This window comes from Phacochoerus africanus, chromosome 1 (assembly GCF_016906955.1).
Source record: "Phacochoerus africanus isolate WHEZ1 chromosome 1, ROS_Pafr_v1, whole genome shotgun sequence".
NCBI lineage: Eukaryota > Metazoa > Chordata > Mammalia > Artiodactyla > Suidae > Phacochoerus > Phacochoerus africanus.
In genome coordinates, this window is record NC_062544.1 from 169,230,315 (window position 1) to 169,302,403 (window position 72,089).

Genomic DNA, 72,089 nt, shown 5'->3' on the forward strand with positions numbered 1-72,089 from the left:
CATATCCAATAGGAGGAAATGAATGTCTACCCTTCCACTCTGTAACAACCCTGAAATTAATCTACGGCATGGATCTATGATCCACAATGGTACTAAGTTTGAGTTATTCCCAGGGAAGAGAAAGAAGTTCTCTAATTCGTCCTTAAAAGTTTCCCAAGTCTGAAAAAAAAAAGTAGGGAACATCAATCTCAGTGTGAATGGCTCCTCCTGCACCCCTAGCTCTCTTCTATTTCTCCACTCCCTCCCTCAGTGCCAGATTCTGAGCCAGGTACTCACAGATCTAGTAAGTGACACTGGGGATGGTTGTGGCATCATCCCGCTTCCGTCAGCATCTGGAGAGGAAAGGGGGTTGGGCCTAGAGGGGTCTCCCGGGCGGGGCGGAGGAGGAGGGAGTGCAAAATCGAGCCTCGCCCAAGGAACTCACAGAGCAGCAACGCCCCTCGCTATAAATTTGGAGCTGCCTCACAGAGAATGATTACAGCGCCTGACAGCCACGGGCCGGAGGCAGTGGGCGACAGAGTGCCTGTGCGGACACAGGACTAGCAGCTCTGCTGGCCCGAGGTGGTGATCCATGGGGAGGAGCCGGAGCGGACCCCGGGAGTGAGGGCGCACAGCCCAGCCGGACAAGGCGGCGCACCCAAACCCCATACCAGAGCCTCCAGCTCAGCAGACCTGGGCGCAGCGTCCCGAGTGCGGGTGAGTGGCTCGGACTTGGGGGCGGGGGGACGGGGCAGTCAGTTTCTTGCCAAGGTTTCAACTGTGGGCTTTGTGCCAGGAGGCTCCCAGAGACGAAGGTAAGAGAGAGCTTAGTTCTGGCTGGCACCCACCCACCCGGAGCTGGAGGCCCTTCCCCAAATCAAATGAGGGGCGCCTGGGCTGAGAAGAAATAGTTTGAGCTTGTTTGCTTCACGCACCGGAAATTTCATTCTGATTTGACCAGACTCTATCGAGTACTAGCAAGGAATCTGTAGAATTGGGGTGCAACCAAGTACACTTTCTTCCTGAGGCTTTTAGCTAACTCTTGCCTTTTAACTGTGACTTGGGTGTATAATTCCTTGGGGTGTCCATTTAAGAGTTATGCTACTTCAAAAAGTGAAATGAAGAGTGTCCCCACACTCTATTTCCCAGGCCAACCACCAGCACTGCTCACCTCCCCCAAACCCCTCTCCAAAAACCCTATCACTGGGTCCTTGGCAGAGCCCCACCTCAGGTGTTCCCAGGTCCTCTGATTCATCAAATTAGGGAGGGAAGAGGGAAAATACACTGGCTTCTCCACACCTCAATCCCCACAGCCTTGACCAGGATATATTTGTTAACTGAGGGGATTTTAGCAGAAGCTCTTCAGCTCCCAAGACTAAACAGAAACTCTTGCTGGCTCCTTTCCTTCATCCACCCCTCTACCTAGCACCTCATTCTCCAGTTCTTTTAAATGTCCAGCCCAGTTTCTTCACAGTGCCAGATACTATGTCTCTAGAAGACCTCAGCAAGTCTTTCAGAAAGCATCTCCTGACCTTACTTTGGGCAGCCCTTAGAGACCTGGATGAACCCATCTGGGGCCTCTTTACCTAATCTGTGCTGATGGCCTCATTTAGAATTAAACACCCACTAGTGGTCCTCTGGAGCCCTCTCTCCTTGGTGAAAGTTTGGGTGCTCAATTTCCCCTGGGATCACATTTGCATCTTAGCTACATTTACTTCTAGTGTCCTTTGGGAAAGAGAACATAACAGTGAGGAAATCTGGCACCCTTGCAGCTCTGTCGAATAAATTTTTTGAGCAGCTTGTATCTCCTTCTAAAGGTGCCTCATCCCCAACATGTGTCTCTTGGTAGTTATCACCCAAGGATCCTGGGTCCTTGAACATTTTTTAGTCCTTAGCATAAGCTGTAATGCCTTTATAAGTCTTCTCTAAAAAGGAAACTGCATGTTTCTCTTGTCCCCTGTAGTGTTTCTCTAGCTCTAAAGGCCCGACGTGGGTAATCTCTCGTCAGGCTGTGGTAGATTCCACCACCCTTCTGGAAGACAGTGCAGGGGCGGGGAAGCACAGGGAGCTGGACGAGGAGACTCCCACTTAGCTGGCCATGTGCTATTAGTTATTTCACAACTCTGAACCTCAAGTCCCTGCCTGTACATTTTCCTCCAGTGATAAAATTCCTTGATTCCTTTTGTTTCCTACTTACTGCTTAAAAAATAAAAGTCTAAGATAATTACCCTTTTATCACATGTCTGTGGTCCTCAGAACTATCTAAATAACTCTCCTGGTAAATGATCTGCTCTGGAAAATCATTAGGTCCAGTGTCCATCCCCCAACTTACTGGGGGCGGTTCCTACAACCCGGTTTAAGGCTCGGGGGGTGGTTCCAAGTTACTCCACACTTACTGGTTTCATGATTATTACTGTCAAGTCTGTTATCCACTCTGTTCCCCCACCCCCTTTTCCCTGCGTTCATTGTTCTTTGTACCCATCATGAGGCCTTGATTTCTAGCTCCATTTTTCTTTGAACTTATACTGAATCAACTGCTCCATCATCTAACTCAGAAAAAAACTAGTTTTGTTCTACTGATGCCAAAGGAAGACTTGTCTTCCTTGAGTTTTATAAAGTATCTTTCAGTCAACTGTTGCTTTGGCAATGCTCTGCATCCCAAGAGCTCTGAGCTTAAATCTTGCTTCTCTCTCACCCTCCTTCAGTGTTCGAATTGTGATTTTTGTGGATTGTTCAGGTTTCTTACTTTTTTATTGACCTAGTTTGAGTAAATAAAAGTAAAAAGTTGTTTGTATACATGTATATATAACTTTGCTTTTTTTGTTGCTGCTGGTGCTTATTACACTGTTGTTTTTCTATGACCAATTGCTTGCCCTATGCTAGAGGGAAAATAATAAAAGAAAATTTAATCTGCTGTTTACCCAAAGCCCAGGTAAAATACTTAGCTGAGAAGGAGTTTGAAACTCCTAGTTAAAATGCATGATGCATGTCTCCTATTGTTTTATCTGTGCTGTCACAGTGTCCTTTTCAAGCAGCTGACAGTTGTGGTATTTTGCTTTCAGATTTGTTATAGAGACCAAGATCAAGTCCAATCCCACTTAGATGTTTTGGCTGTCTCACACAGGCTCCCAGTCTTAAGCCCCAAGCTTACTAGTTTACCTAGTCTGTTTCCCACTTGGTTATAACTGGGCAATGCCATAGAGTATCCCAAGTAGGTTAGCATATTGAGAATTTTATTTAGAAGTTTGAAGTTCCAAGTGTTGGGAAAATTAAAAAGCTGTCTTAAAGACATACTGTGGCAAGAAACAAATATACAGACAGAGCCACAAAATATGACGAGGTATCCAAGGTGGATTAAGAACTCTTTTCTTCCCTGTTAACTACCAACTGGAAAAATCAGCTTTTTAACCCATCGCCATTGGAAAGTCCTATTATTTTTCTTCTAAATGGTTATAAGGTTTCTCTTTCAAAATTCCCTGAAGTCATTGGATTACATGAGTCGTGTTTCTTTTCACATAAGTGCTTATTAAAATAGCACAATAAAGCTCCCATAAGCAAAAGTAAATTTTGTTCCGCTTCCAGCCTAAATTTAGGTATCACTTTACATTTTCTATTTTATTCACGATATAATTTTTTAGCTACCAAAATTCGACTCCTCAATGAATATACAGAGCCGTCTTAAATCAAGGAGTATCTTATAGGGATTTAAGGTAATATTCAATTGATTTGGCATATGACTACCATTATCCTATAAAAGCTCTAAAATACAACACAGACCCCCCCCCAAAAAAATCTAAAGCGCCATAAACTTGCCAGATATTTTACCAGTTGGTGGTTACTTTAATGACAAGTTTGACAATTAGAAAGTAAAGTACATATTTAGAACAATCATAAAAATCACAAGTGAATCTTGCTACTAGACATAGTTGTATAAATATTAAAAGTCCTTCTGATTTTGATTCTATCCCTTCATAGCAGCAATCACGGGAGCAAGGGTGGAATGCCCTTAATATAAAAATCAAAATTTCTTTCAAAATGTTTCACCAACAAAGAATGTACTACATATTGTAAATACTGTACCACTGCTTTATATAACGTTATTTTTGTAGCTCAATTTAGAAAATGCTTTTTGGTTGGTTTCTAAACAGGTACATCATCTAAATGTCTCAAGTAGAAACAAATTGTCTAGAATCTGCTAATTATTATTTGTTTTTTCCTCCTATACTCAAAAATATTTTAAATTGTGTTGCCAATCTCATATTTAATTACTTTTCTAATTCTTACAAGTTGGAAAATGAATAAGAAGTAGGTATGCTTCATTTTCAATAATCCCACTGTGCTTTCATATTCCAAGTCCCAATTCTAGATGTCCTTAAAATTTTAAATCATAGAATTAATACTCATTCAGTTTGGGTCAACGTTAATGTGATTTCTTGTTCATTTTATACATAGAGAAGCTGCTTTGTTCTTCATCATCTGATGTTAAGATCTCATTTAGATCAATGAAGTAAAGTACTGTGACTAACTTCAGAATAAGAATATTGGAGCATACACATTTGGTTTGTGATTGCTAATTTGCTATCTAAATTTTCCTTAGCTATTTCCCGTTTTATATTAATCAAAGCTCCTCTTATCTAACTTAGAAAATGAAGAATTATATCTATGAAATAGCAACAAAAGTAGAAGATACAGAGGGAATACAATAATCTGAGTGATATTAGGCCCTAAGGACACACCAAAGTTTAAAAAAAAAAAAAAAATGGTCTTTGTCCTAAGAGAGATGTTGGTCAAGCTAAGTACATATTTAGATATGGGTCTCTCTAATCACCTCAATCCCACTGGGATGGGAAGTCATTTAAAAAAACAACCTCTTTCCTCCTACCTTTCAGACCAGATAGAATGTCTAATGTGGTTACATTGTTTGATTCTGGCTACTTTAATAATAACCACCACAACTCTCCCTTCCCCATGGGGTTATAATTCCTTTAATGGTGTGCACCACACCCAACTGCATCCTTGTATTCTATTACTAAATGCTCCACAAGTCACTTTCCTGCCTGTTTGTTTGTGGCTAAAATTATAGACCATAAAATACATTTTCAGGTCCTTATATTGTAGAAGAGAAATGTTAGAGAGAGACCATTTCCTATTACACACAATAAAATGACTTAAAATTGATGCTTTAGTCTCACTAATTGAGGAACAAAATATTAATACCATTTTTTGGTCTAAAGCTGTAATGGCAAGGGAGAGGTAGAGAAAAAGAGTAAGAAAAGGAGAGATGCAAAAGAATAAAATGTGGAAATATCAAATCAGCAGTTCTTCAAACGTTAGGGAGCAGTAAGACAAGCATATGACAATCACTTGGGGAGCATTTTAAATCTCTACATATTGTCTGTACTTTTCTTTTCCCTCCTTTCCCCATTTCCCCCTATCAAGAACCACATCTATTAGAAATTAGAAGCAACCATCCACAATTACCTCAGGTGTCAAGGTCCCCAGACTAGGATCATGGACATCGTCTGGGAGTTTATTCGAACTGCAAACTCTCAGACCCAACCCAGACCCATTGAGTTAGAATCTGTAGTTTAACAAAATCTCCACATGATTCAAATGTACATTAAAGCTAGAGAGGTACAGGTAGACAGTACCTCTGGCTTGTTCATAATTACCTAGAAGTTATTTTCTTGGCTTTTTAATAAAGTAACATTTTGGAGTTCCCGTCATGGCGTAGCGGAAGCGAATCCGACTAGGAACCGTGAGGTTGTAGGTTTGATACCTGAATAATAAAAGGATCCAGCATTGCTGTGAGCTGTGGTATAGGTCGCAGATGTGGCTCAGATTTGGTATTGCTGTGGCTATGGCCTAGGCTGGCAGCTGTAGCTCCGATTCGACCCCTAGCCTGGGAACCTCCATGTGCCTATGCCGTGTGTGCAGCCCTAAAAAGACCAAAAAAAAAAAGTAACATTTTTAGTAAAGATAACATTTATTGAGCACATATAATGTGTCTTTAAATATCGTGTTTAACTTTCACAACATCCCCGTGTAGTAGTCACAGCCTAATCCCCATTTTATAGGTCAGGATACTGAGTAGTAAGGAGATAAATAGCATATCCAAATTTGGTAACTGGTAGAGTTGAGATTTAAACACAAATTTTGATTCCTGTGCTCTGAGCTGCCATTCGCATTGTCTGCTCTACACTAGATTTCTTGCTTTTTAAGGGCAATTAATTACTTAAGAATTTATTTAAAGTTATAATTAGAAATCAAATTATTCCCTCATAGAAAAAACAAGATCTATTGCATTTTCATTATAACATTTGCTTATCATCTTACCTTTAACCGCAATAATGAAGAATTCTAGAAATTCCTTCTTTAGTTAGGAAATAAATACAAAAGCCATGATGGCCCATTATTTAAAACTTAAGATTTGATACCTCTATTTTTTCACATAACCTATCTGAAATTTACTTTTTACTTTTCAGTGTTCTGATGAACTTAAAAAAAGTTCTCTCTTGAGTTTAATAAGCCATTTCCTACATACATAAACTGTTCAGCTTTATTACTCTTTCAGCTTTTATTATAAACACTGATTTATCTATAAGCACAGTTTACAAAATTTTAGTTGAATATAATTACCAACCAGTCAGTCTGCAAGCAAGCATGACATTTTAAGCCAGTGACTCCCCAAATGATTTAGTCTCTGAAAGATTTCTTCCAATGCATGTAGATTCTCTGAGAGCAGTCAGTTGGATCTGGTCAAATGTCTGTGGTTTTGACAGGGGCTCACTGATGTTGATCAAAAGACTGAGGTGAGTTTGGGTTCCTTGTGATCATGTTTGAGAGGAGAGGTGTGTCACTGAAACTGAGCAACCACCATTTTCTCCATGATAAAGGGACATCCTTGGGAGACAGAATTTCACCGGCTGCTTAGATCTAGAACTTTCAGCAAAACTAACAGTACAATGTCTAGCTTGTAAGTTATGACTGAGAGCAAAATCAACCCAGAGATGCCATAAAGCCAAGCAGTGAGGGCTCAGAGGGGAACTCATGGCAGTAGACATCCTGCATATAGCAGGCAAAATTTCTTAGTGCTAACAAATGATAAAGTACCAGTGATTCTCTTATGACACTTTATAGTCCAGGTGGTCTCACTAAGCCCAAATATCTGTGACTATGGTTGAATTTAATGGGAACACCAGGTTTTTTCCTAAATAATTTTTTTAAAAAATCTCAGCATTTCTTCTAGTAAACTTCATACATTTATAGTTCTATCACCACATGTGCTTTGCTTCACTTTTTGATCCATACTCTTCTTGTTATATAATTCAAATGCATCTTATAATGCTTCTAAATCTATGTGGTATGCCACTAGAACAAGAATGTTCCATTAACCCAGCTTTAATAATCTAATTCTCTTTCCATTCAAATGATGTCACTTCACATAAAACACACTGTACCATGATGTCTTCCAGCATTTAACCTTCACACAGTTAATTGCTGCCACTTTATCAGGAATGGAAAAGAATCTGATGTGATTCCTACGTAATGATTTCCTGAATGTGCCAAGCGTTTGATCTACTCAGTTAACAGAATGGATTTCTGAGAGAAACATAAAACTGTTCTTTTAAATTCCTATTAGGTTAAGCCATATGATAGGATATTATATAATCATTATGTATTTTAATATAAATATATTTAAAATATAAAATGACAAGGAAGGATAATCACAAGTGAATACAGCAATGTAATAAATATAAATCAGGTGAAAGCCTATGTGTGTATATAAGTGTTTGGAAGATTCTTGTCAAAGTGCCATTAAGGTTTTACTTGGGGTATTGGTGTTCTCATGAAAATAGTTTCATTACAGTAGCACTGATTTGTAAGTAAAATCACCAATATAGTTTTAAAATGACTGCAAAACTGTGAGCCAGATAAGAAACACTTGGAAAAATATATAACAAATCTTAAAAGCTTTTGAGGATTATTAAGATCAAGGCTAAGATCAAGGGTGACTTTTTTTTCCCCCTCCTTTTTTTTTTTTTTGCATGTACTGTCAAAATTTTCTATAATGAACCTCTATTATACTCCATACTTTCTGTTTATCTTGGAATTTCTTTTCCTTTCATTCTCACACTTTAGGTTGCAGATCATAGACAACCACTATTACCATCTAGAGAATGATACTGGCAAATCACCCTTTTTTTTTTTTTCCTATAATACATGAGAGCCTTATAGGAGTAGGATTTTACACCAGATTGGTATTTTATACAAAAAATCATCTAAGGAGAAAATTTTTGCTGTAACAACAAAACCACCAAAAAACAGGGATAAAAATAGATCCCTCTAATGCCCAAATCCTTCTGTATCACAATGTGATAATAAAGCCAGTGTACATGGTTGTTTAAAAAAAAAAAAAGGAACCTCTACACAGTCTTCTTGAAGAACTCCTTAACTTAAAAAAATTCTTACTTAAAAAAATCCCAACTCTATAATGAAATTTTATGAATTTGGCTATATAAAAAAACTAAAATATTTGTACAGCGAAAAGCACCATAAATTAAGTCAAAAGATAAACAAGAACTTGGGAAAGCTATTTGTCACACATTACATGTAAAATGCCAGTTTCCAGCATGAGCTCTTTAAAATGAAAAACAATGAACAATCCAATGGAAAAATGAGCAAAGGCCATGTCTGGGCAAACTAGTAGAAAAATAATTACAAAAAAAATAAGAAAATAAAAACAAGTTCAACCTCATTCATAACTAAAGAAATGCAAACCAAAACAAATATACTTTTCACTTACCAGGCTGAGAAAAAAAATTAGGATTTGATACAAGCTAGATTTTTGGTATCATAAATTTACGTAATCTTTATAGAGGACAAGTAAGTATCTTTCAAAAACTTAGCGTGTAAACAATATGTGTCAACAGTTATGTTTGGGACTTATTCTACCCATATAATCTTGTAAGTACAAAAATGTATATGTGTAAATATGATCATCATTGAGGCTTTTTTAAAGCATCCAAAAAGGGAAAATTAAAAAAAAAAAGAAAACCTTAAGCTCATAATAGGGACTAGTTAAATAAAATATCAAATTTAAGTGCAATGAATGGAATACTACAGAGCTCTCAAAATGAATGAGATAAATTTCTATATACTAATATAGAGAGTTCTGCTAGCTAAATTTTTTGAAAAAAGAAAGCCAAAGACAGAATATATGGTATGTAAAATGACAGAAACATGGATATATACATTTATTATGTATGTATATACATTTTTAAAAGTCCTAGAGGGGTACATAAGAAACTGTTAGTATCTCTGGGAAGTGGATCTGAAGAGACAATTAGAGAGTTAGGAATATTACATGTACTTGTATTTTATACTTTTGTGCAACTTGACACTTATACCACATGCATGTATTACACCTATGAAAAATTAAATCAGAAAAAAAACTTTTTAAAAAGATTTTTTTCAAGATAATCATACAAAATAATCGTACATTAACACTTGTATAAACTTTCTATTAAAAAAAAATAATAATCGGAGTTCCCGTGGTGGCACAGTGGTTAACGATTCTGACTAGGAACCATGAGGTTGAGGGTTCGGTCCCTACCCTTGCTCAGTGGGTTAACGATCTGGCGTTGCCGTGAGCTGTGGTGTAGGTTGCAGACGCGGCTCGGATCCCGTGTTGCTGTGGCTCTGGCGTAGGCCGGTGGCTACAGCTCCAATTCGACCCCTAGCCTGGGAACCTCCATATGCTGCAGGAGTGGCCCAAAGAAATAGCAAAGAGACAAAAATATATATATATATATATATAAATTTTAAAAAGTATCACATATCAAAGTTTAACTACAGGTTCACAAGTAAAACTCTATTAGGATATTTCTTATATTTAATAGTTATGTCTACATAAATTCCTTAAAAGATTGTACTATTTTTTATTCCAAAACATTCTTTTTCTCCTTCTCTAGTGTTAATCTAAAAGGGTATGAGGGGAAGATGTTCACTATAAGCAGGAATATGACGAGGTCCCATGACAGACAGACAGTCGCTTAGTAGAGCCTAACTGTATATAAGGAAAAAATATGTTCTTGATATGGACCAGATAGATGGCTTCATTCCCTTCAAAAAACATTCTTCAGATATAGTGTTAATGCTTATTTTATAAGTTAGAAAATAAAAACTCTGACCATATTCAGTGAATCACATTAATTTTTTTTTTCTTTCCAGATTTGATACATGATAAATTGGTCTAAAATGGCCGGGTTTTTATCTGAATAAGTCACTGAAGTCATCGCAGAAGGTCTACATCCAGGTAAATGTCTTATACCTATAACGGGCATCTGTCAGTAATTTTCCCTTAACAACAGTGAAAGTAGCACAAGAAGCCACATACACCTTTATCAGGTGACAAAAACTGAGGAAGCAGAAAAGAATGAAGTTCCTATTACACTATCCCTTCCAATAGGCAGCTTAAGAACACATATATTTATATGATTTTAAATACAAACAGTGTCAGATATTCATGGATTGATGATAAACTATGTGAGAGATTTGCAACCTCTCGGCAAGAATTTCCTCATGGTCATAGGTAATGTTCTAAGCAGTGCTTTTCATACTATGTAGGGCTTTAGGAGGCAAGGAAGAAATGGCTGTGCTTTCTCGTTAAGCCACCAAATGGAGAATTCGGGCTCTGTGATGCCCCGGCACTCACTTCTATCTTTTTTTTTTTTTTTGTCTTTTTGCTATTTCTTGGGCCGCTCCCGTGGCATATGGAGGTTCCCAGGCTAGGGGTTGAATCGGAGCTGTAGCCACCAGCCTACGCCAGAGCCACAGCAACGCGGGATCCGAGCCGCGTCTGCAACCTACACCACAGCTCACAGCAAGGCCGGATTGTTAACCCACTGAGCAAGGGCAGGGACCGAACCCTCAACCTCATGGTTCCTAGTCGGATTCGTTAACCACTGCGCCACGACGGGAACTCCAGCACTCACTTCTAGAAGCATATATCTGAAGACCATAACTTTAAACTACCTGCTCACCTTCAGAAAATGCAAATGTCTCACTGTCTCATTCTTACAAAAGTCTCCCTTACCCCAATAAGATATAGGGAAAAGGACTCTGAAATTGGATATAGAGGTACCCTTTAATTCCCATCAGTTCAACCCCTCATTGTAGCCATGCATCCCACAGAGTCACATAGTAGGGCATTATACTCAGAACCCAGGAGGGCAGCTGGGGACTGCTGCATGGATGCAACTCCTATCACATGGGCCTGTATGATATTCTTCATTAAAAGACTCCTGGATTTACTCAGCTATCAGGACCTTTTTTTTTTCTCCTGACACAAACACAGCTCAAAGAACAAGCCCTCAGCTTCCCAAAGTCATAAGGGAGACACTCCCTAGTTCCTCCAAGGAGAATAAAACAAGTAGATTGTCCCTTCTGAATATATTACTGTTGAATTTTATCAAACTGGAAGGCAGATAGATGGGTGGTGGATGGGCAGACATACGTTAGATATGACTAGTCTTTTTGATTGACAAGTAGAAACAACGTGCTGGAAGGCACTCCACACTGGTGTTTGGAAACTATTTAGGACTGCCTTAATCTTGGAGACAAAAATAGTAACATTCTACAGAGTTCTGCCACTACAACTCTTTAGGGGTTTTTTTTGTGAGGTGTAGTTCAACTTAGAAAGCTAGGCCATGTATACTTTCAGCAAAAATCCAGCTCTGGAAAAAGTACATTAAAATATATGTCCTAGTTAGGAAGACACTAAGACTGGAAGCTTCATTTTACACCCTAAGAGTACTGAACAGAAGGAGCTCTTTGTCCATAATACCCCATCAGCCTTAAAGCGGAAGAATCACATCAGTTATACGACAGGTTCCTGCTGGAAATGATTCTTAAACCAGACTCTCTTATCCTATATATTGGTTTCTTCTTAACATTCACACTTTTGTAGCCAAACTTACCAAATAACTACTTTGCTTAGAAATAAGAAAATATTCTGTAAAATTTTAAACTTTTATAAATACTTGTTTCAGATGAATTCAGTAAAACATGCTTAATATTAAGTTACTTTTTGTTAAAGAACTAATGCCATACCAATTGTACTACTAACTAGCAACTTTGTCTTTGGTTTCCTGCGAAAGACTCTCCAAGGCCCCATTCCAATCCACGATCATTATAGTGCAGTAAAAAAGTGTTTTCTAAGGGCCTTCTGAACTTCGTATTGTCACTTTAAAACTTTCACCAATTTACAACTACAGAACTTTGATCTCTTATTGATTTAAACCAGTAATGTGTAAATAGCATTTCGGAGCTTGTTTTACAGAACCAAAAATATTTAGGCTGAAATCTACTTATGATAAATGGGGAAAACCTGGTTAGGACATAATAAAAGAACGAAGACCATATCCAGTGGCTTAAAATCTATAGACATGCACTGTCCAATACAGTAACCACTTGCCCCATGTAGCTATTTAAATTAATTATAAGAAGTGAAATTAAAAATTCAATTCCTCATTTGTACTAGCCACATTTCAAGTTCTCAATAGACACATGTAGTTAGTGGCTACTGTATTGCATGGATATAAAATATTTCCCTCATTATAGAAAGTTATTAAGACAGTACTGATATAAACAAATTATTAGTAATGCAATAGTCTTTCATTGCTACTTGGTAAGAAAATTTATGCTCTTTTATACTTATTTGGAAATTTCAAAATATTTTTTTAAATTCTAATTTTCTTAGTTGTAGGTTATCTGGCATATATTTCTCACAGGCCCCCTTTTCTTTTTCCTGCTTATTATTATATTAAATATATGGGATTGAATATTTTAATTATTCATTTAAATATTTTATATAATCTTCTGAAGTTAGAGGTTTCTGTTTCCTTAAAAATTATGAAAAGTGGTAACAGTTATGTTGACTTTTTCATCTGAATCACTGACATTTCCAAATAAACACTGGAAAAGATGTAGGATCATTTTTAAAGACTAATAGTTTTTCTTTATATTCTGTAAGATTTTATTTTTTCTACAATGATAGATTGTACTGGTTAAATAAAGCTGATTTATGTTTTTTAAACAATTGGAGAACCAAACAAAATAATTAGGCCATTTCTTTCTTTTTTCTTTTTTTATGGAAATATGTAATATATTAATAGTCTCCATTTTGATTTCAAAATTGCATATATCACATATAACAAGTTTAATTTTTAATTAACAGTCACCCCTTTTATAGTGTATTCATTTTCCACTAATATAACCCCATTATTTAACATCAGTCTCAATTACTTTTCAGTCACTTATACCTAGTAGTTCACTTAAATTTGGTTCCTAGACTAATGGTTGTATGTTACACAAGGCAAGAAATTAAAAACAAATTTATCTTTGAGTCATTGAAGCATCAAAGAATTGAAATATCTATATAACTAATATGAAAAAGGCATATAAGTAGCCAGGCAATATTCTCTTTACTCATTTAATAGTATCATTTTTCAATGAAAACATTGATAATAGAAGTTTGGACAGAGTTTGGAATTGTTAAATATGAATCGCAGAGTCTTACAAATGAAAAGAAGGCAAAGTTAAAGGTTAGCCATTTGTAGTGGGTTTTTTCCCCCTCAAAAAACAAAAAATAGCTTTCTTTATAGAATAACAGATTCACTCCAAATAAGCTGTTATTCACACAGTTTATCTACATTAACATTGTTCGTAGGTTTAAATAATATAGCCAGATATACTTGGCTTACAACTATTTAAAAGATTCTAATTTAAATTGGATTACCATTCATATTTTTAACATTTAAAAGAGCCCAGAAAACCAAAATTAGAGGTTTTGTTTTGCTTGCCAGCACTTTTCACTATTACCCAAGGTGTTGTCATCCTCTCCCTTCGACTAGATAATCATTCCTTTTAAGACTCTTATGATGATTTAGATAAATAGAAGTCATTTTTTTAAGTTCCAGAAAGATCTAGGATATCTCAGAAATGTAATGGTACAGTGGAGACCTGGTGGAAGGTAACCAGTTATCCAGAAGTAGGTCTTTGACACCTTTTCAGAATTTAAACAAAATATTGGACTTGTCCAGGGTGTCCCTGGGATGACAGAAACAATGTCATAGGGCAAGTCCAAAATCCATCAGGAGCAGCCTTCCTCTTCCTCTTATCTGAGGAAAAATCAAAATACTTCTGCACACAGCATGGGCCACCATAAAAAGTAAACAAAGCCACTGTAGACAAAACCAGGCAGCGGGTAAAGGCTGTCTTTTGACTTAAAGTCTGAAACCCGGCGCTTCAGCGATTCTCCAGGCCAAAGAGGGAGAAAGGTTTGGGCATTTTTGCTGCTTCTTGATCTCTCCAGTGCAGTCACTATACAGAACAGGAGGATAAACAACTGAGTATCTTCTTTAATGATGCCACTAATGATGCGAAGGAGGAAATCCAACCTGCTTTGGCAGTGTGAAAGTGATGAAATTTGCATCATTAATGACAACAGCTTCTTATGTGATATATAAGATTATTCTATGACACTAAGGGCCCAACCATATGTTATTCAACTCTAAACCTATTAATGAATGCTCATCTTTGTTTTACATAGACCATATTTAATTGTATACAACTGAACAAATAGGGAATTTTGGAAATAGCCCTGTGTTAAGTACTGACCCATAATGCATCTACTTATTTTGTGGCAATTAAAGTAGTTAGATATGCTTCCCCTAGATTTCTGCTAGAATTTAGATTTAATTAGAGGGATGAATTACACATATAGCATCTGAATTAAAGGGTAAGAAATACAATTAAATAAAGGAAAATTTACACTATATATAATAAATGTCAATACATTTAAAAATTGATTTTAGCTTCCTTTATATGACGAACATAAGACTTAATTTAACATCTTAAAATGAAGAAATTTATATGCAACCTATTTTGTGATTTTCACCTTCTTAAAAGGATGTTTTGATATATTTAACTTTCATGTTTAATCTTTTTTTTCCTTTTTTTCAGTTTCTATGGTATCACTATCCATCAATCCATATTGGTTTTATACACACACACACACACACACACACACACACACACAGTTGGTATATATAGAGAGACAGAGAGAGAGGCAGAGATCCCAAGAGAAAGTAATGCTGCAGTCCGCCTCAGCAATTCATTCTAACAATTAAGAACCCTTAAGCTAAATAGAATAATTCATTTCACAAGAAACTTTTATTCAATCTGTATAATTAGTTTTAGTTAACTTTATTAATGAAATGTCGCAAATCAATTAGGTCTGCAATAATCAGATGCTGAGGACCCAAGAGGGGACATTTCCCTCACAAGAGGGGAAGGTGATATAAATTTAGTTGGGAAGCAAATGTAATTAGATTTGATCAGTTGAGTATTCTTGTCCTGATGTGGAGTTGGGCACATACCCAAGCCTGGGAACATAGTTGGAGACAGGTAGAAAAAGTGTGACTTAGAAAATGTCTTCCTGGTCCTCTTGGCCACAGACTGAGCTGAAGTGAGCCTCTGAAACCACAGGTAGACAGGTTGTCTTCAGATAGGTATATGTTTAAATTTATTTTTCAAATCCGAATGCCTTTAAGTAGAATGAGTATATGAACTCAACTATTTGTCACAGGCCCCACCACTCCTTAATGCCTTATAACAGGCACTTAACGCATTTATTTAACTGTCTAAATCCTGATAGCATTTCAGTTTGCAACTATTATGACCTAGAAGTTTCTTATTGAATGGGGTAAAGTTTACTTCTTGTGATTCTAAAATGGGAATATCAAAGAAATGTCATGAGAGTAAAAATTCTTCTGAATGAAAGTTATATAAAATACAAGGTATTCCTACTTAGGGCTGCAGTCTACAACAGATTCTGCTATTATTCATTCAATAGGTATATTTATCAGACACCTACACATCACTCGCTATCCTCAGCAGTAAGGCAAAAGTGTAAGCAAATCAGACAAAAATCCCTGCCCTCATAGGACTTATAGTCTAGTGCATGTAGACAGAAAAACAAGAATATGTCAGATGACATGAAGAATGGAAATACAGTGTGGAAGTAGTGTTTAGGGAAAGCCCCCTTATTAAGAAGGAATGCACTATGTAAACATCTGGAGGACAAGTCCTCTCTGGTGAGGGCACAGCAAATGCAAAGGCCCTGGGGCAGTACTATGCTGGCATATTTAAGACACAGCAAATAGGCTAGTATCCAGATATCAAGTATTAAGAGGTATAAACTGACAGGTAGACTAGAGATCTATTTAGAATGGATGCTAGAAAAGGAGAAACAATAGAATTTTTTAACTTAAATGGTTTAAAGACTTAAAATGCTTTGAAATTCAGTGAAATATTTTCACATATGAAATTTTAAAAAGTCAGGTGCATGATTCAATCCCCAGGGACTGGTTAGGTAGCCATCAAAGTTGGCAGCTACAACTAGAATCCTAATCATTAAAAACCTGTATTTGATGTCAGTTCCTCCTGAACAACCAACTGATTTATTTAGCACCTTTGGCATACTTTAAAAACACTTTGCCTATCACTGGCCTGTAATTTAATGTCTCTGGGCCTGAAACTAAAACTCCTCATAACAGAGAGTTAGTGGTGCATGATTGCCATTAGATTATTTTTAGTGCAAGCTTTGCACTAAATAAAAAGCTATCTTTGGGATTGTATATGTGACACCCATCTATACATAACTAGGAGTAAAATTATCTAATGAAAAATTTCTAAGTCACAGCCACCTCTAAACATGTAAGGTAGTCTGAATGAGAAGGAACAATTCTGACTTTGTATTATTTTTTAGTGGTGGTGGTTTTTCATAATCCCCATGCTTTTTTCATGGCCTGCTATTCTTCAAGATTTCCTAATGAGGATTAGGGAACAAGCATATTTAACAATCTGTATTTGCAGGTTGGAAACAAGAAAATGAAGACTAATAGTTTCTCTACTGCTAATTTGATTTTCTGCAGCTCCTCTCCTACCATCTTAGGCAAAGGACTTAGTTACTATTTCCAGCAGAAGGACCAAGAAAAAGACAAGCATCTGTGATGTCAAGCTTCCCCCAAATGGGCCAGCTGCCTTACAGGCCTCCATTAGAGACTTCCCCAAAGTAAGAAATAACTGATCATGAACAGAATGAGGAGAAAAATATATTTCTTTTATTCTAGAAAAACAATATACAATGGCTGGTTAACAATGCTAAACTAAACATGTTCATACACTTCTCCTGCACATTTAGAGAGTTATAGAGTATGTACTTACAAGGAAATATTGATTTAACTTCTGAAGTAGTGGCAATAGATGGAGGTTTCTGGAAATGAGGTTGTACTGAGTTGACAGAAAGACAAGGGATTCAGTCCTTCCTTAACTGTTAATGTGTGACTGGCTCTCTAAATTGAAATATAAACCAGAAAGAACTTCTTGTGTATTTCCAGGTCCTAGGGCTAGTTAACAGTACAAATAGTTATTTATTTACAACTGTATAGGAATTTATTTCCCAGGACCCCTCATATCATTGACATCTCATAAAATCAGTCCTGCAAAGGATCTAGAACATTCTGAGAATATACAACACATAACTTTAAATGAGAGTTTTCCTTTTCTCACACAAAAACATGAAAGTTGGTTTGAATTGACATGGACTTCTGTCCAGGCAAGGGCCTGTGATTTCAGGAAGCATGTATCTCTTTTGTAACTCCAGTGTGTCCTTGGAAATTACTGCGTAAAGGCCAAAGTCTAGTCCTTCTCCTAAGTAAAACCTTTTAGTTGTTCAGTGCTAATTGCAAAATATAGCAATTTTAATTCTAAACCCCAAAAGTATTGGGAAGACAAGTTGAGTTAAAATAATGCCTATAATTTAATCAGTATTAGGTCCCTAATAAGAAGCTGATCAGTCACAGCTTCCTTCGAACCCTTCTCCCACAGATTTTTCTCCTGAGAGGAGATACTCTACAGCATTTTCAGGGAAAACATACTTTTCTCAAGAGCTAGAGGTAAGGTAATTAAAGGGTTTAAAATAGCATTTTAAGCATCAAGTTTTTTCTTTCAATTCCTTGAGGCTGAACAGATTCTTCAATTTTTTTAACAGCCCTGAAAATAGTTGTCTCTAGTTGACTCTTTTTTCAGGACAATGTTATATCTTCTTAATTTAGTAGAGTTACAAATTTAAGTCATCATCCTGAGCATAAAAAAAAGTGAAACTTATAATGTAATCAAAATGGCACAATCCTCTCACTCAAAAAATAAAGAAAAATAAAAATCTCAAATCCACTTTGAAACTCTCCCAACTTGCAGTCTGTCTTGTGGGTAAAAACTTTGGGAGACCAGTTTGGGGAGCAACCAGAGCCAGGCACTGTTTTGTATACTTGATCTCATCTACTTCTCACAACAACACTTAAAAGTAACTAGGATTATTGCCATTGTATTACATCAGGATCAGAGAAGATAATAGTTAACAGCTATCAATTGGACACTTACTGGATCAGGGACTGGGTCAGTTAGTTCATCTTCATTTTCTTACTTAATTCACAAAAAAAAAAAAAAAACCCGAAGAGCTGGGTTTTCTTATTGGCTTCACTTTTTCAGACAGTGAGTCTAAGGGGCCCATATTGCTAACCAATACCAGGACAAGAACTGGAATTTGGGACTGACTCCAGCACCCTGGTTCTGACCATTTCTCTCCCAGATATAACCCATCAAATTCTCCAGAGCCTGAGAGCTTTCTCTGTTTTTAACTAACTGCTATACTATCAGTATTTTTTACATATATGTATACAAGTGAACACTGTGCTGATATTCAATTATAGGTTTATACTGATACTGGATACAAGTATAAGCTAGCATCATTTTGAATAACAGTAGAAGAGTCAGGAGCTCTGAAAGTAATGTTTAAGAATGGGTAAAACATGTTTTTCTATCACGTTTCAGTGAGAAAATTGTTAATTCATATGCCACCAGCCATATGCATTAATGCAATGGGAAATTAAAAAATTTAACTACTTTAAATAATGCGGTCTGTAGTACAAATTATTGCACTATGAATTAGTTTCCTTCTGCTGTAGAATTGATCTTTTGGATTATGTAGACAAGCAGTATAATAAGACATTACTAAAATTATCCTTGAATCCTAGCTTTGAGATCTATATAACATACTTGGCAATTTGCCTGAGAATACATAGAAAACACTTTTTAAAAGGATTGGGATGGGTTTTTTTCCCCTTCTGTTAAATATTAGCCTTTGAAATGAACCCAGCTGATCTGCTAAATAACGTCTGCAAATTGTTGTGTTTTAATAAAGCGACAGACTGAGAGAAAAGCCACCCTAGATCTGCTTATGTTTCTGGGGGTATTACAGGCCAGGAACATTATGCAATAATGCCTTTTAAAAGAAGGGAGCCTCTTAGCATTACACCTTGTCTGGAAATAAATGTAACCACTTACTCCAAATGCAGGGGTAATTAGAATCTGTGAAAATCCAGCATCAAAATCCCAACCCCCTGGTGCAATACCTACTCAGTAAATTACAGCTTTTTGCCTCTGTAGCATTTTCAGCCATTCCATTTAAGTATGTGAATATATGAGTATGCGGTGTTGTAGTAGGCCTGCTATGTAATGCTATGGAAAAATTTCATCATTATTAATCAGGTTTCCTGTATATAAGACACCTTATTTTTCAATTTCTGGAAGGCTCAGAGCCTTGCTACTGCTGGCAGAAGGCAGGTTCAAATGGGCTATGCTAGTGAAAATCCTCAGCAAACATGGAACCCAGTAAAAACAAGGAACCCAGTAAAAACATGGGAGGCTTAACTTGCTGTGTACCACTGGCAATCATCACCACCATTAAAGCTTTAACCAGGCAAGCCCAGGCTTGCGCATTTGTTTATAAAATTGCAGCAAAGCCTTTAAATTTAGACTGAAAGAACGTTAATTTTTAGTCTAATCTTGGATGACAAGAAAATAAATTCTTATTTAAAAACCTTCGGCAAAAAAAAAAAAAAAAAAAAAGGAGTTCCATCGTGGCGCAGCAGAAACGAACCCGAGTAGGAACCATGAGGTTGTGGGTTTGATCTCTGGCCTTGCTCAGTGGGTTAAGGATCCAGTGTTGCTGTGAGCTTTGAGATAGATTGCAGACATGGCTCAGATCTGGCATGGCTGTGGCTGTGGCCGTGGCTGGCAGCTGTAGCTCCAATTCAACCCCTAGCCTGGGCATGGCCCTAAAAAGCAAAAAAATGAAATAAAGTAAAATATAAAAAAATAAAAGCCCTCATAAAAGTAGTAAAATCGAGGAATTCCCTGGTGGCCTAGCAGTTAAGGATTTGGCATTATCATTGCTGTGGCCATGGTTAAATCCCTGGCCCTGGAAGTTCTCTATGCCATGGGCACAAACCAAAAAAAAAAAAAAGTAGTACAATTGGTGTTATAAATTAATTAAACAGAATTAAATTGCTTTAACTTTTGTTGCAATAGGAAAAGAAATGCTTTAAAAATTTAAAGTTAAAACACAGAGATCTTAAAGTGTATTGGGAAAAAACTGTTTTACAAAAAAACAAATTTGTTCCCCAGACTTGTAACTAGCTATTGATTTCTGTTTCTAGTATGAAGCTGTCTCATAGGAAGAGCAGGGAGACTTGGTACTCTTCTGAATGAAAGGGTTCCTATTAGTTTTTCTCCTTCATTTCCTAAAGTTGTGATTTTTATTCCCTGATGTTATGTTTTTTAAAAGATTTTAAATCTTAAAACACAGAAAGAGGTGTTCAAATTGAGAGCTGAAAGTCTCAACCAGTTGAGTATGATTTTTTACAATAGGTAATACAGACCTCTAGTGGTTGAACAGTTTGAAAGCCTCTGCAAGGAAAGGAAATTGTACATCAATGCTTGCATTTTATAAGGAAAAACAGCTGCAAGTTAAAATTATTCACAATGCAAAATTCACACATTTCATACGAACAGCAACAACAACAACAAAAATGTGCAGTAAAGGAAGATGGAGCACTTCCCATCCTTTTAGATGCTTTCAATTCTTCCAAAACAAGCAAGGTCCCCTCCTATGAAGCCCCAGCAAGAAGTCTGGATCTGTATTGTTTTTCCTTTGAAAGATCAACATCCAATTCACTTATATGAATGGAGCTGACATATATTTGTGTTATGTGAAACAGATCCCATTTTCCTTAGCACACAGCTTTGTCTCAATGGGACTCTTCTCTAAACTCCAAGGGCTTCCCGTGAAAATGCAAGAGATCTTCACATAGTCACTACTTGCCTATCCTTTCCCAGGTCTTCTCCATGGGACAGCCACACTCCACTGGACTGGGACTCCGTTATGGGGGTGGTTCTCCATCTGAGGGGCAATCTATTGGATTCATGCACAAGCTTCATTGATTACTAAATGTCTCTCTAGACTAGCACTTCTCAAACTTGAATAGATGTGCAAACCACCTGAAGAATCTCCTGAAATTCATATTCTGACTGAGTAGGTGGAGTGGGGCCCAAGACTGCACTACTAGAAAGTTCTCAGGTACTGCTAATGCTGCATCCAGGACCACAGTGGGAGCAGCAAGGAGACACTATAAAATCTCTAATTTTTATGTGTGTGTGTCTTTTTAGGACTGCATTCATGGCATATGGATGTTCCCAGGCTAGCGGTTAAATCCAAGCTGTAGCGACCAGCCTACACCATAGCCACAGCAAAGACAGATCCATGCCATGTCTATAACCTACACCACAGCTCACGGCAACACTGGATCCTTAACCCACTGAGTAAGGCCAGGGATAGAACCCAGGTCTTCGTTCCTTAACCACTGAGCCACAATGGGAAATTCCTCTCTAAATGTTTTATACATCTCGTGTTTTACTGATTTTTTTCATCTTTTTTTACTTTTTTACTCATGGCATCTCAAAATATAATTTCTGAATTTATAAAACTTTTATTTTATAAATTCTTTCATTTGACTATGTACAACTATTTCTGGGAACCTATTATTTAAGTTTTATAAAGATTTTACATTTTAAAGGTGGATTTGGTGTCATCTGTTTAGTTTGCTGAGTTCACAATGGTTGTGAGCACCTCTCTAGCCCTTGAAATCATTAGGCGTTTTCAACCATGATTAAACATCTGATTTGCCTTTCTGGGAGATTGGGTGAAAGAGGTTTTGTGAATGCTGAAAAACTACTAAGGGCCCAAAGTAACATCAATATTGTAAAATCAGGCAGAATAAAAAGCACAAGCTGAAACCATAAGAGTCAACAGATCAGAATAAAACCTTGGAAAAAAATGGATTTTTCAGACAAAATCCATCATCTAAATAAGTTCCTACCATAGCATGTAGTCAACCTTAATTTGAAATCCGTAATTTTAGAACCTATGTCATGGGATAGTCTTTAAAAACCTCTTGCAAACTTTTAACATCTAGTTTCAAATCAAAAATAATATATTAACAGGCTGTAGCATGGAGGGAGTACATAAATTATCATCATTGCCCTTCATGAACAGTAATTCACAGGTTTGGCTCAGATACGACTTAGATGAAATAATTAACTATGTACAGTACTTAACAGTATAAAAGTAATTAATCCAGCTGCCTCATACTGGTTTGGCCTAAATAAACATGCAATAAAAAAGCCATATGATTTCATTATTTTTTTCACTCATTTTACTACTTTAGTAAGTTGGAATTTTAATGTCGGAAGATATCTTTCCCTTAAAAAAAAACTCTCTTTTCAAATGTTAATGTACTAACTATAAACTGAATGAGTTCTATATATTTATAATAGTAGACTGATGTTCTCAATTAATAGTATTATACATTCTACTTCACAGGAGTTTGGCAAAGATGATAATCTATTTTAAATTGAGGTGTAAGTAAGAAAAAAAACTGATTTTTTTTTAACCACAAATCACATAGACTCTGTTGAGGTACTACTACAGTTGTGTGCTAGTATAGCTTTGACAAAATGTTTTGGGCCCTGTGAGTTCTGAGAAGAGACAAGTTGCCTTTTGGCCTATAGGCCCTTCATTAGCAGATGTACAAGGGAAAGGCAGGACAGCAATAAATACAGGAAGTATCTCTATTTGGGCAAAAGAAAAAAAGCTCAGGTGATTCCTGCAAGCAAGAAAGAGGTTCACCCCTTGCAGGTCTTTTTTTTTTTTAAGTCCACTCTCAATGGATGGATGCTCCTTGCCTAACTTTATAGACTACAACATGTTCTACCTTATGTGATTCCATTGATTAATCATTATATTATTATCCCTATTTTATAAATAAAGAAGATGATGAGGCTGAGTAATTCTTCCAAAATTAAATAGCACACAAGATTTAAGTCAAACGTAAATCCAAAGACTTCTACTTCCAGCCAAGATGGATTGAGAGGGATTTACTTTCTCACCTAAAACAACTACTAAAATATTATATCTCTATCTATATCTATATATGAAACAGTGACCCTCAAGACAGTGGACATCAGGCAACAAAGAGCAGTAGTCCCTAAGGGATGGGAAACAAGTGAAGTGAGCACTCTGAGCACCCCAGCTCACTTCCTAGGGGGAGTTCCAAGCCATGGCTCAGGAAAGGAGAATCCAAAAGGAGCTCCCAGGTCTCCTTGAGCTGATGAGATGGAGTTGGGGGTCCAGAGAGGCAAGGAGCTGGAGTTCACAGTGCAGATTACCAGACACTAGGGAGTTTAACAAAGAAAGAACATGGAGATTTGCAAAAGGTCCCCTGTGTGTTTCAGTGCATGTCAGTGAGGAATCACCCAAAAGGACTAGAGGCAACAATTCCCAGAGATCATCCAAAGCCAGAAAATAGTTGTTGTTCCCATTAGCCAGGGGGGCAAAACTCAAAATTCGTGGGGCAGGAGTTCACATCGTGGCGCAATGGTTAACAAATCCGACTAGGAACCATGAGGTTGCGGGTTCGGTCCCTGCCCTTGCTCAGTGGGTTAACGATCCGGCGTTGCCATGAGCTGTGGTGTAGGTCTCAGACGCGGCTCGGATCTTGAGTTGCTGTGGCTCTGGCGTAGGCCAGTGGCTACAGCTCCGATTCGACCCCTATTCTGGGAACCTCCATATGCCGCGGGAGCGGCCCAAAGAAATAGCAAAAAAAAGACAAAAAAAAAATTCATGGGGCATACTCAGAAGGGTTTTTGCCTCAGGAATAGGGAAAAATCAGCCCTGCTCTGGTCTCACAAACCGAAGGTTAAAAGCCAGATCTGAAGGAATCAAACTCTTTGCAAGTAATTTCACTGCTTCCCAGAACAAAACTGGAGAATTTGTATAAGGATACAAAAACATCCAATATCCAAAAAAGTAAAATTTACAGTGTTTAGCATCCATTAAAAAATTACTAGGCATGCAAAGAAGCAGGAAAATAAAATCCATAAAAAGAAAAAAAATCAATTAATGGAAACAGAGTTAGTAATGGTGCAGATGATAGAATTAGTTTACAAGGACATTAGATGGCTATAACTGTATTCCATATGTTCAAGAAGCTAGAGGAAAGTTTGAACATATTGAAGAGTTGTGGACAATATTTTTAAAGTCTGAAATTGAATTTTTGGAGCTGAAACCTCAAACCAAGACTTTAGACACTATCAAAGTTTTCCTTCCACTGCCCCTATAATATTCTTCCCTGGATCCTGATTTTGCTCCCAGCAGCCTAATACTTAAAAATTAAGATTTAATGCTGAAATTCTCAGGTGACTACTTCCCTCAAGAGAGGTTTATCAGCTGAAGACAACAGACTCTCTGAAGGGCTCCACAAGGGCCCCTTCCCATCTCACTCTGATCCCCATGGCCTGTCTCTGGCCCATGGAGCAGATGGCACCACCTTCCATGGACTAACTCTCCACTCTAGCATAGACTCCTCAGTGAAGCAGCTGCTAGCAGTCCTCAACATGGCACCTTCTGAGTTACCAGAAGGTTTGCATTATCAGACCACCATTTTCCCTCTAAATTTTCCATTTCATTGGAAAACTCATAAGTTTGAAAACACATGAAATTTTCTCTCTTCGTCCAAAATTAAAATGGAAGTTAGTACTTCTATAGCTCCTAAACCTTCCTATCCAAGGTTCTATGCATAAAATCAGGAATTGTGTTCTTCCAGTTGACGAAGCAATTAACTAAAATGTACATGTAGTCCTTTTACAGAATATTATTTTGCTCATAAGCATTAAAATATTTTCCCAACAAAGTTAAAATAGCAACTTAAGTATCTAAGATGTTTTACTAGGACTAGAATCCAAACAAGTGTGTATGCTAGACAAATCTTACTATTCATCAGAAACACCCCCTATTATCCAGTATTAATCCTGTGTAACTCCCTCAATGTACCCACCTAATCAATAGCAGATATATTTTCTGTATACTCTGTGTGTTCTTAAACTGCAGTGAATGAATTTAGAAAATAGGGTCAGAAATGCCAATGTAGCCTTGTACCACAAATGTGTAAATAATTTCATGCCTGGACCATCAGAGTTTACTTTAGAAACACTTGACAAGGAAGCTTTCAAAAATAAATATTTTTCAGCACTTAATAAAAATATTTTAAGGAGTTCCCGTCGTGGCGCAGTGGTTAACGAATCCGACTAGGAACCATGAGGTTGCGGGTTCGGTCCCTGCCCTTGCTCAGTGGGTTAATGATCCGGCGTTGCCGTGAGCTGTGGTGTAGGTTGCACACGCGGCTCGGATCCTGCGTTGCTGTGGCTCTGGCGTAGGCCGGTGGCTACAGCTCCGATTCAACCCCTAGCCTGGGAACCTCCATATGCTGTGGGAGCGGCCCAAGAAATAGCAACAACAACAACAATAACAACAACAAAAGACAAGAAAAAAAAATTAAAATATAACCTTATCACCAGTTATATAACCAGGGCCACTAGGTCATTTATGGCTCTATGAAATAGTATATCACGGGCCCTTTCACTACTGATCATCTTTTGAGCACTAAATTTTATATAGCACTAAATATATATATTTGTATTTTTAGGGCCACACTCATGGCAAATGGAGGTTCCCAGGCTAGGAATCTAATCAGAACTGTAGCTGGTGGCCTAAGCCACAGCCACAGCAATGCCAGATCCGAGCTGAGTCTACAAGCTACACCACAGCTCATGGCAATTCCAGATCCTTAACCCACTGAGCGGGACCAGGGATCAAAACTGCATCCTCATAGATACTAGTCAGATTCATTTCCACTGAGCCATGATGGGAACTCCAGATATTTTTTAAATGTTAAAATAATATGCAATACCCATATATCACAGATCGTGTGCTGTATTCACCCACTGGAGACATTACTTTACTGAAATGCAGTAACAGCCCTAGAACACATAATAGTGTCTTTACCAAAAAAGAAAAAGGAAAGATAAGTTGCTGGCAAAATCAATGAAGTGGGGAGATGCAGTCCAGGTTGCCATTATGAGACGCTAAGCCATCCTCATGAGAGCAGAGGTAGATAATAACTTCATCCCATCACATCCCTGTGTTTTCCCACGAGCCAGCAACTCCTCAGTCATGGATTATTGTTGAGTGTGGAAATGGAATGGGGGATGTCTAATAGTGGTACACCCCAAGTATTTAGTAATGGGGGTCTTTGGTATCTTGCTTGGGCTTGAAGTCTTTTTTCTTAATTGTAAAATTAGATGGTTGGCCTGGATTCTAAGTTGTAAATTGGCAGCCCTTGACCAAATCTGATTTGTAGAAGAGTTCTATTTAGATCTACACAGTGTTGCTCTATTTTTCATTTATATTAGTTGAAAACATTATATTCCACATAAAATTTGAAATTTCCAGCTCGTCTTAAACAATCAACCTATATCTCCCTCTGATCACAGTTGGCACAATTGAGATCCCCATCCCCGCCTCCTCAGGGAAAGTGTCCTCCATTCACCCATCATGTCTGCTTCACCCATCTCTGTTATTCCCAGCTACTAGAAGTACTTAAATAGGTGAACCCAGAAGCATGTCATTTCTAGGGACCATTCCAGCAATAAAATGTTATGAATCTCTGACTCAGGTTGTTTCAATAAAAGCAAAAGACTATAGAAAATAATAGGTTAAAATAGACTTTGCTTGGATTACCTGACAACCAAGACCTCATTTAAAATGTAGTAATTGTGTATGTTTATAGGGACAAAGTGCATACATATATATTCTCGTATTTCTCTAAAGAATAAAAGCAATAAATATGACCCATAAATTTCCTTCTCAGCAGAAATTTCTGTCAACTTCCTGATCCACACTGAGATAAAGCTATTTTCCAAACCTAAATTGAAAATCCATAGTTGCAGAATGACTTTTTATGGAAAGAGAACATCTTAATATGTTAGTGTAACATGAACCATGTAATTTATCTGGAGAATGGCCTTAAGCTAATCATTGACATGTGTATATAGCAACACTTATACTGAAACAGACTGATTTCTAAACATTTTTTCTCTGGATTGGAACCTCTTCATATCAACATATACAAATTATTAGCATATTATGTTATTCTCACAAAGTTCTAATGAACTTCACAAATCTACCTGTTCTATTCTAAGTATAAAAACATTTAGCCTAATTTGTTTTTCCACTATTTTATATGGCAATAAAGTAATACAAAAAAATGTTATTACCAGAAACAGTACAGTGTTGTATAATTATTAGAAAGCGAATCTTGTGAAATCATATTAAAGAGTAACAATTACCACACGTTAAGTTAGATAATTCAAGGAGCAGACTTATATGAATACTAGGGGAGCTGTTGGGAAAGGAAGTTTTTTCTCTGACTCCTGCACTTTGAAGCAAATTTTTGCCATTTAATTAGTCTAGATATGATTCACCAACCAAAGGTCTACAGTATGACATTTTTCCCCCTCTAGCTTAAAGTAACTTTAAAATCATCTGTGCTTTAGATGTTTGTACTTCCACTTCTTTTAAAAAATGGATCTTTCCTGGATGCATCACATTGCTTTATGGGATTAATAACAAATTGCACCACTGTATTGCATTGAATTGACAGATCTCCTAACATCACTCCAGTCTGCTTCTTGGACGTATGTAATAATGTGACAAATTATACATATATATAAAGTATAATTTCATGGGATAATTTCCTTAGTGTTGGGTGGCGACATATGGACATATATTGAGAATATATAAAATGACAGTAATAATAGGTAATATTTATTGTGTTCAATATATGGCAATCTTTTTTCCCCCATGTTTTATTTAATCCTACTAACAGTATACAGTATAGAGCTAGTATATTGTATACAGTATACAGCTAGTCTTCATCATGTTTTAGAAGATAAGGAGACTAAGGCTCAAAGAGGATGAGTAACTTAGCCAGTTACAAGATTAGTCAGAGGTGGTGCCAGGGTCTTAACTGACCTTTGTGACTGCAAAGCTTACAGTTTATTTCCCATGGTGCCCGCCAGCCACCAGACTCTGCTGACATTAAGTCATCACTCCCTTTTAAGATTCTAAGTGCTTAACGTACACCTCTTGATACAGACATCAGCTTTCCACTTCAGCCATACCTTTTTTTTTTACATTTAAAAAAATATTTTAATAAGCATATTCAAAATGGCAGAGAGGGAATGGGGAAAGGAATTATTTTACAGCGCAAAATTACTATGCATAAATTTAAAAACATCTAATTCATATTTTTAAATGCCTATTTAATATTACTTCAAATACACTTTAAAGCTAAACAGATTTGTGTTGAACTGAGTTGTAGATTTTGAACTTTATTTGAAAACAAACATATCATAAACAGAAAACCATTCCAAATGAATAGAGTGCTCTGCTGGAGTAGGCGTGGAGTGAGGGAGACTCAATAACTATTAACAAAGGCTCCTTTTCCCAATGTAATTTGTCAAGAGTTCAAGAGTTACAAAATGTACTAAATCTTAAGCAAATTAAGTTCATGATATTACTAAAGATTTTAAAGTAGTGCAATGACTTACCAAGTTATAGTGGCTGTGCTATAAAGAACAAAGTACTGTGTGAAATACCTGTATAAACAATTCAATATTTCTTTATGAAAAGCTGAGCATTATGTATTATAATAGTGGAATGTCTTTCATTAGGCATACTTTAAAAAGATTAAGAAAAGTAAAATTTCCTAATATGTATACAACATATGCCGTATTTGCAAACATGCCTGAGAATCTATTTAAGATGTTGTCTTGTAGTATCAGTTTGCAAGAACTTCACAAACCTGCAAACAAAATGCATCTTTTAAAAAAGGTGAAAATGGCGTCTCTAATATCGCAACAATTTTTTTAAAAAGTACAGCATCACTATTTGTTTGAAATATTTCTATGGACTATCTTTGACAAAGAGGTAGGATACTTTGGATTTGTATAATAAAATCTGATTTAGAAAATGGATTGTGACCATCTGCTAAAGCTGCCATTATGGATATTGTTCTAAAACAAAACAACAAAAAAATTCATGCTTCTCAACACTTCCACCCTAAATTTGGATTTACCTGGATATTTACTATGGATATGTATGTTACAACAGTGAATCTACATCATAGAAAGTCAAGTGCTGGAAAGTGGCTTTTAACACTGTTTGGGGGAAAAAAGTTGTTCACATTGGTGGAGGGAAGCAGTCTGAACGAACATAGGCTAAAAGTAATACTTCATGGGGTTAAGGCCTAAACCATAGTCTCTCAGTGCAAACCTCTACTCAATTACATCAGACAGTTGAGCCATGAAAAACAAGACCACAGAAGATTTATTTTAAAAAGGCAGTGGCTCTTTCATGACAGCCATACATTAAACTTGTTTTTATGGTATATAATATATTTATAGTGAACAGGTATAATTTACTGTCTTTTGAGGAAATTAAACATAGAATCTTAACAATATTCTTACAAAGACAAGGTAGAAGCTTTAGTCTCATTCCCTTTTGTCAGAGCAAAGTTCAGTGAAGGTTTAATGGATTTGCCTAAGGTCTCAATTTCTAGAGAGTCAAAGAAAAAAAACGCTAAGTCCTCCACCCCCGAGTTCCAGACTGGTATTTGTTCTCAGTCTTTTTTTCCCCTGCTAACTCCAGCAATCAACTGATTTCTCCTCTTCAACTGCTTAAATTATGTTGCTTTTTACTCACTGCTCTTGGTTTTATATATTAAGATTCAGCATCAGCATTCACCATATCTTTTCCCTCCTAATTCTGATTGCTTATTTTTGTACTTTATGGGCTTTTTCTTTATTCCAGTTTTACCCCAATTATTCAGGAAAGGCTGCCTGGGTCTTTTGAAAGCTCTGATGTTCTCAATGAAAAGACCTTCTGAATGACCTTGTTTGTCTCCCATGGAGTTGCATATCACAACTTCAAATGCCCCACTAAAATGTTACCCATTTGGCATCAGTATACAGAAAAGGCTGCATTCTGTGATAAGAAGTACAGTGGTGTTTTCCTAGTGAGAGAATAGAGTTCTTAATGGAAAAAAAAAGAGAAAGTGTGATTTCCTCAGATTTAGCTGGTATCTCAAACACAATGGTGCTTTTCTTCTAGAACTAGTCTGTAAGAAATTTGCAAGGAAAATACCCACAGGAACCAATAAACAATTAAAGTATTTGGTCATAGATCTGTATTAATATTGGTCTTTTAGAAACTCTTTTTTTCCAGAAATGTTCCTCTTCAAATACAAAGGTAACTACTCACTGCCTTTATAGATCAGAAAAGCAGTTGGGTAGAGAAGGCAGAGAGACTCAGACTAAGTAGTTGAAACTGTTTGGTTGCCAAACTTGGAGAGATTATTATTTGTAACTAGGAATGTTTATCCTCACTTTCTCACTTTTCTCTACTTGGTTTGATTCTTATGAGAGCCTTGATGGCAAGGTATATTTAATGTGTGGATCCACAAAGGAAAAAAAAAGCCTAATGTGAATGCTACGCTATTTACATTCAAATATAGTAAAATTGGTTCAGATACTAATAACTTAGATTGACAGAGCAGTTGTCTATGGCAGTGAGACCACTAGAGGGCAGGGTGACTTCCAGACCTGGTGGCTACCTCCCTCCAGAGGCAACCCTGGGTTTACTTTAAGAGCTATCAAATTCCTTGAAGACCTTATAATGAGTCTAAGCTCAATTTCTCTCTTCCATTGTCCTTGTACAGAATCCTAGAGTTCTGGAAAATGCTTAGGATAATTTCTAGAATGATTTGATACAATAGATGTTTAGTCAACTCACAATTTTAGAGCTCCTAAGTATTCAACGTGACTTTGAACATTTGAAGACTACCTGACAGAATAGGGATCTATTTGACCTTTTGAGGGATCTATAGTTTCCTGGAGAAGATATGAATATAATACATGAAACAAAAGCCACCAATAAAACATAGTGTATAGTTAATTTATTCGATGAACAATAAGAACTACAGGTTATCAAGAATTGAAAGGGGGAAATATCTGAATTAGAAATAACAGCAGCACTACTGACATCTTAGACTAGATAATTCTTTGCAGGGGGCCTTGTCCTGTGCCTTACAAGAAGATTAGCAGTATCTTTGGTCTCTACCCACTAAATGCTAGCAACACCCCTCCTCCCTCTCCCCTTGTTATGGGAAACAAAAATGTCTCTAGACATTGCCAAATGTTCCTAAAGAGCAAAATCACCCCTGCTTGGGAAGCAGTGAACCAGAGTATGAAGAGATGGCCTTACCCCAAAAAAAATTAGAAAAACAACTTGCAACTTTATAATATCAAAAAAGGTAAGGACCTGCTCTGTAAGCCTCAGTTTCCTCATCTAAAGAGTGGGAATAATGGTGCCTTCCCTCATAGGCCTCATATCAGTTTGCGAGGATTGCCACAACAAAATAGCAAAGGAAATTTTCTCACAGCTCTAGAGGCTAGAAGTTCAAGGTGCGTTGGCAGGGTGTTTTCCAGTCAGACTGCTCTTCCATACTTAAAGACAACCACCTTCTTAGTTTCTTCACATGTCTTTTCCTCTGTGCAAGCACATTCCTAGTGTGTCTTCCTCTTATAAGGACAACAAATCATATTGGATTAGAGCCCCAATCTTATGAATTCATTTAACCTTAATTACCTCTTTAAAGGTGGTAAAGCTCCTATCTTGGGAACTCCCTGGTGGCCTAGCAGTTAAGGATTCAGTATTATCACTGCTGTGGCTCCGATATGACCCCCGGCCTGGGACCTTCTATGTGCTATGGGTGAAGCCATTAAAAAAAAAAAAAAGGTCATATCTCCAAATATAGCAAATATAGTCATATTGGAGATTAGGACTTTAACCTATGAATTTTAGGGAGGACATAATTCAGTTCATAACAGGACTTTCATAGAGATGAAAGTAATTAGCACAATGCTTGTCATATAGCAAGCATTCAAATAGTAAATGTTACTTTTTTAATATTAAACCACTATTATTATAAGTCCTCCATGTGAATCAGATACCAGTAGAAACACAGATGAGTATAAATCAATTATACATTAAATAAGCTTATTTGAACACTTGTGTATCACTTTGTGCTGAATTTATGCAGCTGAAAAGTTTAAAATGACATTTCCCCATTGACTTGGCTAATTACTGCAAAGGTGTTATATCTTCTTTTATGTGAAGGTCAAAGGGCAGTAGCTGTTGCATCCTCAGCATCTGATGAGTAGTTAATGATCCAGAAATAAACTTTTAAGTGCTTTGGGGGATTTCTGTGCATAAAGAAATTCTATGTAAATATTTCTCCAAGAGGAGTCTTGAGAGTGCTAATTCACTTTCACCCTCTTAATTTGATTTATAAGCTTCATGTATCTTATAGGCGATAAGAACAAAAATAATCTAGGAAGGAAGAAAAACAGTTTCAAACAGACATGGTCATCAGCTGGAACTAAGTAACTGTGGAGATTTTGAAATTGTAGAGGAACATGGGCTTTCTTCTGCAAAAAAAAAATTGTTTATGAAAACTAGAGAGTGTTAGATATTTCTACTACACTGGCTTATCATTTGAAATTTCTGCTGGCTCAAGTGAAACTGTGCTGTCCTATTTCGTACCGTGGGGTTTCCTCCCTAACCACAGTTGCTTTCGGATCAGCGGCTTGTAACTTTGAGGATGAGAACAGAGTCAGCTTAGCTAGCTGGGAAAACAAGAGGAGAGTCTTCATAGCTTATGAAAAAAGGGAAGCACTTACAGGGCTGTTGTTATAGCAAGCTCAGAAAGAGTGGAGTTGATGTTGACAGTTGCTGACTTGAACAGTTTTATTGTTGATAATAAAGGCAGAAATCACTTGCTGAAGGTGAGAAAAGATGAATTGCTCTGGCAAAGTTAAAAACAAGAGAGTGGTTTTGTTGTGGCACAGAATGTTTGAAAACATTCACCTTGTCCTTAAAGAGTTGCTGCTGTTATAAGTAATGTGCCACTTCACTACACAGCCCTTGTAGGCAGAAATGCCATATTTCCCCTTTACAAACCAATGGATGCATTTATTCTACATTTAGAGGAGAAACAAACAATCGAAGGCAAGGTGGCACATTATCTTATGGAACTCTCTTGCAAAGAGTTTGTTTTTCCCTCCTGCTCAGATTGCACACAAATATATTTTAATTTCAAATCTGATATGTGACATCTGGTGACTCATTTATTGCTAATGCAGTTTTCACAGGAAACAGCAGTCACTGGTATCTCATAGTATTTCTCAGTTGGAAAAGTGTTTACCTTTTATTGGCCCAGCACCCGTGCTGCTTATCACAGGCTGATTAATTAGAAAACACAAGTAGCCTCACATGGAAAATGAATGGAGGGGAAAATAATGGCAGACAGAATGGTATAATTGGTGATATACTACCATTGTAGTTTATATTTTAAAATTATGTAATATTCAGGAGAATGATTAGAGTTAGCAAAGTTGGTCAAGTAGCTTTTCAGCAATGCCTTCAGCCTCCCTCTTTGAGCCTTTCCACATGTTTCAGGTACATTGGCTTCTTCTACTTCCAGCATCACATGCAGTTTCCCAACCCTTCTTCTCCAGATTTGCTTGCAGGTGGAAAATTAGTCATTTACACTACAGTATAATTTCAGTAACACTAACTCAAAACTATAGGATCTCGTTGCATCTCCATACACATAATCTCATTTGATGTTTGCAATGGTACCGTGAGCCAGATTGGACATATTTTTTTCACGTCATCATTATCATGAACTTCATTATCATTATTTTCCAGATAAATAAAATGAGTCAGAGCTTAAATGAAAAGCTAAAAATTCCATTGCTCCTAAGAGGTAAATCATGTACTTGATTCAGATCTTTTGGTTCCCAGCACCATGCTCATCCACTGCCTTAACTCTTAACTCTCACCTGAGTCAGTGTGTCTCCTCCCCCAGATAGATCCTGGTTCAAACGAGGCTATAGAAGTGGGTATTGCCTATCCACTCCCAGCTAAAGAAATTCCAAACATCTATGAGTAGGTGCACGGGGGTTGTTTGATTTGATTATCCTGTAGGGCTCCCCTTAACCACACTGGCCCTGAATGTCTGAAAGAGATACACAGTTTAATGAGTAATTCTCAAGCTTCATTTAGGAATTTGTCCTACTGCAGGTTTTAATGCTTCGGAAGGGCCAGATGAAAACATTTTTGCTGATGGCACTTTTGTTGTTTGTTGGATTTGGTTTTGCCTGTGAATCATGATAGGCACAGGGCACATAAGCCAGGGTTGCAAATGAAGTTGCCAACAGAGCATGGTTTTTAGACATTAGTATGCATCAGAATCACCTGGAGAGCTCATCACACTGTAGCTTGTTGGACCCCACCTACCTAGAAACTCACCCACAGAGTTTCTGACTCTGTTGGTCTGGTGTGAGGCCTAAGATTTACATTCTGAAGGAATTCCCAGGTGGTAATGCTGCTGCTATTCTAAGGACCACAATCTCAGAACCATTGCTAGAAGGGCTAGGTAGGTGACTTGATGGAAATACCTATGCTATGTTGTCCAGTTGGGTGTCCAGCCTCAAGTGGTGACTGATCACTTAAAGTAGGGCTACTTTAAACTAAGATATGCTGAGAACATGAACTATACTCTGGAGTTTAAAGACTTGGTACCAAAAAAAAAATGTAAAATATCCCAATACTTTTCATATTGATTACAAGTTGAAGTAACAGTATTTTGGATATACTGGATTAAATAAAATATATTACCAAAATTAATTTTACATGTTCCTTTTACTTTTTAATGTGGCTACTAGAAACTTTTTAATTACATATGTAGCTCACATTACATTTCTCTTGAATAGCACTGACTCAAAGAATCAGAATATAGAGAATGGTGGAGATTACTAAACCACAGAGAATTCAAATCCCAAAAGCTAAAATGCTTTGGGGGGTAAAGAAATTATACCTGTCAGTCAGATTTGACCTAAGGACCCCATTTTGTACCCAAACATTTGCTGCTATAATGTAAATGTAGAAGCTATATCTATCATTTTACCTTTCTTTCAGCATAAATCAAGTACCTTTTTATAATTATTGAAGTAAAAGCATTATATTAGAATGAAAAATATTTCTGCTGAATTTCTGAATGAAAAAATCCCATTAATCTTCTGAAGTTCTGAGCTATCTTTCATTAAATTCATTTCACTTCTCTTTGTACTGTAGTGCTCTCCTATCTTCTGCCTTTTAACTTTAACAATCTATGAAATAGAGGTGAGAACAGGTATTGGTTTTCCCATTCTAAATATTTTGTAATATTTGAGATAATAAACCCAAAAGACTAAAATTACCTATGTATAAATTTAGTGACAAAACAAGCCCTTGGACAGGTCTGTAGTCCAGTGCTTTTCTCTGCCAAACCATTCTACTGTCTATCTGTTTTTATAGCATTTTAGCGTAAAAACGATAAAAGGTAGCATACAAAACTGTACTTAAAAAATGTAACTGTGATAAAATCAACATTACTCTTAAAGAATTCATTATCATAGCACAAAGGTCCATTTAGCTCTTCAAAGCACTGACTAACATAATACTTTGAAGTATCATACTAAATAGTATATTACTATGAGGTTCCTTTATAATACTATGCCCTCACCTCTATGTTTTATCCGGGCAACTGAACCACATTAGTATTCGCCAAACTTTAAAAAGATGTACTTTTCCCCACAAAGAATCTGAGAGTAGGCTCATTTTGAGTAAGTTATTTTAACAGGGACACATTGTGCCATTTTTTTCATAGGATGATGTAATCGTGACTCCCTAACTTCAGGTCATGTTTTAATTTTGATTTGCAGCCATAAACCAATCTGTCTTCACTGGCAATTCACCTAGAATTGCCAGTGAATAACACAGAAGATGCCTAAAAGGCTCACAGTCTTTGACCATAAGTAGAATGGAAACAGCTAGTCTAGATAGAGTCCAAACCTATAATCTTGACCTCATCAACCTAGAGTCACAACCAGCTATCCAAATGCTCTGCTGGATTAAAAATTTGGGGTAGATAGATTATCTAAAAAATGAGGGAGGAGGAACCTACTGTCACTATAACATAATAATCTTAAGTAGAGTTTCTTTATTCATAATCTTCAGTAAAAGGTAAAGTTCTTTTCAGTTCATTTTTAAGAAAAATAGCTCTTTTAATTATAGAATGTTATTAAATCACTGTGACACTAATAATATCTATATCAAGACATATCTGATTTAATGATTTACCAGGTAATTTTTACTTGTCAAGTCATTACTGTCTTTGTCTTCAAAAGATGTATACCTATTCAGAGGAAATATTATGAAATTTCAGTGTTTCAGGAGATTTCTTAAAGCATGTGCTGCCTCCCTGATTATACAGACGTCTAGAGAAGCTAAGTGACTGGTTCAAGGTCATCTACCCAGTGAGTGTTGGAAAGCCAAAATTAGAACCCACGTCTCCTTACACATTGTGCAGGATCAATTTTTAGACTATCATTCAAAGAATATTCCTATTGTGATCAGGACATGGGGTAATTGGGGGAAGTATGTACAATATGCTGAATATTTAATCCTTCTAGCTTCATTTAAAATTTATGGTTATGGGAGTTCCCATCGTGGAGCAGCAGAAATAATTCCGACTAGGAACCATGAAGTTGTGGATTCGATCCCTGGCCTCGCTCAGTGGGTTAAGGATCTGGTGTTGCTGTGGCTGTGGTGTAGGCTGACAGCTGTAGCTCCAATTAGACCCCTAGCCTGGGAACCTCCATATGCTGCAAATGCGGCCCCTAAAAAGCAAAATAAATAAATAAATAAATAAAATTCATGATTGTCATTTATGTAATGTTAAAAATTTTAATTTGAAATGAACTGCCATGTGGCCAATAATCTCATAATACATATAAATTCTAAAACCTATCATAATTTCTTAAGGGTATAAATTAATCAGTGCTTCCTTTCCTTCCCAACTTTCCTTATATCTGTTAAAATGAAATTTGAAATGAGATAAGCCGTTTCTGCTGTTGATTTAAAGTCTAAACAAGCAAATGTGGAGTGCCTCACATATGAAATCTGGGGTTTTGCTCACACATTGGATAAAGCAGCTGTTATTGGCTGAGATGCCCACCTAGGCACTCTTACATCTGTTGAACAAAGAAAAACTTATAAACATTCTCCAAAACCCCATATGAATAAAAATGATGCTTTCTCTTCCTCGATGACCAAGATACTGATCTTATGAAATGTGATTATGATTCACTCAGGAAAATTCTATGAATCGATAAGTTTGAGGAATTTAGGAGTATTAAAGGACAGGAGGGCTTCATTTTTGTACAAGCTTTCTTCCAGGTTAGATGTTATTTTCCTTTTCTCCTAGTCTCTGGATCTACTCTTTCTAGGCTCACTAGAAAACCTCTTATGGCCTTCTATATTTAACATAGGAAGAGTATTTTCTAATACCAACATGTCAAAGGAAGATTATTAAGCACTTGAATAGAATTAATCACATATCTTTTATCTCCCTATCTTTTCTTTTTGAAATAAAAAAAAAATCATACAACAAAGACAGCCAAGAGTGTAGGATAAACAAGAGTGGGAGGAAATACCATAGGAATGAAGAAAGTTATTTGAAGAGCTTGGGATATTCATCGAAACCAACTTGTTTAAACTATAATTTATGATAAATAGGAGCTTCTTGAGTGGAGAAAAATTTAATTGTAGTTTAGTGTTACATTATTAGTTATAAAAGTACTGAATAATTTCCAAGAAGCAAATTTCAGGATTAACACCTTACTTTTCTTGAAATTTATACCTTAGAAGGTACTTGTGAATTTCATTTTATAAAGCTGAGTTCTTTAGGTTCTTGGGCTATTTTAGACAAAGCAAAGGGGAGGACTAATTGAAGATGACAAAACACTTAACCACCTTCACCACAGTTGGCTACACCTGGTATGAGCAGAAATAAGAAAGAGCTTGCACTGTTTTCATTTCTTGTGAGGACAGGCCGTGGAAAACAATACTGACTTAGGAAGAGGGCCAGAAACTGCTACCTATCACTTAGACACACCTGCATTCATTAAGTTTAAGGAGACTTAATCTTAAGTACTAAATTAGTATAGCATTCATAATTTTAATAAAATATTTTTGTATAAAGAGAGAGAATCATCTAGGAATTGCAGAGGCAAATCACCTCCAAGGGAAGTATTTAACATAGGAAAGTTGGTTAGGATTGCCAGCCAAGAGCATGGTATTCTCCTATCTGTCTGACTTGAGAGTAATTCTGGTCACTTGCCTTATGATGCAGGCTCTCTGCCATGCTCCCTTCTTCATGGCTGCCAGGGTGACTAGCATGGAGAAGAGTGTTCCCCAGAGAGGCCTAGATGCTTCATCAAAGGACATGATGGTGTGGGGGAGCAACAAAAGGGACAGACTATAGTGCAAAGATTACTGGATCTAAGCAACCTATTATCACCAAATAATGTGTAAGGCAACATCCAGTCAAGATAAAGACAATGGATCAAACAATCATGGATGTTACCCTTTTTCTTTAAATACATAAAACATCACATTACAGCTCTGAATAAGAATTGTCCAGAGAACCAACACCAGATACACAGCTGAGATAAAGTTTTAAACAACTTTACCAGCACCATTAGACTCGTACTGACGGCAGTTGAGACCAGGTTTCCTGGTTAAAGGCAGGAACTGGAAAACCACTGCCCACTGTGACCAAAGACTAAGACAACTTCTGCAGACCAGCAAAAATTTGAGAATGGGTGCAGGCCCTAATCTGCAGTATCTGCAAAGTACAGGGTTGGAAACTAGGCTGAGAACTTACATACAAAATTTCCAGGAGTTCCCATTGAGGCTCAGCAGTTAATGAACCCAACTATTCTGATAATTTCTTTTAAAAAAGAAAGAAAAAACAAAACATTCTTTCCTAGGTTTGTTTTTAAAAACCAGGGAAGCTGTCAAGGAATGCAAGGTAACTCCTACTTAAAGCAAGCAATAGATAAATGCATTGGGGCCACCATGAGCCAAGCTTATGTTTGCAGCAGACTGAAAGTTCCCACCTGACTCATGGAAAATTTATTCAGCTGCTTAAGATTATTTTTTACTCATACTTTGAAAGAACAACAGCTTGGTATTTTTAGCCTTTTAATGGCAAGAGGAAGAGCTTACCAGTGATAACTCCCCTTTTTTAATTTCTCATGCTTTTTGACCCAGAGCTGAGTCAGTGCTTGCCTTGCATTCAAAAAATAATAGTAAAGATTCAAATAAAACATATTTATTAAATACTATTTGAAAGATAAACCCAGTGTTTTCAAGTTATCTCATTTAATCCTACAATAATTAAGTGCAATTAAGAATCATTGCTCTCATTTCTTACAGATGAGGAAACTGAGGGTGATGGTCAGAGAAATGGTATTTGTAAATTGCAAAGAAGTTTCTATTATAAGCATTTTGACTCCAAATTCCATCTTCTTTCCCCTAAGAAGAAATGAAATGATGATGTAAAATTCATATAAACCACAGAGCCTGAGTAAAAGCTATGGTGAGAGCCAGAAATAGAGAGAGATGGATTCTCCTGTGTTTTCAATCAGTATCTTATCTACCTATAACCCTGCTGGGGAAAGCACGATGAAACGAAAAAGTAGCTGCTTTCTGAGGACTCACAAGTTTGGTGTCCTAGTAGACCACATCTCTCTCCTTCAGCTGCTCACCAAAAGAGCATCCTTTCATGCTTCAAAGAGAGAAGTAACCTACTCTCTCTCACTTATTTATGATCAAGTGAGGACCAAATCTCTATTCTATCTGGGCTGGCCAGATGGTTACCTTTAAGTTCCAACCACTTGGTTTCCCATATACCCTCAAAAGTCCAGTGCCATCTCTGGGAAAGGTCCCTGGTCACCCCAGACATCACTATTAAACTGGGTTGGTGATAAATAGAGAACATTTCACATGCCTCCTAATATGGTATGGTATTCAATACACTGAGACAATTGTGTCTTTAAGCCTCCTGTTCCCCTAGTAGAGTCAAATCTTCCAAAGGAGGAGCCTGTGACTTTATTCACTTTGTATCCCTGACCCCAGTCCACAGTAGGTGTTTAGTGAATATAGGATGAATGGATGATTGCCTGGTGAATGCACCATTTGTTTTTCTGCTTCTTTATGCTTGTTTCTGCTATTTTCATCAACCAAAATTCCTCTCCCTCATCCTTACTAGGTAACAAGTCTTAGTCATTACTTAAACATTTATTTAAAATATTCTTGCACTTAGTATATTCAATGTTATGCCCAGGGTTTCTGAAGTAATATACACATTGCATTATAGAGACCTCACTCAAATGTCAAGGTATATTTCTTTAGTTGTTCAGAGCAACCTTTTGTACATTAAATATTAGTCAATATGGATCAATGGAAAGTTAAGAAGAGGCTGACCTCAGAATGTGAAGGGATTGGACTCCAAAACTATGTTTATAAATTGGCCCTTTCAAATGCAAATGTTTCCACAGAAATTCTTTGATAAATGATGGTTACAGTTCCAGCCTAGTCAATAAAAATTCTACTCCCCTCTAGAGAAAAAATTAACAGAACCAACCTGAGTTGTGTGCCCTCAAAGTAAGGTCAAGAGAGGAAAGAAAGGAGAATTTCCTCACAGCTTTCAGGTACCCAAGTTCACTGGATCCAGGGGGTCCTAATGCATCCAGTTCATTCCTTCCTAACTTTAAAGCCCTTGTGCCCAAACTCAAATAAATATTTAACTCTGCCCTAGTTTTCAGTTATGGAGTTCAAACTAGGCTACTTTTAATCTTTGAGATTCTTTAACCTTGACATTTCCAATTTTTCCCTAAGCAAAATCCAACTTAACTAGACGTTAGAAGCCAAAGAAAATAATTAATCCGCATTAAGGTGTAAATGACTGTGAGCCCATAAACTTTTTATGTAGCATTTAATTTTTAATAGAGTATTTGCTTACCAAAATGAATTTATACTTCTAAATTGGCATAATTTCAGTAACTATGATTGGGAAAAAAAAAAAGAAAGAAAAATCAGGAAAATGTAGGTAAATCTTTCTGGATGGGGAAGAAATAAGTCAAAGCTCCCTGAGAGCCTCACCCCAGTTTCTATTAAATTATTCCTTCTTTTCATCTTTTTCTGTTTTATAAACTACAGATTTCTAAAAGTGCCAAGGTTTTGTTGTTGTTGTTGTTGCTGTTGATATTTTTAGCTTGGTTTGGTTGGGTTTGGCTTTGGGTTTGAGTTTGGCTTCACAATGAAGCCCATGTTGACACTGAGTACTTTCTGTCATATTCTTTGGGAGTAGAATGTAAATTGAGTCTATTAGCCCTTGGAAATTAGTCTTAATACTCTCTGCTCACAGCTTTAAGTGATATACTATTCATTCATTCATTTGTCCACTTGGTCTCTTATTCATCATATATTTATCATCTGCCTCCTGGAAGGTGCCAGGGCCTACCCTAGTAATAAACAAGATGACTTGAAACAGGCCTTAACCTCAAGCAGCTGACAAATCAGTGGAGAAGACCTATATCAATAGACAATTACAACATATAGCTCAAAACCACATCCAAAGTGCCAAAGCAGCTCAGAAAATGGAACAGCCAATTGCCCACACAAGTCAGAAAGGTTCCATAGAGGATGTGACAGTGCCTGTTTGTGGATGCTCATGCAATCCCTAAATGGAAAAGAAAAAAGAAAAGGAAGTGATTTAGATTATATAGTTACAAGTACAAAAGGAGAAGATAATGAGGATGCAGAGCCAAAAACTTGGATAGGGAGAAAAACTGCCTCCTTGGGGGAGGCAAAGAGGCCACTTAAGAACCCTCTTTTCCCAGTGTTATCTCTCAGAATCCGGCTACTTGAGTCTCATCCCTTTCACAGCACCACTTTGCACCAAGAGAGACACTGCCTTAGGCATGCATGTTTATCCAGCTCTCCCAATGCCAAGCACAGCTATCCTGGGCAGATTAGTAGTGTCTTATTCTTGTTCCTCTTCTTACCCAGGACACAAGGTAAGGGAAATGCACACCGACTCATCTAGGGACCTGCTTCTGGTGGAACAATAGGATTTTTACCCAATACCACTACCCTGCTGGCCAGCCTCGCCTGCGTCTAGTGCGGGCCTTCACCTCAGGGTCTGCCTGTGCCACATCCTGCCATGTTACCCTCACAGCATCTTCAGCCTCCTTCCAAGGGTTTTTTAATGAACCCTTGTCTAGGGCAAAATATGATTTCTTTCTAAACCACACAAATGAATAGCTTGATTGTTAATTATGTAAAATATCGGAGAAAATATGTGCAGACATCTTTATAGCACTCATTCCAGCATCTGATTCTTTCTAAAACCCTGAAAAACTTCTGCTGTCTTGAGCCTCCATAAAACACATGTTTTATTGATAAGCCTGATCTAATCTATTCATTTGACATCCTTGTTAGATAAATGGTTAAGCTCAGAGTTACCTCCAGAAATGGCTTGTAGGTATAAAAATTAGGAGATTCAGGCCCTTTTGCTAGACTGAGTTGAAAGTTAAGGAATAAGTGGTTATTGCCTGTAGTGACCTGGAAAATTATGGAAAGCATGTGTACCCTAAAGCCTTGAGCCCTGCCTTTTATCCTCTCCTAAATCAATCCTCACAATGACCACGATTCCTTAGTAAGCTATAGCAGTTTTTCAGACCACTAAAGTGAGAATGCTAATAATATTTATACCTAAGATTGTAATATGAAAAAAAAAATGGTTCAAAGAATGGATATGGATGTGTCACCTTTCTGAAGTTAAATACAAATTAATTAGCCTTGCTTACCTCAGGAAAAACTCAAGTCTTTCTGAATAACTAATTTAATTCAGTAGTATTTTCTGAGCTTTAGATTGTGTTTTTTTATCAATTTGGAAGGTAGGATTTCCTTTCAGAAAAAAAATGCAAAGGATCTCAACTGAGTAGTCACATAGGACCCCACTACCACTTGTCTAGAGGATATTTACCACTTTCTAGAAAAGCAATATGTTCAAAACTTAAGTGTGCACAGATTTTCTCCAGAACACATGATCTGTATTTTTCCCTAAAAGTAGAGTTACTTTTGATTGAGAATTAAAACTATTTGTTTACAACTGTAAGTTAGAATTTTTTTTTTTACTTTTTCATTTTTATTTTTCCCAGGTGCGTTTGGCGTAGTGACTGAGACTAATTAACCCAGGAGATCAAAATGATCCTCAACTCTTCCACAGAAGATAGTATTAAAAGAATCCAAGATGACTGCCCCAAAGCTGGAAGGCATAATTACATATTTGTCATGATCCCTACTTTATATAGTATTATCTTTGTGGTGGGAATATTTGGGAACAGTTTGGTGGTAATTGTCATTTATTTTTACATGAAACTGAAGACTGTGGCCAGTGTTTTTCTTTTGAATTTAGCACTAGCTGACTTATGCTTTTTACTGACTTTGCCACTGTGGGCTGTCTACACTGCTATGGAATACCGCTGGCCCTTTGGCAATTACCTATGTAAGATCGCTTCAGCCAGTGTCAGTTTCAACCTCTATGCCAGTGTGTTTCTACTCACATGTCTAAGCATTGATCGCTACCTGGCTATCGTACATCCAATGAAGTCCCGCCTTCGACGCACAATGCTTGTGGCCAAAGTCACCTGCATCATTATTTGGCTGCTGGCTGGCTTGGCCAGTTTGCCAACCATAATCCACCGCAATGTATTTTTCATCGAAAATACCAATATCACAGTTTGTGCTTTCCATTATGAATCCCAAAATTCAACCCTCCCTGTAGGTCTGGGCCTAACCAAGAATATACTGGGTTTCCTGTTTCCTTTTCTGATCATCCTTACAAGTTATACTCTTATTTGGAAGGCCCTAAAGAAGGCTTATGAAATTCAGAAGAACAAACCAAGAAATGATGATATTTTCAAGATAATTATGGCAATTGTGCTTTTCTTTTTCTTTTCGTGGGTTCCCCACCAAGTATTCACTTTCCTGGATGTACTGATTCAGTTGGGCATCATACATGACTGTAAAATTGCAGATATTGTCGACACCGCCATGCCCATCACTATTTGCTTGGCGTATTTTAACAACTGCCTGAATCCTCTCTTTTATGGCTTTCTGGGGAAAAAATTTAAAAAATATTTTCTCCAGCTTCTGAAATACATTCCCCCAAAGGCCAAATCCCACTCAAGCCTGTCTACAAAAATGAGCACACTTTCCTACCGCCCCTCAGAAAATGGAAGCTCTTCCACCAAGAAGTCTGCCCCATGTACTGAAGTTGAGTGACACACTTGAAACCTGTGAAGTCATCTTGTGAAAGAAAGAGCAAGAGAAACATTCCTCTACAACATTTTGCTAGTAAATGAGCATGAGCTACTTTTTAGAATTTAAGAAGAGAATGGATTATGTGGACTGAACTGACTTTTCTAGTGCTCTGAACAAAAGCTTTTCTTTCCCTTTGCACCTATACAAAGCAGAGTCACATGTTGCCACATTTCGCATTAGATAAATGATGTCCACTCAAAGGACCATGTCAGAAACTGAATGAATGTGTTGATTTGGAAAATTTTACCAGTATAAATGCCATCCTCCCAGTCGGCTCTTGTTCTGTTATTTTTGATTTCCACAAAAAGGTCCTCAGAATATGTTAAACCTTGAGAGGAGCAACAGGAGATCTAAGCTCAAGATTTCTCTGTCCAATTTCCAAAGGGCAGTAAAGTTTTTGTGCCTATTTAGCTATTATCAACTATGGCTCCATTGTACCTGCTACTGCACATTTTGTCAGGTTTCAGAAACTTTTGTGAAATTCAACCAGTGTTGTATAGATTCACACTGCCAAAATATGCCAGCTAAATGATTTATTTGTATAATGATGTTACTGAAGTCACAAAAAAAAATTAAACTACTTGTAAAGGTGTTATTCTGGTCCCAGGTAGTAGTGTCTTCCTAGTCATATTAGTTTTATTTCATATCTGAGAAGTATATATATATTGTGGTAAAAAGATTATATATCATAAAGTATGCCTTACTGTTTTAAAAATTATATACTCTACCTATATATGTATATGTATATCTCTAAAATGTTGTTACTTTATTAAAATCCAGCAAAGTTATATTCACATTAAAATAACTTTATCATAGCATATTTAATCTTCATTATTTAAAATAGACACTGATTTATTTCTAAAGCAACTGCAAATAAGTACAAATATATTTCCATTTAAATTTTGATACAACTGATAGTTTAATACTGTTGGTTATAGATTTTATATTCTGCCATTGAAAAGATAGAAAACAATTTTATTCCACTGCACAATATGGGATACATCACTTTGAATTATCCAAAGTTTTTCATGAAACAAAGAAAAAATTTATTCCTTCTAACGCTAAAATAATAAATTATTTTATACAACTTTTTTTCTTCACCCATGGCATATGGAAGTTCCTAGGCCAGGGATGGAATCCAAGCTGCAGCTGCAACCTGTGACACAATTGTGGCAATGCCAGATCCTTAACCCACTGCACCAGCCAAGGATCAAACCTGTGCTGCCAAAGAGACAATGCCAGATTCTTAACCCACTGTTCCACAGCAAGAACTCATACACAAAATTTTTTAATAATGGATTTTTCTAATCACATACATGATCACTATGGGAAATATGTATAAGGAAAGCATTTTAAAAAGTCATATTTTGTTTTTGTTCTCTTGCTCAAAAATTACCATTTTTAACATATGGGTACATTTTCTTCTACTTTTCTTGTATTCATTATATACACATACATGTATAAATCATGATACTGGAGTCATAATGTATGTAGTACTTCGTATACAAATTTTTCACCTACAGTCATAACACAGTAGTTTATTATACCATTAAATCTTTTCTGAAACATTTTAATAATTGCATAACATTGCAAAATACAGACATATCAGGTAGCATTCAAATTGGAACATTTAGCTCTTTTCTGGTTTTTCAATATCATAAGTTTCACTGTGCATGAATATTCAAGTACATGAATCTGATAAATCCGTCCTAATACACTCCTATAGGTAGTACAACCGAGTACACAGACATGAATATTTTTAATATTCTTAATACATATTGACACATATTTTCCAGAAAACTTATAACAATTTATAATACTACCATCTATGTATGACCATATCTCACCAAAGCCTCAGTAGCATAGAATATTTACTAGATTTAAGCAGAAAAGGAAATTTACTGTAAGGATTCAGGTGCTACACGCAGAAGCAGGAAGAAAACTACACTAAAGAAAGTGCTGGGATGTTCCTGCTCTCCTTGGCAGATGCCTTATCCTAGAGGCCTTTGCTGCTTTGGAGTCTACACAGAGCAGGTGGAGGTACTCATCTGACTCCATAAATTTGACCAACGATTGGGGAGATGTATAAAAGAGCTGATGGAGGTGTGCGTGAGGGGGAACATTCAGAGAGGTATTGGTAAGATGGGCACAATCTCCACAAAGCAGCTTATTACATTCACATTCCCAAAGATAAGAGTTATTTTGTGAATAAACATTGCTACATATGTCTCATTTTCCTTTTATGTTGTTTTTAACTTCACTGATATATAATGCCAGCCACTAATTCCAAAGGTTTTTTACTATTTTCACAAAGAATCACTGCTAAAAAGTAAATTCTAGCTCATTTCAAATTATAACATAAACTTACCATATTTGAAATCCCTCCAAGTCAGCTATGTAACAATTCATTTTTATTCAACAGTCATCTTAAGCCAAATGGTTACAAATACTTCAAACTTGCCAAAACATTTGATAAGTTAGAGTTGATAAGATTTCTGATAGATAATTGTACGTAGCCTCTATCTCATGTATTTATTAACTGGTAGGAATAACAAGTTTCCAGTTCTGTTTTCATTTTAACTTCATCAAATTATACTGTGATTTTTTCCCCATCCCCTTCTGTGAAACAGATATTGATAACTTCATGATTGATCTTGCTTTTTCAATGAGACTAACTTAATAGTGAAGTTGACTCTACCTACCAAAATGTTAGGATGGTATGCCATGACTTATTCTTCATAAACATCCTGAGAGGTTAAGTATAGTCCTTTTTTTAGACTATTTTACAAATTTATGCAGAAAAGAATATTTACTATGAGGCTCTAAGTGCCCAATAGAATTCAAGGGCAACCTATATATATCAGAATACATATTATATTATGATACACATTCCAGTTCTTCTTTCCTCCATGAAATAGTCATCTTTTCAGTCAATAATTCATTAATTCATGGATTCTATAAACTTTGTATTATTTACCCATTCTGGGCTGGAGGACTAGAGTTATGTAACATATAGCTTAAAATTCACAGGAGTTCCCCTCGTGGCTCAGCAGAAGCGAATCTGACTAGCATCCATGAGCACACAGGTTCAATCCCTGGACTTGCTCATTGGGTTAAGGATCCAGCGTCACCATGAGTTGTGGTGTGGGCTGAGATGTGGCGCAGATCCCATGTTGCTGTGTCTGTGGTGTAGGCCAGCAGCTACATCTCCAGTTAGACCCCTAGTATGGAAACCTCCATATGCTGCTGGTGTGGCCCTAAAAAGACAAAAAAAAAAATTCACAGTAAACTAGCTGCTGTGGGAAGTACGAAAGCAAGCCAAGTGAGCAGGTTGATTTGCTTAACTCTGTATACCTGACCAACTGTATTTTCCAACAATACATGCCAACCTGAGGAACTAAAGAGAAATTCGATTCAAACAGGCCACAAAAGTCAAGTGAAATGAGAGAAGGAATGCCAGGGAATTTTGAATACTGGTAATGAAGGGTGATTTTCCCATGAGCAATGAAGAAAGTAAATCAGGAGCAGAGGAGATATAGAAAGACTGAGAAGCAGCAGAGGCCTGGAGGCAGCCACACACCACCTCAAAGTTCAGTGTGCACACCTCTGGGAGAGCTGCATACAGATGTTTAGGCCCCCAGGGCCATGCCAGAGCCACTGGACCCAGATAAACCAGAGTAAGAAGGAATCTAAATATTGGGAAGCAAGTTATAAATAGTAAACAATGGTATGGGGCAAAAAAAAAGTATGATTTTTATAGATTTCAGGCTACATTATGGAATAGAAAAAGTCCTCTGAAAAACCATTCATACTAGAGGTTTTGATTAGACTGAAGAATAAATGTAAATGGAATAAGGAAATGGAAGTGGTGGAATATTGGAGCTAATGTTCAAAGAGTCAGGCTTTTCAAACTTAAAAGTCTGATTGAATCAGTTAAATGACATCTGTAACACATCCACTCTTGTCTGATATATTTGTGCAGCAGACTCTTTTCTGCACAGTATCCCTTCTCCCACTATTTTGGGAAGTTCTCAAGTCACTGAAGAACAGGACCATCTCATAATGAGCAGCCATTTTCCTACCTAACCTATCCCCAGAAGATGGTTAATTGATCCAGACTTGAAATAAAGCATTCACAGATTTATTCCTAAGAATTTTTCCTAAAGATACGGAAGAAGAGCTGGCCCATCCCAGTGTTGTAAATTGTTGGGTGAGAAGTGAGATGTAAGCTTGGGATCTATTAGCAACCATGTCTCCACTCTGGAGAAATCTAGTCTGCACTGAGAGTGAAGTCAACAGAAAGAGCAAGAAAGTCCTAGGAATACCTGAGTCCTTGATTATATCTGTGTCTGATGCCTAGTTGTATCCCTGCCCACCTTATACTTGAAACTAGCATCTATATCTCTAATAAGGGAATAGAACATAAGGATCTATACCTGAGATATGCATGTGTTCCTTTCTGGTTAATTGATAAGAATTTCCTTTCTGGAATGGCCATCATATCACTCATTGACCATCTAGCAGGAATACCAATCTAGGTCCCAGAATATCTTGATCTCTATCTTAATAAAGAATCATGTGTACTGTCCCTCCTTCACAAGTCTCCTTATGAAATGATGAAGACCAGGACATCCTATTGTGTGTGTTAGAGGGGAAGAGATGCACTAATGTAGAAGGAACCACACTCGGATGGGACAAAGGCACTATGGTACCTACTATTGTAGATCTCCCCCTGAGATGGCACACTGGTTAAATGCTCTTCTGTTGCCCAAGGAATTACAAGTATTACCTAGAGCATTAAATATAAGTAAAGAGAGGAAATGAGCCCCCCGAGAGCTCAAATACATGGCCTACACTGCTGCCTGCACCCTCTCCTCTCCACGACCTGGATTTCTCTAGATCTCAAAAAGCCTGCAAACACTGCATCCCACACTGTCCAAATAGCACAGAAAAGGTCTTCATTCAACAAGTCCTTACTTAGGAAATGAGGTAGCTGAGGTCTCAAAAAGTGAATTTTTACAATCAGAAAGAGCCAGAATGAGATTCTTTTTTTCAAAAGATAATAACTTAGAATGAGAAAATTTAGCTTTATTAATATTTAATTCTAAATCACTCATATACAAAGACGAAGAGGCTTTGTATAATAACCTTTTATGAGTTTAAAACCTTGAGGTTTGCCCTTCAAGCAGCATGATAGGAAAATATTTATCTATGTGCACAAGAGATATAAATTTGATGAATAAATGATGTTAATTTTTAAACTATTAAAAGCCAGTTTGCTATTATGATTACTTTGCCTTAAATATCAAAATGATGATATCTATGCCCCTGGGCCCCCTTCTTGATTCTTTCCATATCTTACAAAGCTTCTTTTGAAAAACTGAACAGGATGAGAAATAGGAATCCTGGCTGAAATGTCCCAAGGAGTTGGGCTATGTCTCATAGAACCTCTTTTCCAAAACTGATTAAGTTCTGCTATGGCATACAGTCACACAAAGTTGCTAAGTGATAATTTTCAGAAAATAAGCTTCAATTCTGTACAATTCTGTACAATGGCAGATACAAAGAAGGCTAATGCTCATGAAAAGGGAAAAGTCCTCATAGATTTATCCACAGAGATAAGAGCATCATATATGCAGACTCCTGAGCAGAAGTGATGTGTCATAGAAGAACCCCAGATGTGGATTGGTTTTGATTGGTGGAATTCTCCTTGCTGTTGTTGTTACAGAGAAGTTTCTAAGTAGTACTGAACTGATACAAAGAAAAGTATATTACAGAATATGCAGCAATTCCCTAAAGCTGCATCTCAATTTTAATCACTGGAAAAAAACTACAATAACTAAAGAGAGGAGGTGGGGAGAGAAGGATCCCCAAGCATATAATCTGATGTCCTAACAAATAAGTAACTGCTATTTTTATTCATTCATGTAGCAAATGGATAGTAGAAAAAAGCTTTTCTACAGATACCACCTTTATAGTTGTTCCTTGAGTACACATATCTGTTCCACCTTCTTCTGGAAATAGCCCCCTACTTCCACTGTGGTGCCCACCCCTTCCCACATTTAGTACAGAGTCTAGATAGGACTCTATCCCTCTTGCCAACACATGTAATGGAGGATGTGAGGAGACCTAAGCAAATCAGCCCATATATTCCTCTGACTGCAATGTTATGGGCACATAACCTAAAAAGACCCAATCCAGGTAAATTTCCTGATTTTGCCAGGAGCTACCAGACAAAAATGCTTGTCCTTATCATATAGAATTTAAATAAATATGAGGAGTAGATGTAGTATTTGGTCACTCCAAAGGGAGAGGGAGCAATTTCCTGGAGTTTTCACAGAAATCATAAGGAAAAAGCCAATAATGAAACCAAATAGTGAAAGGGTGGACCCAGAAATGGAAAGAAACCAAGCCTTTATAAAACCATTCGAGAACTGACTTTCTGTGCCAGGAACTGGAACTATCCTCTAGACTTCTCTTTTATTTTAAGCTAGTTGAGGATGAGTTTCCCAGAAAGATTATCCTAAAATCCAATTTTTAGCAAAAATCATTATAGCTACCATTTATCAAATTCTTATCATAGGACCATCAGAGTTCTCTGCTTATATGCATTATAGCATGTAATCCTACAAAATCAGTCTTCTCAGTTCTATTGTTATCCAATGAGACAAAATGAGGTTTAGAGATTTTGTATAATTGGTCCAAGGTAACATAACTGGCAAATGACGGAGGTCAAATTAAACCCAGGCATTCTGACTCTGGAATCTGTGCCGCCTTTTTATTTATTTATTTATTTATTTATTTATTTATTTATTTATTTATTCATTTTGCTTTTCAGGGCCATACCCGAGGCATATGGAAGTTCCCAGGCTAGGGGCTGAATCAGAGCTACAGCTGCTAGCCTATGCCACAGCCACAGCAACAAGGGATCTGAGCCGTGTCTATAACCTACACCACAGATCATGGCAATGCCAGATCCTTAATCCACTGAGCAAGGCCAGATCAAACCCTCATCCTCATGGATCCTCATCAGGTTCGTTAACCACTGAGCCACGAAGGGAACTCCTGTGCCCTCATTTACTAAACTATGTTTCCCCTTTCCAAAAAAATTGCAGCGTAAATATGAATCACACAGTACCTTCATACCTTCCAAAACATTGTCCATGTCTATTATATTAAAAGTCAACATGAGTATTATTGCGCTTTGTGTTAAGCTCATACCTACTGAGTCTCAAGTTAGAAATTTCCGTAATCTTTGAATTTGAAAGTTGGGCTCATTAATGGAAAGTACTAATTGACCTTAAACAAGATAACACTGGATTTTACATTTATTGTAATTTGATTTTAGATGAGCTTATGTTGGGTCTAGCAAATAAACAGGCTATGACTGATAACTGCCACAGTAATTAGTTCAAAGCTCTGGCCATTTCTAGATCCAGGAATTCAGATAGTACTCACTAAATGAGAGGGGAAAGGAAATTCCTACATTAACTTTTCATGTCGTTTTATCTTCTTACAACCTAACAGAATGATGTCTTTTGAGAAAACATTGTAGAAAAACTATATTATATTCTGAGAGATTTCCTTTTAAGTTATACAGTTCAGATTTGTCAGTAAATTTAGATATAGAATATACCTGGGAGACTGAAAACAAAAGTTTTATTTATCTCAACTGTGTCCAGAGACCAGAAGAATAAAGATGATACGCTCGCAGCCATGAGTCCTGAGGAAAAGTGCTAGTAGCATCACCGAAAATCACCTCAAAAATCACTATTCAAAACAGCTAGAGCTAAGAAGAGAGTTACAACAGATCAGGAAAAACATGCTCACCACTTTACCTTTGTTTCAGGATGCAGAACTGGTAGAAAGGAGTGGTTACACAGGAAATACTTAAAAACAAGGTGATTTACCCATGGCTGAGAGAATGACCATGATATGATGAAAATTCCAAGAGCCAATATGAATCAAAAAGTAGTAATGGAGGAGACTGATCAAGATAGTAGAGTAGGAGGATGTGGAACTCATCTGTCTTCATACAGCTGATGGTACACCCTGAGGAAAGATATGACTTGTGTCCATATCAAATCTAGCTCTCTCACCAAAGGCACAGGGATCACACAGTCTGTATAAGGACACTCCCACATAAGGACACACCTTCAAGACCCCAATAGGTAACTGTTTCACCTAAGTTCACAGAGACACATAAAGTTAAGCAAAATAAAAAGGCAGAGGAACTGACCTCAACTGAAATAGCACGAGGAAACTCCTGAAAAAATAATGAAACATAAAGAAACAATTTACCTTATAAAGAATTTAAAGCATTAGTAATAAGAGTGTTCAAAAAAAACAAAAAAACAAACAAACAAAAAAAAAGAGTCCCCGTCGTGGCGCAGTGGTTAAGGAATCCGACTAGGAACCATGAGGTTGCGGGTTCGGTCCCTACCCTTGCTCGGTGGGTTAACGATCCAGCGTTGCCGTGAGCTGTGGTGTAGGTTGCAGACGCGGCTCGGATCCCGCGTTGCTGTGGCTCTGGCATAGGCCGGTGGCTACAGCTCGGATTCGACCCCTAGCCTGGGAACCTCCATATGCCGCAGGAGCGGCCCAAGAAATAGCAACAACAACAACAACAACAACAACAAAAGACAAAAGACAAAAAAAAAAAAAAAGAATGTTAACTGAGTTAGGGATAGGAATAGATGACCACAGTGTGAATTTTAATAAGGACCTAGAAAATATAAAAAAGACTCAATAAGAAATGAATCATTCAATAACTGAAATTAAAAAGTACACTTGAAGGAGTGAATAGAAGATGAATTGATACAAAAGAATGAATAAGTGATCTAGAAGATAGAATAATGGCAATCAATCAGAATAGGAAAAGAAAAAAATTTTTTTAATGAGACTAGTTTAAGAGATCTCTACAATAACATTAAGCATAACAACATGTGTATTATAGTGGTTAAGAAGGAGAAAAGGGAATAGAAAGTTTTTTGGTGAAATTATAGCTGAAAACTTACCAAACCTGGAGAAGGAAACCTCTAGGTATAGTAGGCACAGAGGGTCCCAAACAAGATGAAACCAAACAGACCCACACAAAGATATATAATAATTAAAATAGCAGAAATTAAAGACAGAACTATAAATAATTAAAATAGCAGAAATTAAAAACAGCAGGAGAAAAGCAGTCATAGACAAGGGAATCCCCATAAGGCTATCAACTGATTTCTCTGAAGAAACTTTGCAGGCCAAAAGGAATAGCATGATATATGCAAAGTTCTGAAAGGCAGAAACCTGCAACCTAAGATACTCTACCAGCAAGATTATCATTTAGAATAGAAGGAAAGATAAAGAACTTCTCAGACAAGCAAAAAATGATTCATCAATATAAAGCCTACCCTAAAAGAAAGTGAAAGATCTGAATAGACATTTTCCCAAAGACATATAGATGGCCAATAAGCACATAAAAAGATGCTCAGCATCACTACTTATTAGGGAAAGGCAAATTAAAACCGTAATAAGATATCACCTCCCATTTGTCAGAATGGCTATTACCAAAGAGTCTACAAACAACTAATGTTGTCAAGGATGTGGAAAAAAAAAAAAAAAGGACACCCTTGTACACTGTTGGTGGGAATGTAAATTGGTGCAGTCATTATGCAAAATAGTATGGAGCTTCCTCAAATAACTAAAAATAGAAATACCATATAACCCAACAATTCTACTCCTAGGTATATACCTAGAAAAAATGAAAATACTAATTCAAAAAGATACACACACCCCAATGTTCATAACAGCACTATTTATAATAGTCAAAATACTGAAGCAACCTAAGTGTCCATCAGTAGTCAAATTGATGAAGAATATATATTGTGTATGAATGAATGAAAGAAACTAGAGAATATTATGCTTACTGAAATAAGTTGGACAAAAACAAATACCATATGATATCACTTATTCATGGAATCTAAAAAAATAAAACAAGTGAATGTATATAGCAAAACAGAGACAGACTTACCGAGATAGAAAACAAACTAATGGTTATTAGTGGGGAAAGTGAAGGGGGAGGGGCAATAAAGGGTACAGGATTAAGAGATATAAACTACTATGTATAAAATAGATAAGCAACAAGGATATATTGTATAGTACAGGGAATTATAGCCACTATTTTGTAATAACTTTTAGCGGCATATAATCTATAAAAATACTGAATCAATATGGTATACACCTGAAACCACTATAATATTATAAATCAAGAATACTTCAGTAAATAAAGGAGCCATAACTTGTAAATATAATACCAAAAATGTAGTAATAAGGAAAGTAGTAATGAAACATATCATTATAGGAAAGTTGGGCATAGGAGCAGATCAGTGATTCTCAACTGGGAATGATATGCTCCCTGGGGGGAATATTTGGCAAAGTTTGGAGACATTTTTGGATGTCACAACCTGGGGGAGCAAAGTGTTACTGCCATCCAGCGGCTAGAGACCTGGGAAGATGTTAATCATTCTATAATGCACAGGATAACCCCACAAAGCAAAAAATTATCTACTGCAAAATGTCATCAGGGTTAAGGTTGAGAATCCCTGGGGACCAGAAGGAAGAAAAGAGCACCATTTAAGCAGCGTGATTGGCTGTCATGCATGTTGGTAAAGTCTTGGTCTCCTGATTTTTATTGCCCAAAAAGTGCCTTTTCTCCCCTATTTTCTGTGTTCTCACTCACCTTTTCAAATCTCATTGAATGTGAACTTCATTCAAATCATACATTTCAGGGGGAAATTGTATTAAAAAGAGCAGTGTCCTTTGAGGGGGCTATCTATGCAAATCTATTAGGCTTGTGCAAAAAGCTGCATATTTTAAATTCACTCATGAATGTTAGGAACAAAAGCAGCTGCCAGAATGACATAAAGCCAAATGGTTACACCTCTACTTTCAAAATGAAGGCATGGGTGCCACTGAACAGCTAATCCTCAGAGAAGACACTAAACGCAGAAACGAAACACGTGGGCATGGCAGTGCAATCAGCAGCTCCACCAGGACACTCCATATTATTTCTAGCATTTGATGTTATTCTAATGAAAATTTTTATTGAATAAAATCAAAGCTATATTTTATTTTTACTCTAAATATTTCCATAAAGGATTTGAGCAGCTTCTAATGAAGAACACATTAAAACAGGATAATAGAAATCAGAAATATGGACTGCAGAGAGGAAGAACCGAAGCTACTGATAAAGCAGGCTAACAGAGCAGTCATGAGTGAGAAAAATTCTGTGTTCTGACCTTCTTGGAATGAAACAACAAACATCACAACATCCCCGGCAATATTTTTTCTTTTCTTCTTCTTCTTTTTTTTTTTTTTTTTAAGGCTGAGCCTGCAGCATATGGAAGTTCCCAGGCCAGGGGGCCAGGGGGCAGGAGGTCAAACAGGAGCTGTAGCTTCAGCCTGTGCAACAGCCAGGGCAACTCTGGATCCGAGCCACATCTGCAACTTATGCCGCAGCTTGTGGCAATGCCAGATATTTAACCCACTGAGTGAGGCCAGAGATTGAACCCGCATCCTCCTGGAGACTATGTCGGGTCCTTAACCCCATGAGCCACAACAGGAATGCCAATCTCCAGCAACTTTTGTCAAAGCAATAACAGACCTGGTTCCCAAAAGGAGCGAAATCTTTTTCATGCTAAATTCCTAAGGGGATTTCTCACATAGAATTGTGGAGATGTAGAGCAACATAAGGGATCAATTTCAAGCAACATTTTTCATTTGGGTCTGAAGCTTACACGTTGCTTTTGTAATGTTCTTCTATAAAAGCCAAAAGCATAACAATTCAATAAAGATGGTGATGTGAGGTGATCCAGTACTGTGATATGAGAGTCATTCAATGATGTACTTGACTGGAGTAGTAATATACATGTAATATCAATGGTATCTCTAGATTCATTTTACTCTTAGAAGGGACTAACTCAGACTCCCTGAGAAAGTCCAAGATATCCAAAATTTTCTGCAGAAGCCTCAGAAGTTTACATTTCCATGGTCTTATTATTGCCATCTGCTTCCCCACAGCTCATTTTAGACATCATTTCACTGTTCTACAGATGCTGTAGGATGTCCCTGTTTCACAGGATACTGAGGTGAAAGAGCTCCAATTACACAGACACACTGCTAAGATAAAGAATTGTTCACCCAGTCACTAGCAGTCCGATGGTCCTCAAATAGTAGTAGAAACAGTCCCAGTAGCAGAAAGCAGAAAAATTTCTAATGGAATGGAGGGTACCATAATTTGACTTATTTAAGATTCATGCTCCATCCATCCTCATGTTTTCTCTGACATTCTGATAATATCATTTCCTGCTGTTGCTACTTGCCAGGGACTATCCACTATTTTCTGTATGGAAGGGCCCCCAGGATCTATATGGACATCCACTTATGAAGACTCGAAGATTCACTCATGGAGTTCATCCAATGCATTTTTAAATGGCACCACCTTTTCAACCTTTTTCCCCCTCATATCCATTTAATATATCTTCGAGTTTAGTTTTTAAAAAATTCTCATATTCTTCAGCTATTTGAAAATGTTTAAATGACCTCATCTATATTTTAAAATATAAATCACTATGTAACAAATACCTAGATGTACACATTCTAAGTAATCATTTTCTCCATTTACCACATACAGGCATAAAAATTAGTGATGTTGTTAATATAACCTCACATTTTAAAAAATATTTGGAGCAGGTGATTACTGAAGTTAAAGATCAATTTTTGTTCCCTTGCACTACATATTCTTTTCATATACTTCTTGGCTAATTTCTTACTTACCAAATACCTTACTTTTATAAATTTTTCTCCTCCTGCCCCTTATCAAAGTAAGTTTCAGTTCCATCAGAAAGACTCTAATAAAGTTTCAGATGTTGTCAATTATAGGAAAAGTTGTTGGATATGATCTTCTGCAACTTCCTTATTTTACAATGACACTACAGCCCTGCAAGGTGAACCCAGCCCTCTCAGAGGCTTTTTGCCTTAATAAGGACAATATCTTACAAGGAACAGAACTTCAGAAGTAGAACACCAACTCTTTTTTGTTTGTTTTGTTTTTTGTTTTTTTTATGGCCACACCTGCAGCATATGGAAGTTCCCAGGCTAGGGGTCAATTCGGAGCCACAGCCACCGGCCTGCTCCACAGCCACAGCAATGTGGGATCCAAGCTGCATCTGGAACCTACACCACAGATCACAGCAATGCCAGATCCTTAACCCACTGAGTAAGGCCAGGGATCAAACCTGCAACCTCATGGATACTAGTCGGGCTCCACAACAGGAACTTCCTAGAATTCCAACACTTAAATACCAGACAGAGGGGAGAGAATTGTGGCACAGAAGGTGTTTCTAGAACTCTAAAAATCACACCGTAGGTCAACTCTGATAACAGAAAAAGGCAATTAGAGAAAATGATGAGTCATTCACAGAGGAGCTGGAAAAGGAGTGAAGAGGAAGGTAGGTTTGCGGGAAATTAGGAAAGAGAATTCTAGCTCCATGGGCAAGTGGCTCTAATAAGCTGAACCCAGTTCAGTAGCAGATTGTCCTCATTAGCTCATGATGACAACTTCCACATGCCCCCAGGGTCCTGACTCCCAGCCCCTAAGACATGGAGCCAGTAAAGCAAAGGGCCTATGGCAGCAAGGAATCCAGAGCAGTGCTTCTCAAACTTTAAAGTGAAGATGCAATACAGGAGGTCAGAATTCAGCCCAAGCTTGAACTCTTATCACCTACTTCCTAAGCAAGTAAGCCATATGCTGCCACCTAGCAAGCATTTCCTATTTGAGGGAATCTGCCTGAAACTTAATTCTTGTTATTTATGACATGGTGACTATGAAGTATCATTTTTGCTGCTTGAGAACAATATAAACAGAAACTTAAAACATTAAAAAGCATTCAAACCAGAAAACACTTCCAAACCACAAACTAAGGTGACTACAGCTGCTCCACTGAGAAGCACACTGATTCTAGGTTTTCTCTAATATCTTTCTGAGTCATCAAACATCTTGAGAGTGTCTATGGCTCTGTTCTTGCCTACTAATTTAGTGTTGCTTTGAGGAATTAGTTGCAATTTCTTGCCTGTTAAATGACAATGCTCAGATTTTAAGTAGATTCTAAGACTCAGTCAGAGCAGCAATGCACAATCTCAGGCAGACTGTCTATTTAAAAGATGGAGAGAGGGAAACATTATACCTCTTTCAGGGTTTTATGTTCTCTCAAATGCATATGGATGCACAGCAAGCAAGCATCAATACCACACTTCCCTGGTCACTGAATATCCTGCAGTGTACTTCTTAATTAAAACCAGCATCACAAATATGATTGCTTAAGTGCCAAAAACCTGGTCCACTTAATGGCCAATCAAAGAACTACATGACCATTAAATCCATTTTGAATTTTTTTTTTTTTCCTGAGGTGAAAACAGTTAAGCTCTAAATATTCTTATTGTTTTCCATCCAGTGTATTTTTTAAAATACTGCTTCTTTTTTTAGCATCACAATTTCCATTTTCATTTTGTCATCACATTTAACCCTGTTATAATAGTTTATTATAGTTTTTTGTTTGTTTGCTTTTTTTAGCTAGAGTTTGTAGCAATGCTGGGGATTAAGGAATAATTTGAGTGAATGATACATACAGTGTTGCCTAGTAACACAGGCTGATCTGTACAAAACCATAAATTGCAGAATTTCATAGCAGCATAAAAACTTTTACTAGCACTTAAGCATATTTTCCCCTGATTGAACCAGAATTCATGCAACAATTACAACCACATGACAAAAGCTGGTAATGATTAGCCTTCAAGAGCTGCTGTTATTTCCTGACAGTTCCAAAGCTGTTTTTGTTTGTTTCAGGAAAGAAAGCATCAAATCCTTTATGGACTAGCCTCACTGACAAGGCAAAATTGGACCAATTAATTAGCCTGTGCCACCATTTTAACCACGGCTCCTAATAAAAAATGGAAGTTACATAATAATTGATAATTCTAACTAATTTGTGTCAAACAAAACCAGCTCTAAGTATACCGATATACACTTTAGAGAGCAGCCCTCCTCTGATGCAATATAAAGGTGGAAACCTATAACACTGTAATGGAACAAACATACCTGAGACTATCACTGAGAAAACACTTTATGAAGACAAAAGCCGGAAGCCTGGAAGGTTGTTTTCATTTACTGTAATGAATATGTTGAGCTATGTTTTCATTTTCTGTAACGAATATCTTAAGGAGCTATCTTACAATATCTTCAATATTTATAGTCAGGTAAAAATTACAAAATAGTTGTTAACTTGTCCAGAGGAAATTATTTTCACAATGAATTCAAGGTATCTTGTTGAGTAACATCCCACCACCAGTCCAAAAAGAGTACAGGTTTATGAAAATAATAACTTTCTCTTTTTCTCCCTCTCTTTCTCTCTCTCCCTTCTCTCTCTCTCACACACACACAGTGAATGAATGTAACAAGTGTTTCTCTGTTCTTTCTCCCTGAAAGACGAAAGACACGTTTCTATGAATAGATTCACCAATGTCAAGTGATCCCTGCCACAGCTCAAGGAAATTGAGGAATAAATGCTTTGATCCTTTCATAAACTTTTCATTCTTCTAGCTCTGGCTTGAATAAAAAATGCTTATAAAAATTTAACAGGTAATGCAGACACAAAAGAATATACCGTGAAACACATGGGAAGAAGTATAGGAGTTCCCATCGTGGCGCAGTGGTTAACGAATCCGACTAGGAACCATGAGGTTGCGGGTTCGGTCCCTGCCCTTGCTCAGTGCGTTAACGATCCGGCGTTGCCGTGAGCTGTGGTGTAGGTTGCAGACGCGGCTCGGATCCCGCGTTGCTGTGGCTCTGGCGCAGGCCGGTGGCTACAGCTCCGATTCAACCCCTAGCCTGGGAACCTCCATATGCCGCGGGAGCGGCCCAAGAAATGGCAACAACAACAACAACAACAATAACAACAACAACAGCAACAACAACAACAACAAAAAAAAAGAAGTATAGGTTCAGGCTTAGTGTTTCCATCAACTTTGTGGATGAGCTTCCTGGTACACATTTCGATAAATCCTAATTTACTTTCCTTTGAGCTCCATAATGTCAAATTTCTGATCTTATTTCTCAAAATCCTTAATCCCAATATAGCTTTAGCATGATACTTACTAAGATCCAGATGTCACCCAAAGGAAATAGAACATAATGGCATTGAAAGCAAAGGTGGATGTCTAATAATAAAATAAAATAAGTGAATTTATCTAATCCAAAGACCCTAGGCATAGAAAGCCCATCCGCACACCACAGAAATAACACTTGGAATGCATGAAAATGGTCCAGAAGTATGATAACCCCACAATTTAGTGACTGTGGGACCTGGAGAAAGTTGCTTAATCTTCCTGAGTTCCAGTTTCCTCTTCCATGTGAGCTCTAAAATCCCTAACATCTTCAAGACCCTATAAGTAAATCCTTCCACTGATCTGTAAGAAAGTGTCCATGGCTTCTTACTCAGTCATTTTACTACAAGCAACAATAAAGAAACCCACAGTCAGAGCTGAGAAACCAGTCATAAGCTCCAAGAGTCAAGGTGTGATATGCTTTCCAAACATAAAAGCTCATGTTACAAAAATGAAACCTGTGTAATTACTCAGCATGCTTAGATGCATAGTGGACACTCAGCAACAGTCTCCCCCGCCCCCAGCTGCTACCCCTCCTGTACACATGCAAACCTCCAAACAGGCTTTGCTGGTTGGTTGCTCTCCTTTATGGAGTGAGGCTTCTATAATTATGGGTGTCAGTTGTGAAGACTGAAAATAATAAGTCTGAAAAGCTTATTTAGAAAGTGGCATTGCCTGGATTATGTATAGACAGAGTGACAACTTAGTCACTAATTTCAGATTTGTTTGAAGGCTGATCCATTTAGATAATATTTTTATAAATGTCTTTTTTTATTACTCAATGAATTTAGTACATTTATATTTATACAATGTAGATATTTTGAAAATAGTAACATCAAATTTTTGAATGATCCTAAATGAATTAGATGAATTATTAATATTTTGTTACATTAAAACTAATAATTTATTATGAAAATAGGCAACAGAACAGGGATTCAATACTCTACTGAAGTTAAGAGAAGCATAATGGGAGGAACAGAACCTCTAAGCATCTTTCTACAATCAGCCCAAGAAGAACACAAATAGATTTATCAAATTACTACTCATTTGTTGCTAGTCAGAACAACATAAAACATACAGATTCCCTGAAATGCTTTCTAAAATATATTACCTGAAAGTTCCAAAGTCTTCCTAAAGATGAATATTGTATAATCTTTAATAATCAAGGTAAAAATTCCAAACTATATGAGTTATCATCATCATATATCAATTTTGTGGTTTGAGTTAATGGGCATCACTGAAGTGCTTTATACAATAAACACAAATGTAATGTACTTTTATTAAAAATTTCTTGCCCAAATTGTTTTTATTTTTTTAAAAAATCCTCATAACTTAGGAGTAAAGTCTGATGTAGCCAAAACTGGGGCAGTTCAGGTTTCTAATAAACTAAAGGGAAATTTTCTAATTAATTTTTTTGTCTTATCTATAATGTCATTTAATTTCCAAAGGAATGGAGTACTTAAATTTTTTATTATGTTCAAAACAGTTTTATTTTAATAATCATTAGTGTTTTGTTTAGGGCTCTTCCAATTTACATGAATGATTTGGACATTGCAATTTGCCTAATGTAAGAGATCTGAAGGATTAAAGAGAACCAGCTTTTTCTCTTTTTTCTTTTGTTAATTGAGGTATAGTTAATTTACAATGTTGTGTTAATTTCTGTTGTACAGAAAAGTGATTCAGTTGTACATATATACATATACACACACACATACTTATATTCTTTCCCATTATAGTTTATCATAGTACATTGAATATAGTCCTCTGTGCTATAAAGTAGGATCTTGTTGAGTTTCCCCTCCATATATTATAGCTTACATTTGCTAACCCCAACCTCCCACTCCATCTCTCCCCTAAAACCTCTTTCCCATGACAAACACAAGTTTTTCTCTACATCTGTGAGTCTCTGTTTCTGCTTTGTATATAGGAGAACAAGCTTTCTCAAATATAAATTTTAAAGCAAAAAACTGTTCAAATAATGTGCCTCAGAGGAGTACATTAGATGTGCTCTATTTTTTAAACAAGGTGCAACAGACAGTAAAACATTTTCACCCTTTATTCTAGGATTTGTAATAATGAGACTATTAAAAGGCAAGAGTGAAGGACAGGAAAAAATGAAGTATGAGTTTTGTTTTTTCCTTTTACATGAAATAGTGCTTCCTAAAATCTCATGGAAGACTAAAAAGTAGTTTTGAACTTGGAGACAATGAAAGTAAAATAGGTCAAAGTCCACTGCATCTATTTTCAATTATTGAGACATACAGTCCTCAAGCAGCCAGAGTCAGCCAGAATTGTCTGAGACCTGGGGATCGTAATGAAAATATCTTATAGTAAAATGAATTCCCCATAGGTTTAAATGCAAAATGAGAACTGAACTTTTTATTACTCGTTAAATGAAATGTGCAGTCTTTTCCCCCTTTTAAGGTCAAGTATGCAGTATTTTGGAAAACAAACCATAAAAACATGATTAGAGAGAACAGAGGAAGTCATTATTTTCTCCAGCCATAAAGAATGCAGCATCATTCTATCAATCTAATGTATCTCTGTAACGGCAGTGGCAGCATGTGGCAGTGCTTAAATTGCAAATACAGTATTTAAGAAAGAGCTTGGATTAAAAGATCACCAAGATGATCTGGAAAATATCCAAATGGACTAAATTATTTTTATAAATCCCACTTTTTTTTTGCAAAGACCTACTTAACATTATATATTGACATATTATGTACCTACCTGGAAATAATACATTCATCAGGCCAAAAGTTATAAAGTAAATCTAAACATACATAGTGAATGGCTATTGGCGATAGAGTCCACGTACCATATATGGTGTAGGAAACAAAAATATCTGTGAAATCAGTGTAGAAAATGCTGAATCTGAATTGATAAGCATATATAACATCTTTTGTTTACTGTGCTTTCAGAAAACTGAAGATGGCAGGATGCACCTTCTCAGTGTTATCATCAGGAGAGACTTCATGCAAAAGCTTATCACAAAGACAAACATTCCAGAGCTTTGCAAAGCACAGCTTCGCTGTTGAGGCAGTTCCAACGAAGTGTCGGGTTTTCAACAACAGCTGCTAGCTATCTGTCATATTTAGGGCAGTTATGCTTTCGATATATTCTGCTACAGGCAGCTGGATCAACTTGAAACCAATTTGAAAAATATGTTTAGGAAAGTAAAGGAAATGACCTGTAACATCACAAACACACCATATAGTACATGATATTCTCACCAGTCTAGCTTTATCATGTCAGGTTATCTAATAAGAGTGGATGAATTTTTAAGCCACCATTCAGGCACAAGATGTCATGTTTCAGGGCTTAGAGATAGCTTTCTATTTCCAATCTGTCTTCTTTCAAATAATGTATTACATTTTCTACAGGTCCTGGTTCTCCATAAAATAAAAGAAAAAGAAGGTAAATCCTACCAAAGCTCTGCTATCTACAATGCGTGATGAGTGATATGGTTCTTATTGAGGGGGAACATAAGACAGCTTGGAGACTGTGTAAAATCCATGGAAGAGGACTCTCTGTTTGTTTGGTTGGCTGGTTTGGAGCTTCTTTGTTTTGCCCTTTTTTTTTTTGTAAAGAGTGGTGATGTTGCAACCTTGTCTTACATGCTAACATGAATTAGGAAAGTTGCCTCTGTCGAGACCAGTTTGTTTCTGATCCCAATGGTTTGCTAATGTAATAAATGAGATAAACAGTCTGTGCAAGAAATAAAACTGACTTCCTGGATAGGCTAAGAAAATGTCAAGCCCCATTTGTTATGGAAAACTCAGCAGAAACCTACAGACCCAGAGTAATTGGGAGGAAACCAAAGGCACAGCCAAATAAACTGAAGATTCCCCTTCAGGCCTCAGGTTCTTTATTTTTTCTACACGTTTCATAGTTTCATAGTAAGACCCAGGATTTGGCTAGGCACTGCTAAGTAAGAATGTTGAGCTCATCAGAAAAACTGGCATAAAAGAAATCAAGATATATTATTTTTTAAAGTGTTCTTACACCCTTAAGCTAGATGTTCACCAGATTCTAAAATGGTAGCCAGATTGAAATTTTGAAAATTTATGTCTTCATTTTCTTTCAAACAAAACATCCCTTTCTATTTAGCAATTTTTTTCTCTTTTTAGGGCCAGAGTTGCAGCATAGGGAAGTTCCTGGGCTAGGGGTCAAATCAGAGCTGCAGCTGAGGCCTATGCTCTACAGCTTGTGGCAAGGCCAGATCCTTAACTGACTGAGTGAGGCCAAGAATCAAATATGCATCCTCACGGACACTATGTGGGTTCTTAACCCACTGAGCCACAATGGGAACCCCATCTAGTTGGCATTTTAGAATTAACAATAGAATTAAATCCTCTTCAAAGCAAATTAAGAAGATAATAGTTTCACCTCTCCCTTTGGGCCATTCCTAGGTTCAGAGACCAGTAATTCATTTCTAAAGGGAGATGCAAATGAGCATACAGGATATCACCTAAGGTGTCTGAGTCCATAAAAATGCATGTGTTAAGTACATGCTGAGAAAGACTCTACACACCCACATCTACAGCCACAGCTTAGCATCAGTATTCATCAAAGTAGTCTAGGGCTGAAATACCCATATTAATGAGCTGGTCTTAATAACAATACTGTGTGCTGCATGAAACAGTGCTTTTATTTTGCATGAGATCATACTTCAATACATAAAATCTTGGTAGGTTCAGCAGACAGTCATAACAGAGTGCATTTTGTTGGCCTAAATATTGTTCTCTTGTGTTCGAAGTGCTACTATAATCTGATTCCTCAAGTTTATTTGATAGTGAAGTTTAGGAGCATAGTTCAATATGCTGGGTGACTGATATATGCAAAAAAAGCTCAAGGTTGATGAAAAGAAGGATCTAAGGACTTTTACTATTCCTCCCTCTTTGTTATTGTCACTGACACAGTAAAGTTAGATTCATAGCCAGACATGAATTTAACATTCATTCAACAAATATTTTTGAGCATCTGGCACTCTTAATATTGTTGGATATACAACACTTAAGAAACATTAAATAAGAAATCTCTGCAAATATTGAAATTATACTCTAAGAGAAGGAAGAAAATAATGAGAGGGAAGGGTAAGTAAAATAACTAGAATATAAGTACAAAAATAAAATACATAGAATAAAAAGGTGGTAAGTGTTTAGGAAAACATTAAAGCAGGGAAAAGGACAGTGATTTCCAGGTTTAGGGAAGGTGGCAGGAATTCAGCTGAAAACAGGGTAGTAGCAGAGAAGACCTCATTATGATGGTGACCCTGAGAAGTCAGCCACAGTAACATTTGGAAGGAAAGCATTTCAGGTAGAGGGAATGGCAAATGCATAGTGGGGAGGATGTGAAGATTTTAGGTTATTGATAAGAGATTGCTAATGTAATGAATGAAATAAACAGTCTATATAAGAAATAAAACCAACTTCCTGGATAGGCAAAGGAAATTGATTCAGAGACAAGATTTACACTTGCATGGGTTCATTCAGAGATAAGCTTTATACTTCTACCCAGTGAAAAACCCTATATATTACATAAGTTTTCATGTCTCTTATCTTCATAGAACATTAGAAATACCAGTAAGCTTGGGATGCTTACCAAACTCCCTTATTTCTGAGTCACAGAAAGAGAGGCTCAGATCAAGGTCACAGCTTTATTTGGTGGCAGAGCCAGAACTAGGTACAGAACACCAGAGCTCTTCACACCAGAATTTTTTCTTACTTGAATTATTCACAGTAAACACTCAGGATTCATTCCAAACTATGCTGGAAAATCACTGGAGCATTTTAGGGAGAAAAGTTCATGATTTGCTTTACTTTTATAAAGGCTCATGTGGAGAATAAATGTTAGGGAGGGCACAGGTGGAACAGAGAGGCCATTTAGGAAACCATTGTGGTGTCCTCCACACCTAGAAAAATATGTGTCAAATGAATGGGTGAATGCAGAAAGTGCCTGAAGGGATCAAATATTGTTTCCTAAAAATTTGTTTCCTGAAATGCTGTTTCATAAAAAGTGCTTGGTACTTTGTATATGCATTGGGAACAGTGAGAGACACTAAAGGAATACTAAAATACAGTCCCTGCAGATTTCCACTTCTGGAAAGATAGAAGAGAGGTCCTTTTTCCTATTCCTCTGTAAGTACAGCTAAAACCCTAAACATTATATATAAAATAAAAACAAGAAGACTCTGAAAAGTGGAGAGAAGGGGCAGATTAGCTAGGGAACCTCAGGACTTGGGTTTCTTTCTGCTTAATATATACCAGACTTGGAGTTTAAAATATGACAACCTAGAAATACCAAAGGTCACAAAAAATAAATAAATAAATAAATAAATAAATAAATAAATAAATAAGCCCCAACAAAAGCCTGCTTGCTAGCCAAAGGACCAGAAAAGGGGCAGCCCAAAAAGACAGGACACTTTAAAAAAACTTTTACAACTCAACAGCAAAAAAGCCAACAACTTAATTGAAAAATGGGCAAAGGACCTGAATAGACATTTCTCCAAGGAAGAAATACAGACGGCCAACAAGCACATGAAAAAATGCTCAGCATCGCTGATTATTAGAGAAATGCAAATCAAAACTACCACAAGATACCACCTCACACCAGTCAGAATGGCCATCATTAATACGTTCACAAATAACAAATGCTGGAGGGGGTATGGAGAAAAGGGAACCCTCCTACACTGTTGGTGGGAATGTAAATTGGTACAACCACTATGGAGAACAGTATGGAGGTACCTTGGGAAAGTATACATAAAACTACCATATGACCCAGCAATCCCACTCTTGGGCATATATCCAGACAAAACTTTCCTTGAAAAAGACACATGCACCCGCATGTTCATTGCAGCACTATTCACAATAGCCAAGACATGGAAACAACCCAAATGTCCATCGACAGATTGATTGGATTAGGAAGATGTGGTGTATATATACAAAATGGAATACTACTAGGCCATAAAAAAAGAACAAAATAATGCCACTTGCAGCAACATGGATGGAACTAGAGACTCTCATCCTGAGTGAGGTAAGTCAGAAAGAGAATGACAAATACCATACAACATCACTTATATCTGGAATCTAATATATGGCGCAAATGAACCTTTCCACAGAAAAGAAAATCATGGACTTGGAGAATAGACTTGTGGTTACCAAGGGGGAGGGGGAGGGAGTGGGATGGATTGGGAGCTTGGGGTTAATAGATGCAGACTATTGCCTTTGGAATGGATAAGCAATGAGATCCTGCTGTATAGCACTGGGAACTGTGTCTAGTCACTTATGATGGAGCATGATAATGTGAGAAAAAAGAATGTACACATGTATGTGTAACTGGGTCTCCATGCTTTGCAGTAGAAAAAAAAATAATGTATTGGGGAAATGAAAAAATAAAATCTACTGAGACTTAAAAAAAAAAAAAAAGACAGAACACTTTTAGATGATAACTGTTCCACTGTAAACAAATACCACAGAATAAAACTATGGCCTCATTCCTTCCCACACCAAAAAAGGCCAAGTTTGGAGCCTAGATTTCTACCTTCGTTAAGCAGTAATGAGGTGCCCCAACACCCCTCCCAGAGTTGAGTCAGACCTTCAAGTAGTGAGCTTTTACTTTCATCTCCACTGGCCAGGAAAAAGCATCTCCCACAGTGTTGGTGGAGGACCACTGAGTGCCTGGAATTCCATCCTCTCCCACGGTAATAATGCATGCCTCTTCAATGTGGGTTTAATCTCTGGCCTCACTCAGTGGGTTAAGGATCCAGCCCTGGCATGAGCTGTGGTGTAGGTCACAGATGAAGCTCAGATCCCATGTTGCTGTGGCTCTGGCTGTGGTGTAGGTTGGCAGCTGTAGCTCTGATTAGACCCCTAGCCTGGGAACTTTCATATGCTGCAGGTGCAGCCCTACAAAGCAAAAAAAAAAAAAAAAAAGGAAAAAAAAGGCTGGGGAGGGGACAGAGACAGAGACAGAGACAGGAGAAAGAGAGAATCTCCCAGAAAGGCATGAAGCAATAGGGATTTTTCAGAAAGCACACCATCAAGAGGACACTAGTGCTAGTAAGCACCATTTAGGAATCCTCCTTCTAGCTTATTAGTGCCAGGACTTTGACCCAGACATCAGTGGGCTGGCACTAGCCTTGGGACCCAGCATCAACCATCATAGGGCAAGCACCAGCCTGGACCTACTGGGGTCAGGACTCACCCACCTGCAGGATCCCTAGACCCCAAATCCAGAAACCCTGGGACACAACTCTGCTTGACAGTAGGCTGACAACAACTCCAGGACACCCAAGCCCCACAGCCAGAGACACCAGGACCTGACTTCATCCATCAGTGAGGCACCAGCCCCATGACTGCTTGGCCCCAAGCCTATATACCAGTGGGCCACAACCAGCTTCAGGACACACCAGGCCCTGAGCCAAATATGACAGGAACCAATGCTTCCCAGCATGCTGACATCAACCCAAGAACCCCCACCCCACCAGTGCCATGGCTCCCTCATCAGCAGACTGAAAATAACACCAGGACCCCTGGCCCAGCAACCAGCTGATTTATGAATAGCCCCTGCCCACCAGCAGGCCAGCCCCAAGCCCATGACACTCCTGACCATGCAAACAGCCATGCCAGGAACCAAGCCTACTCACCATTGGCTGGTAGCCTCCACATAAGGCAGAGCATGGAAACTAATTAGACCCAGAGCCAGCCATGCCTACTAGAATGCCAACAGTAGTCAGCCTGTCACAAAAGAAGAATGTACACAGCTCAAAAGAGAGTTACCACTAGAGCACAAAGCTCTGGTAATCAGAGAAGAGTATGCTACTGGGCCCCATAAGACATTTTCTGCATAAGGCCACTTCTCCAGGATAGGTGAATGCAACCAACTTACCAAATAAATATAAATGAAAACAGTGAATTAGGCAAAATGAGGTGACAGAAGAATTTGCCCTAAAAGAATAAATAAAATTAAAACCCCAGAAGAAAAACTACATGAAGTGGAGATAAGCAAACTACTCAGTAAAGAGTTTAAGGTAATGAACATAAAGATGCACAAAGAACTCAGGAGAAGAATGAATGGATAGACAGAGAAGTTAGAAGTTTTTAACAAAAGAGTTATACAATATAAAGAAGAATCATACATAGCTAAAAAATACAATAAGTAAAATAAAAAATACACTAGAAGGAATCAACAGGAGGTTAGAGGATACAGAGGGACGGATAAGCAAACTGGAAGACAGCATAGTGGAACTCACTCAAGCTACAGAGAAAAAAAATTTTTTTTTAATGAGGACAGTTTAGAAACCTGTAGTACTATGTCAAGCATATGTCAGTTCACAGTATAGGTGTCCCAGAAGGAGAGGAGAGAGAAGATGGAGCAGAGACCATATTTGAAGACACAATGGCTGAAAATTCCCCTAACCTGGGAAAGGAAACAGACCTCTGGGTTCAAGAAGCACAGGGAGTCCCCAAACAGGATCAACCCAATGAAGGCTACACCAAGACACACTATAATTAAAATGGCAAAAATTACAGATAAAGAAATAATATTAAAAGCAGCAAGAGAAAAGCAACAAGTTATATACAAAGGAACTTCTATAAGGCCATAAGCTGTCTTTCCAGCAGAAACTCTGAAGGCCAGAGGGAGCACACAATATACTTAAAGATATGAAAGGGAAAAACCTACAACCAAGAACACTCTACCCAGCAAGGTTCTCATTCAGATTTGAAAGAGAGATCAAAATTTTTACAGATAAGAAAAAGCTGAAAGAGTTCAGCACCATCAAACCAGCTTTAAAAGAATGTTAAAGGGGCTCCCCTGATCAGAAAAGTGCACAATTAGAAATATGAAAATTGTGAAAGGAAAAATTTCACTGCTAAATGCAAGTATATAGTAAAGGTAGAAAGTTAGCCACTTATAACACCAGAAGCAAAGTTAAACAAGAAAGTAAAATTATCTGTATTGACAATAAGTAGTTAACAAGTACAAAAAACAAAAAGATGTAAAATACAATATCAAAAACAGTAAACATGTGGTGGGGGTAAAAATGCAGGATTGTTGGAATACCCTTGTGATGCAGCAGGTTAAGGATCCAGTATTTTCACTGCAGCAGTTCAGGTCACTGCAGTGGTGCAGAGTCAATCCCTGGCCCAGGAACTTACTTATGCTATGGGCATGGCCAAAAAAAATGCAGGGTCATTAGAATGCATTTGAACTTGAGAGTTCAGCAATTTAAAATAATCATATAAATAAAATTTCTACATATAAATCTCATGGTAAGAACAAACAAAAAATCTATAATAGATACACACACACACACACACACACAAAGAGAAAGGATTTGCAAACATAGCACTGCAGATAAGGAGTTCCCTTGTGGTATAGTGGGTTAAAGATCCTGCATTGTCACTGCAGTGGCTCAGGCTGCTGTGTGTACTTTCAATCCCTGGCCTAGGAACTTCCACATGCAGTGGAAGTAGCCAAAAAAAAAAAAATCTCATTTAGGTTGTTATTTACCACAGGCATGGCCAATAAAAAAACATTATAGTTAATCATCAAATCATGAGAAAAGAGGGCAAGTGAAGAAGAAAGGAACAAAAAAAGAACTATGAAAGTGACTATAAAACAATTAACAAAATATTGATACATACCTATCAATAATTACTTTAAATGGACTAAATGCTCCAATCAAAAGATAAAAAGTAGCTGCATGTATACAAAAACAAGATTCATATATATGCTGCCTATAAAAGATCATCTCAGATCTAAAAATACATACAGACATAAAGTGAGAGGATGAAAACAGATATTCCATGAAAACAGAATGAAATGAAAATGCAAAGACAGTGATAGCAATACTTATATCAGACAAAATATACTTTAAAACAAAGTCTGTAACAAAAAACAAAGAAGGACATTATGTATAATGAATAAAAGGATCAGGAGTTCTCATTGTGGCTCAGCAGGTTAAGGACCAACAGTCTCTAAGAGGATGCAGGTTTGATCCCTGGACTTACTCAGCCATAAGCTGTGGCATAAGTCACAGATGCAGCTCAGATCCAGTGTTGCTGTGGCTCTGGCATAGGCCTCAGTTGCAGCTCCAATTCAACCCTCGGCCACAAATCAATCAATGTGATGCACCACA

At 37.1% G+C, this 72,089-nt stretch overlaps 1 protein-coding gene across 1 annotated transcript; it reads left to right on the forward strand.

The window, feature by feature from the left end:
• Nucleotides 1-392: 392 nt before the first annotated feature.
• AGTR1 (angiotensin II receptor type 1) lies at nucleotides 393-45,561 on the forward strand. The gene is made up of 3 exons (XM_047784313.1): nucleotides 393-696; nucleotides 10,213-10,297; nucleotides 43,579-45,561. The coding sequence occupies exon 3, from the start codon at nucleotides 43,625-43,627 to the stop codon at nucleotides 44,702-44,704; it is 1,080 nt and encodes a 359-aa protein (XP_047640269.1). The 5' UTR covers nucleotides 393-696; nucleotides 10,213-10,297; nucleotides 43,579-43,624; the 3' UTR covers nucleotides 44,705-45,561.
• Nucleotides 45,562-72,089: the final 26,528 nt, after the last annotated feature.

Coding starts and splice junctions, on each gene's coding strand:
- AGTR1 (XM_047784313.1), top strand. CDS start 43,625: ATGATCCTCAACTCTTCCACAGAAGATAGTATTAAAAGAATCCAAGAT.